This window comes from Pseudophryne corroboree, unplaced genomic scaffold, assembly GCF_028390025.1.
Source record: "Pseudophryne corroboree isolate aPseCor3 unplaced genomic scaffold, aPseCor3.hap2 scaffold_1354, whole genome shotgun sequence".
Lineage (NCBI taxonomy): Eukaryota > Metazoa > Chordata > Amphibia > Anura > Myobatrachidae > Pseudophryne > Pseudophryne corroboree.
In genome coordinates, this window is record NW_026967980.1 from 41,269 (window position 1) to 95,421 (window position 54,153).

The 54,153-nt window shown below is 34.7% G+C and overlaps 8 non-coding genes across 8 annotated transcripts; all 8 read right to left on the reverse strand.

Moving 5' to 3' along the window:
* Positions 1 to 6,796: 6,796 nt before the first annotated feature.
* TRNAN-AUU (transfer RNA asparagine (anticodon AUU)) lies at positions 6,797 to 6,870 on the reverse strand. Its single transcript has one exon. It is a non-coding gene; the product is annotated as a tRNA-Asn (tRNA).
* Positions 6,871 to 11,465: 4,595 nt separating this feature from the next.
* Positions 11,466 to 11,539, reverse strand: TRNAN-AUU (transfer RNA asparagine (anticodon AUU)). The gene has a single exon. It is a non-coding gene; the product is annotated as a tRNA-Asn (tRNA).
* A 2,262-nt stretch (positions 11,540 to 13,801) lies between these two features.
* Positions 13,802 to 13,875, reverse strand: TRNAN-AUU (transfer RNA asparagine (anticodon AUU)). Its single transcript has one exon. It is a non-coding gene; the product is annotated as a tRNA-Asn (tRNA).
* Positions 13,876 to 18,470: 4,595 nt separating this feature from the next.
* Positions 18,471 to 18,544, reverse strand: TRNAN-AUU (transfer RNA asparagine (anticodon AUU)). Its single transcript has one exon. It is a non-coding gene; the product is annotated as a tRNA-Asn (tRNA).
* Positions 18,545 to 21,974: 3,430 nt separating this feature from the next.
* On the reverse strand, positions 21,975 to 22,048 carry TRNAN-AUU (transfer RNA asparagine (anticodon AUU)). Its single transcript has one exon. It is a non-coding gene; the product is annotated as a tRNA-Asn (tRNA).
* Positions 22,049 to 31,326: 9,278 nt separating this feature from the next.
* TRNAN-AUU (transfer RNA asparagine (anticodon AUU)) lies at positions 31,327 to 31,400 on the reverse strand. The gene has a single exon. It is a non-coding gene; the product is annotated as a tRNA-Asn (tRNA).
* Positions 31,401 to 35,998: 4,598 nt separating this feature from the next.
* Positions 35,999 to 36,072, reverse strand: TRNAN-AUU (transfer RNA asparagine (anticodon AUU)). The gene has a single exon. It is a non-coding gene; the product is annotated as a tRNA-Asn (tRNA).
* A 10,443-nt stretch (positions 36,073 to 46,515) lies between these two features.
* Positions 46,516 to 46,589, reverse strand: TRNAN-AUU (transfer RNA asparagine (anticodon AUU)). Its single transcript has one exon. It is a non-coding gene; the product is annotated as a tRNA-Asn (tRNA).
* Between the last annotated feature and the right edge of the window lie 7,564 nt (positions 46,590 to 54,153).

Here is a 54,153-nt window from a genome sequence, read left to right on the forward strand (position 1 = left end):
CATGATGAGTGAGTGCTTCAGGATCTCTTGCACTTACATGTGCAGCAGAGTACAGCAATGGAAGCATGCTGGGCCCATAACCCAGAGGTAGGCAGATTGAAACTATCCTCTGCTATATGCATTTTTTTGTTTGTTAATTAAAGTAATCCAAAACTGGGATTGATATTTTGGCTCTTTTATTTTTACTTAAAGTACAATAACTTTTACCATTTTAATTTGTTTTAATAGTATATTGACAGTATTGTTTTCTTTCAAAAATCCACTTAATTTTCTTTACCCTATTATTAAAATGGTAATTGACAAAAACAAACTACATTGTCACCAGAAGAGCAATACAAAATGTACAAGTGATATATTAAAATCATCTTTCCAGCTTGAATTTCAATGATGCATTGGGGCAACGATTTTGTGAGAAACATCTTCACCCTTAAATAAAGATTTTCTTAATTCCTTACCTGTGTGCTAATTAGATATCACCTTGTTTTCACATTAAACAGACTTCCACATGAGAAAGCAGCAAGGATGCAGTGGCGTTAATGTTTCCTGGTGTCAACCTGTATTATTTCAGTAGACATTGAAATGAGGATGCATCTTGCTGCCTTTCCAATGAAGCAAGTTTAATTTAGTAATAGGTGAAAAACCATCCTTACAAAGGTGTTAATCAGAGACTTGGCTTTGTGGACACTTTTCAGAGAACAAATTTGTTAGCATAAAAATAAAGCCAGAAAATAAAGAGCTGTTTAATCACTCAATTGGATTTTTCTGCCAGCATATTTTTTTTCTCTGCAACCCACTGCTAAATTGTGCTTCCTAGCTGTTTTTATAAAATCACTGAATCAAATCTAACTCTGATAACATCAGAGAAGGCCAGGTACCCTTCACCATAACAGGGGGTTTGAAATTTTGACTTGTCTACTTAAAGATCACCAAAATCTGATAACAAGGTCAATTAGGTCCCTGGGTGGGATTGAACCACCAACCTTTTGGTTAATAGCCATATATACTAACTGATTGCGCCACAGAGACACTTTGCAAAAGTACGTACTGACAAAGGCTAATAAGCATTCATCTAAAACGTTTCCTAGAAAAACTTTAAAAAGTCAATAATCTGGAGAGTTTTTGTAAGATGTTTCTTCCATCAACCAACAAAGAAACACATTGGTACTTTCCCATGATGAGTGAGTGCTTCAGGATCTCTTGCACTTACATGTGCAGCAGAGTACTGCAATGGAAGCATGCTGGGCCCATAACCCAGAGGTAGGCAGATTGAAACTATCCTCTGCTATATGCATTTTTTTTTGTTAATTAAAGTAATCCAAAACTGGGATTGATATTTTGTCTCTTTTATTTTTACTTAAAGTACAATAACTTTTACCATTTTAATTTGTTTTAATAGTATATTGACAGTATTGTTTTCTTTCAAAAATCCACTTCATTTTCTTTACCCTATTATTAAAATGGTAATTGACAAAAACAAACTACATTGTCACCAGAAGAGCAATACAAAATGTACAAGTGATATATTAAAATCATCTTTCCAGCTTGAATTTCAATGATGCATTGGGGCAACGATTTTGTGAGAAACATCTTCACCCTTAAATAAAGATTTTCTTAATTCCTTACCTGTGTGCTAATTAGATATCACCTTGTTTTCACATTAAACAGACTTCCACATTAGAAAGCAGCAAGGATGCAGTGGCGTTAATGTTTCCTGGTGTCAACCTGTATTATTTCAGTAGACATTGAAATGAGGATACATCTTGCTGCCTTTCCAATGAAGCAAGTTTAATTTAGTAATAGGTGAAAAACCATCCCTACAAAGGTGTTAATCAGAGACTTGGCTTTGTGGACACTTTTCAGAGAACAAATTTGTTAGCATAAAAATAAAGCCAGAAAATGAAGAGCTGTTTAATCACGCAATTTGTTTTTTTTGCCAGCATATTTCTTTTTCTCTGCAACCCACTGCTAAATTGTGCTTCCTAGATGTTTTTATAAAATCACTGAATCAAATCTAACTCTGATTACATCAGAGAAGGCCAGGTACCCTACACCATAACAGGGGGTTTGAAATTTTGACTTGTCTACTTAAAGATCACCAAAATCTGATAACAAGGTCAATTAGGTCCCTGGGTGGGATTGAACCACCAACCTTATGGTTAATAGCAGTACATACTAACTGATTGCGCCACAGAGACACTTTGCAAAAGTCCATACTGACAAAGGCTAATAAGCATTCATCTAAAACGTTTCCTAGAAAAACTTTAAAAAGTCAATAATCTGGAGAGTTTTTGTAAGATGTTTCTTCCATCAACCAACGAAGAAACACATTGGTACTTTCCCATGATGAGTGAGTGCTTCAGGATCTCTTGCACTTACATGTGCAGCAGAGTACTGCAATGGAAGCATGCTGGGCCCATAACCCAGAGGTAGGCAGATTGAAACTATCCTCTGCTATATGCATTTTTTTTGTTAATTAAAGTAATCCAAAACTGGGATTGATATTTTGTCTCTTTTATTTTTACTTAAAGTACAATAACTTTTACCATTTTAATTTGTTTTAATAGTATATTGACAGTATTGTTTTCTTTCAAAAATCCACTTCATTTTCTTTACCCTATTATTAAAATGGTAATTGACAAAAACAAACTACATTGTCACCAGAAGAGCAATACAAAATGTACAAGTGATATATTAAAATCATCTTTCCAGCTTGAATTTCAATGATGCATTGGGGCAACGATTTTGTGAGAAACATCTTCACCCTTAAATAAAGATTTTCTTAATTCCTTACCTGTGTGCTAATTAGATATCACCTTGTTTTCACATTAAACAGACTTCCACATTAGAAAGCAGCAAGGATGCAGTGGCGTTAATGTTTCCTGGGTTCAACCTGTATTATTTCAGTAGACATTGAAATGAGGATACATCTTGCTGCCTTTCCAATGAAGCAAGTTTAATTTAGTAATAGGTGAAAAACCATCCCTACAAAGGTGTTAATCAGAGACTTGGCTTTGTGGACACTTTTCAGAGAACAAATTTGTTAGCATAAAAATAAAGCCAGAAAATGAAGAGCTGTTTAATCACGCAATTTGTTTTTTTTACCAGCATATTTCTTTTTCTCTGCAACCCACTGCTAAATTGTGCTTCCTAGATGTTTTTATAAAATCACTGAATCAAATCTAACTCTGATTACATCAGAGAAAACCAGGTACCCTACACCATAACAGGGGGTATGAAATTTGACTTGTCTACTTAAAGATCACCAAAATCTGATAACAAGGTCAATTACGTCCCTGGGTGGGATTGAACCACCAACCTTTTGGTTAATAGCCGTACACACTAACTGATTGCGCCACAGAGACACTTTGCTAAATGTACATACTGACAAATGCTAATAAGCATTCATCTAAAACGTTTCCTAGAAAAACTTAAAAAAGTCAATAATCTGGAGAGTTTTTGTAAGATGTTTCTTCTATCAACCAACGAAGAAACACATTGGTACTTTCCCATGATGAGTGAGTGCTTCAGGATCTCTTGCACTTACATGTGCAGCAGAGTACAGCAATGGAAGCATGCTGGGCCCATAACCCAGAGGTAGGCAGATTGAAACTATCCTCTGCTATATGCATTTTTTTGTTTGTTAATTAAAGTAATCCAAAACTGGGATTGATATTTTGGCTCTTTTATTTTTACTAAAAGTACAATAACTTTTACCATTTTAATTTGTTTTAATAGTATATTGACAGTATTGTTTTCTTTCAAAAATCCACTTAATTTTCTTTACCCTATTATTAAAATGGTAATTGACAAAAACAAACTACATTGTCACCAGAAGAGCAATACAAAATGTACAAGTGATATATTAAAATCATCTTTCCAGCTTGAATTTCAATGATGCATTGGGGCAACGATTTTGTGAGAAACATCTTCACCCTTAAATAAAGATTTTCTTAATTCCTTACCTGTGTGCTAATTAGATATCACCTTGTTTTCACATTAAACAGACTTCCACATGAGAAAGCAGCAAGGATGCAGTGGCGTTAATGTTTCCTGGTGTCAACCTGTATTATTTCAGTAGACATTGAAATGAGGATGCATCTTGCTGCCTTTCCAATGAAGCAAGTTTAATTTAGTAATAGGTGAAAAACCATCCTTACAAAGGTGTTAATAAGAGACTTGGCTTTGTGGACACTTTTCAGAGAACAAATTTGTTAGCATAAAAATAAAGCCAGAAAATAAAGAGCTGTTTAATCACTCAATTGGATTTTTCTGCCAGCATATTTTTTTTCTCTGCAACCCACTGCTAAATTGTGCTTCCTAGCTGTTTTTATAAAATCACTGAATCAAATCTAACTCTGATTACATCAGAGAAGGCCAGGTACCCTACACCATAACAGGGGGTTTGAAATTTTGACTTGTCTACTTAAAGATCACCAAAATCTGATATCAAGGTCAATTAGGTCCCTGGGTGGGATTGAACCACCAACCTTTTGGTTAATAGCCGTACATACTAACTGATTGCGCCACAGAGACACTTTGCAAAAGTCCATACTGACAAAGGCTAATAAGCATTCATCTAAAACGTTTCCTAGAAAAACTTTAAAAAGTCAATAATCTGGAGAGTTTTTGTAAGATGTTTCTTCCATCAACCAACGAAGAAACACATTAGTACTTTCCCATGATGAGTGAGTGCTTCAGGATCTCTTGAACTTACATGTGCAGCAGAGTACTGCAATGGAAGCATGCTGGGCCCATAACCCAGAGGTAGGCAGATTGAAACTATCCTCTGCTATATGCATTTTTTTTTTGTTAATTAAAGTAATCCAAAACTGGGATTGATATTTTGTCTCTTTTATTTTTACTTAAAGTACTATAACTTTTACCATTTTAATTTGTTTTAATAGTATATTGACAGTATTGTTTTCTTTCAAAAATCCACTTCATTTTCTTTACCCTATTATTAAAATGGTAATTGACAAAAACAAACTACATTGTCACCAGAAGAGCAATACAAAATGTACAAGTGATATATTAAAATCATCTTTCCAGCTTGAATTTCAATGTTGCATTGGGTCAACAATTTTGTGAGAAACATCTTCACCCTTAAATAAAGATTTTCTTAATTCCTTACCTGTGTGCTAATTAGATATCACCTTGTTTTCACATTAAACAGACTTCCACATGAGAAATCAGCAAGGATGTAGTGGCGTTAATGTTTCCTGGTGTCAACTTGTATTATTTCAGTAGACATTGAAATGAGGATGCATCTTGCTGCCTTTCCAATGAAGCAAGTTTAATTTAGTAATAGGTGAAAAACCATCCTTACAAAGGTGTTAATCAGAGACTTGGCTTTGTGGACACTTTTCAGAGAACAAATTTGTAAGCATAAAAATAAAGCCAGAAAATGAAGAGCTGTTTAATCACTCAATTGGATTTTTCTGCCAGCATATTTTTTTTCTCTGCAACCCACTGCTAAATTGTGCTTCCTAGCTGTTTTTATAAAATCACTGAATCAAATCTAACTCTGATTACATCAGAGAAGGCCAGGTACCCTACACCATAACAGGGGGTTTGAAATTTTGACTTGTCTACTTAAAGATCACCAAAATCTGATAACAAGGTTAATTAGGTCCCTGGGTGGGATTGAACCCCCAACCTTATTGTTAATAGCCGTACATACTAACTGATTGCGCCACAGAGACACTTTGCAAAAGTCCATACTGACAAAGGCTAATAAGCATTCATCTAAAACGTTTCCTAGAAAAACTTTAAAAAGTCAATAATCTAGAGAGTTTTTGTAAGATGTTTCTTCCATCAACCAACGAAGAAACACATTGGTACTTTCCCATGATGAGTGAGTGCTTCAGGATCTCTTGCACTTACATGTGCAGCAGAGTACTGCAATGGAAGCATGCTGGGCCCATAACCCAGAGGTAGGCAGATTGAAACTATCCTCTGCTATATGCATTTTTTTTTGTTAATTAAAGTAATCCAAAACTGGGATTGATATTTTGTCTCTTTTATTTTTACTTAAAGTACAATAACTTTTACCATTTTAATTTGTTTTAATAGTATATTGACAGTATTGTTTTCTTTCAAAAATCCACTTCATTTTCTTTACCCTATTATTAAAATGGTAATTGACAAAAACAAACTACATTGTCACCAGAAGAGCAATACAAAATGTACAAGTGATATATTAAAATCATCTTTCCAGCTTGAATTTCAATGATGCATTGGGGCAACGATTTTGTGAGAAACATCTTCACCCTTAAATAAAGATTTTCTTAATTCCTTACCTGTGTGCTAATTAGATATCACCTTGTTTTCACATTAAACAGACTTCCACATGAGAAAGCAGCAAGGATGCAGTGGCGTTAATGTTTCCTGGTGTCAACCTGTATTATTTCAGTAGACATTGAAATGAGGATGCATCTTGCTGCCTTTCCAATGAAGCAAGTTTAATTTAGTAATAGGTGAAAAACCATCCTTACAAAGGTGTTAATCAGAGACTTGGCTTTGTGGACACTTTTCAGAGAACAAATTTGTTAGCATAAAAATAAAGCCAGAAAATAAAGAGCTGTTTAATCACTCAATTGGATTTTTCTGCCAGCATATTTTTTTTCTCTGCAACCCACTGCTAAATTGTGCTTCCTAGCTGTTTTTATAAAATCACTGAATCAAATCTAACTCTGATTACATCAGAGAAGGCCAGGTACCCTACACCATCACAGGGGGTTTGAAATTTTGACTTGTCTACTTAAATATCACCAAAATCTGATCACAAGGTTAATTACGTCCCTGGGTGGGATTGAACCACCAACCTTTTGGTTAATAGCCAAACACACTAACCGATTGCGCCACAGAGACACTTTGCAAAAAGTACGTACTGACAAAGGCTAATAAGCATACATCTAGAACGTTTCCTAGAAAAACATTAAAAAATCAATAATCTGGAGAGTTTTTGTAAGATGTTTCTTCCATCAACCAACGAATAAACACATTGGTACTTTCCCATGATGAGTGAGTGCTTCAGGATCTCTTGCACTGACATGGGCAGCAGAGTACTGCAATGGAAGCATGCTGGACCCATAACCCAGAGGTAGGCAGATTGAAACTATCCTTTGCTATATGCATTTTTTTTGTTAATTTAAGTAATCAAAACTGGGATTGATATTTTTGCTCTTTTATTTTTACTTAAAGTACAAAAACTTTTACCATTTTAATTTGTTTTAATAGTATATTGACAGTATAGTTTTCTTTCAAAAATCCACTTAATTTTCTTTACCCTGTTATTAAAATGGTAATTGACAAAAAAACTACATTGTCACCAGAAGAGCAATACAAAATGTACAAGTGATATATTAAAATCATCTTTCCAGCTTGAATTTCAATGATGCATTGGGGCAACAATTTTGTGAGAAACATCTTCACCCTTAAATAAAGATTTTCGTAATTCCTTACCTGTGTGCTAATTAGATATCACCTTGTTTTCACATTAAACAGACTTCCACATGAGAAAGCAGCAAGGATGCAGTGGCGTTAATGTTTCCTGGTGTCAACCTGTATTATTTCAGTAGACATTGAAATGAGGATGCATCTTGCTGCCTTTCCAATGAAGCAAGTTTAATTTAGTAATAGGTGAAAAACCATCCTTACAAAGGTGTTAATCAGAGACTTGGCTTTGTGGACACTTTTCAGAGAACAAATTTGTTAGCATAAAAATAAAGCCAGAAAATGAAGAGCTGTTTAATCACTCAATTGGATTTTTCTGCCAGCATATTTTTTTTCTCTGCAACCCACTGCTAAATTGTGCTTCCTAGCTGTTTTTTATAAAATCACTGAATCAAATCTAACTCTGATTACATCAGAGAAGGCCAGGTACCCTACACAATAAGAGGGGGTTTGAAATTTTGACTTGTCTACTTAAATATCACCAAAATGTGATCACAAGGTCAATGATGTCCCTGGGTGGGATTGAACCACCAACTTTTTGGTTAATAGCCGAACACACTAACCGATTGCGCCACTGAGACACTTTGCAAACAGTACATACTGACAAAGGCTAATAAGCATACATCTAGAACGTTTCCTAGAAAAACATTAAAAAATCAATAATCTGGAGAGTTTTTGTAAGATGTTTCTTCCATCAACCAATGAATAAACACATTGGTACTTTCCCATGATGAGTGAGTGCTTCAGGATCTCTTGCACTTACATGTGCAGCAGAGTACTGCAATGGAAGCATGCTGGACCCATAACCCAGAGGTAGGCAGATTGAAACTATCCTTTGCTATATGCATTTTTTTTTGTTAATTTAAGTAATCAAAACTGGGATTGATATTTTTGCTCTTTTATTTTTACTTAAAGTACAATAACTTTTACCATTTTAATTTGTTTTAATAGTATATTGACAGTATAGTTTTCTTTCAAAAATCCACTTAATTTTCTTTACCCTATTATTAAAATGGTAATTGACAAAAAAAACTACATTGTCACCAGAAGAGCAATACAAAATGTACAAGTGATATATTAAAATCATCTTTCCAGCTTGAATTTCAATGATGCATTGGGTCAACAATTTTGTGAGAAACATCTTCACCCTTAAATAAAGATTTTCTTAATTCCTTACCTGTGTGCTAATTAGATATCACCTTGTTTTCACATTAAACAGACTTCCACATGAGAAAGCAGCAAGGATGCAGTGGCGTTAATGTTTCCTGGTGTCAACCTGTATTATTTCAGTAGACATTGAAATGAGGATGCATCTTGCTGCCTTTCCAATGAAGCAAGTTTAATTTAGTAATAGGTGAAAAACCATCCCTACAAAGGTGTTAATCAGAGACTTGGCTTTGTGGACACTTTTCAGAGAACAAATTTGTTAGCATAAAAATAAAGCCAGAAAATAAAGAGCTGTTTAATCACGCAATTTGATTTTTTTGCCAGCATATTTCTTTTTCTCTGCAACCCACTGCTAAATTGTGCTTCCTAGATGTTTTTATAAAATCACTGAATCAAATCTAACTCTGATTACATCAGAGAAGGCCAGGTACCCTACACCATAACAGGGGGTATGAAATTTGACTTGTCTACTTAAAGATCACCAAAATCTGATAACAAGGTCAATTAGGTCCCTGGGTGGGATTGAACCACCAACCTTTTAGTTAATAGCCGTACATACTAACTGATTGCGCCACAGAGACACTTTGCAAAAGTTCATACTGACAAAGGCTAATAAGCATTCATCTAAAACGTTTCCTAGAAAAACTTTAAAAAGTCAATAATCTGGAGAGTTTTTGTAAGATGTTTCTTCCATCAACCAACGAAGAAACACATTGGTACTTTCCCATGATGAGTGAGTGCTTCAGGATCTCTTGCACTTACATGTGCAGCAGAGTACTGCAATGGAAGCATGCTGGGCCCATAACCCAGAGGTAGGCAGATTGAAACTATCCTCTGCTATATGCATTTTTTTTTGTTAATTAAAGTAATCCAAAACTGGGATTGATATTTTGGCTCTTTTATTTTTACTTAAAGTACAATAACTTTTACCATTTTAATTTGTTTTAATAGTATATTGACAGTATTGTTTTCTTTCAAAAATCCACTTAATTTTCTTTACCCTATTATTAAAATGGTAATTGACAAAAACAAACTACATTGTCACCAGAAGAGCAATACAAAATGTACAAGTGATATATTAAAATCATCTTTCCAGCTTGAATTTCAATGATGCATTGGGGCAACGATTTTGTGAGAAACATCTTCACCCTTAAATAAAGATTTTCTTAATTCCTTACCTGTGTGCTAATTAGATATCACCTTGTTTTCATATTAAACAGACTTCCACATGAGAAAGCAGCAAGGATGCAGTGGCGTTAATGTTTCCTGGTGTCAACCTGTATTATTTCAGTAGACATTGAAATGAGGATGCATCTTGCTGCCTTTCCAATGAAGCAAGTTTAATTTAGTAATAGGTGAAAAACCATCCTTACAAAGGTGTTAATCAGAGACTTGGCTTTGTGGACACTTTTCAGAGAACAAATTTGTTAGCATAAAAATAAAGCCAGAAAATAAAGAGCTGTTTAATCACTCAATTGGATTTTTCTGCCAGCATGTTTTTTTTCTCTGCAACCCACTGCTAAATTGTGCTTCCTAGCTGTTTTTATAAAATCACTGAATCAAATCTAACTCTGATTACATCAGAGAAGGCCAAGTACCCTACACCATAACAGGGGGTTTGAAATTTTGACTTGTCTACTTAAAGATCACCAAAACCTGATAACAAGGTCAATGAGGTCCCTGGGTGGGATTGAACCACCAACCTTTTGGTTAATAGCCGTACATACTAACTGATTGCGCCACAGAGACACTTTGCAAAAGTCCATACTGACAAAGGCTAATAAGCATTCATCTAAAACGTTTCCTAGCAAAACTTTAAAAAGTCAATAATCTGGAGAGTTTTTGTAAGATGTTTCTTCCATCAACCAACGAAGAAACACATTGGTACTTTCCCGTGATGAGTGAGTGCTTCAGGATCTCTTGCACTTACATGTGCAGCAGAGTACAGCAATGGAAGCATGCTGGACCCATAACCCAGAGGTAGACAGATTGAAACTATCCTCTGCTGTATGCTTTTTTTGTTGTTAATTAAAGTAATCCAAAACTGGGATTGATATTTTGGCTCTTTTATTTTTACTTAAAGTACAATAACTTTTACCATTTTAATTTGTTTTAATAGTATATTGACAGTATTGTTGTCTTTCAAAAATCCACTTAATTTTCTTTACCCTATTATTAAATGATAATTGACAAAAACAAACTACATTGTCACCAGAAGAGCAATACAAAATGTACAAGTGATATATTAAAATCATCTTTCCAGCTTGAATTTCAATGATGCATTGGGGCAACGATTTTGTGAGAAACATCTTCACCCTTAAATAAAGATTTTCTTAATTCCTTACCTGTGTGCTAATTAGATATCACCTTGTTTTCACATTAAACAGACTTCCACATGAGAAAGCAGCAAGGATGCAGTGGCGTTAATGTTTCCTGGTGTCAACTTGTATTATTTCAGTAGACATTGAAATGAGGATGCATCTTGCTGCCTTTCCAATGAAGCAAGTTTAATTTAGTAATAGGTGAAAAACCATCCTTACAAAGGTGTTAATCAGAGACTTGGCTTTGTGGACACTTTTCAGAGAACAAATTTGTTAGCATAAAAATAAAGCCAGAAAATGAAGAGCTGTTTAATCACTCAATTGGATTTTTCTGCCAGCATATTTTTTTTCTCTGCAACCCACTGCTAAATTGTGCTTCCTAGCTGTTTTTTATAAAATCACTGAATCAAATCTAACTCTGATTACATCAGAGAAGGCCATGTACCCTACACCATAAGAGGAGGTTTGAAATTTTGACTTGTCTACTTAAATATCACCAAAATCTGATCACAAGGTTAATTACGTCCCTGGGTGGGATTGAACCACCAACCTTTTGGTTAATAGCCAAACACACTAACCGATTGCGCCACAGAGACACTTTGCAAAAAGTACATACTGACAAAGGCTAATAAGCATACATCTAGAACGTTTCCTAGAAAAACATTAAAAAATCAATAATCTGGAGAGTTTTTGTAAGATGTTTCTTCCACCAACCAACGAATAAACACATTGGTACTTTCCCATGATGAGTGAGTGCTTCAGGATCTCTTGCACTTACATGGGCAGCAGAGTACTGCAATGGAAGCATGCTGGGCCCATAACCCAGAGGTAGGCAGATTGAAACTATCCTCTGCTATATGCATTTTTTTTGTTAATTAAAGTAATCCAAAACTGGGATTGATATTATTGCTCTTTTATTTTTACTTAAAGTACAATAACTTTTACCATTTTAATTTGTTTTAATAGTATATTGACAGTATTGTTTTCTTTCAAAAATCCACTTCATTTTCTTTACCCTATTATTAAAATGGTAATTGACAAAAACAAACTACACTGTCACCAGAAGAGCAATACAAAATGTACAAGTGATATATTAAAATCATCTTTCCAGCTTGAATTTCAATGATGCATTGGGGCAACGATTTTGTGAGAAACATCTTCACCCTTAAATAAAGATTTTCTTAATTCCTTACCTGTGTGCTAATTAGATATCACCTTGTTTTCATATTAAACAGACTTCCACATGAGAAAGCAGCAAGGATGCAGTGGCGTTAATGTTTCCTGGTGTCAACTTGTATTATTTCAGTAGACATTGAAATGAGGATGCATCTTGCTGCCTTTCCAATGAAGCAAGTTTAATTTAGTAATAGGTGAAAAACCATCCTTACAAAGGTGTTAATCAGAGACTTGGCTTTGTGGACACTTTTCAGAGAACAAATTTGTTAGCATAAAAATAAAGCCAGAAAATGAAGAGCTATTTAATCACTCAATTGGATTTTTCTGCCAGCATATTTTTTTTCTCTGCAACCCACTGCTAAATTGTGCTTCCTAGCTGTTTTTATAAAATCACTGAATCAAATCTAACTCTGATTACATCAGAGAAGGCCAGGTACCCTACACCATAACAGGGGGTTTGAAATTTTGACTTGTCTACTTAAAGATCACCAAAATCTGATAACAAGGTCAATTAGGTCCTTGGGTGGGATTGAACCACCAACCTTATGGTTAATAGCCGTACATACTAACTGATTGCGCCACAGAGACACTTTGCAAAAGTCCATACTGACAAAGGCTAATAAGCATTCATCTAAAACGTTTCCTAGAAAAACTTTAAAAAGTCAATAATCTAGAGAGTTTTTGTAAGATGTTTCTTCCATCAACCAACGAAGAAACACATTGGTACTTTCCCATGATGAGTGAGTGCTTCAGGATCTCTTGCACTTACATGTGCAGCAGAGTACTGCAATGGAAGCATGCTGGGCCCATAACCCAGAGGTAGGCAGATTGAAACTATCCTCTGCTATATGCATTTTTTTTTGTTAATTAAAGTAATCCAAAACTGGGATTGATATTTTGTCTCTTTTATTTTTACTTAAAGTACAATAACTTTTACCATTTTAATTTGTTTTAATAGTATATTGACAGTATTGTTTTCTTTCAAAAATCCACTTCATTTTCTTTACCCTATTATTAAAATGGTAATTGACAAAAACAAACTACATTGTCACCAGAAGAGCAATACAAAATGTACAAGTGATATATTAAAATCATCTTTCCAGCTTGAATTTCAATGATGCATTGGGGCAACGATTTTGTGAGAAACATCTTCACCCTTAAATAAAGATTTTCTTAATTCCTTACCTGTGTGCTAATTAGATATCACCTTGTTTTCACATTAAACAGACTTCCACATGAGAAAGCAGCAAGGATGCAGTGGCGTTAATGTTTCCTGGTGTCAACCTGTATTATTTCAGTAGACATTGAAATGAGGATGCATCTTGCTGCCTTTCCAATGAAGCAAGTTTAATTTAGTAATAGGTGAAAAACCATCCTTACAAAGGTGTTAATCAGAGACTTGGCTTTGTGGACACTTTTCAGAGAACAAATTTGTTAGCATAAAAATAAAGCCAGAAAATAAAGAGCTGTTTAATCACTCAATTGGATTTTTCTGCCAGCATATTTTTTTTCTCTGCAACCCACTGCTAAATTGTGCTTCCTAGCTGTTTTTATAAAATCACTGAATCAAATCTAACTCTGATTACATCAGAGAAGGCCAGGTACCCTACACCATCACAGGGGGTTTGAAATTTTGACTTGTCTACTTAAATATCACCAAAATCTGATCACAAGGTTAATTACGTCCCTGGGTGGGATTGAACCACCAACCTTTTGGTTAATAGCCAAACACACTAACCGATTGCGCCACAGAGACACTTTGCAAAAAGTACATACTGACAAAGGCTAATAAGCATACATCTAGAACGTTTCCTAGAAAAACATTAAAAAATCAATAATCTGGAGAGTTTTTGTAAGATGTTTCTTCCATCAACCAACGAATAAACACATTGGTACTTTCCCATGATGAGTGAGTGCTTCAGGATCTCTTGCACTGACATGGGCAGCAGAGTACTGCAATGGAAGCATGCTGGACCCATAACCCAGAGGTAGGCAGATTGAAACTATCCTTTGCTATATGCATTTTTTTTGTTAATTTAAGTAATCAAAACTGGGATTGATATTTTTGCTCTTTTATTTTTACTTAAAGTACAAAAACTTTTACCATTTTAATTTGTTTTAATAGTATATTGACAGTATAGTTTTCTTTCAAAAATCCACTTAATTTTCTTTACCCTGTTATTAAAATGGTAATTGACAAAAAAACTACATTGTCACCAGAAGAGCAATACAAAATGTACAAGTGATATATTAAAATCATCTTTCCAGCTTGAATTTCAATGATGCATTGGGGCAACAATTTTGTGAGAAACATCTTCACCCTTAAATAAAGATTTTCGTAATTCCTTACCTGTGTGCTAATTAGATATCACCTTGTTTTCACATTAAACAGACTTCCACATGAGAAAGCAGCAAGGATGCAGTGGCGTTAATGTTTCCTGGTGTCAACCTGTATTATTTCAGTAGACATTGAAATGAGGATGCATCTTGCTGCCTTTCCAATGAAGCAAGTTTAATTTAGTAATAGGTGAAAAACCATCCTTACAAAGGTGTTAATCAGAGACTTGGCTTTGTGGACACTTTTCAGAGAACAAATTTGTTAGCATAAAAATAAAGCCAGAAAATGAAGAGCTGTTTAATCACTCAATTGGATTTTTCTGCCAGCATATTTTTTTTCTCTGCAACCCACTGCTAAATTGTGCTTCCTAGCTGTTTTTTATAAAATCACTGAATCAAATCTAACTCTGATTACATCAGAGAAGGCCAGGTACCCTACACAATAAGAGGGGGTTTGAAATTTTGACTTGTCTACTTAAATATCACCAAAATGTGATCACAAGGTCAATGATGTCCCTGGGTGGGATTGAACCACCAACTTTTTGGTTAATAGCCGAACACACTAACCGATTGCGCCACTGAGACACTTTGCAAACAGTACATACTGACAAAGGCTAATAAGCATACATCTAGAACGTTTCCTAGAAAAACATTAAAAAATCAATAATCTGGAGAGTTTTTGTAAGATGTTTCTTCCATCAACCAATGAATAAACACATTGGTACTTTCCCATGATGAGTGAGTGCTTCAGGATCTCTTGCACTTACATGTGCAGCAGAGTACTGCAATGGAAGCATGCTGGACCCATAACCCAGAGGTAGGCAGATTGAAACTATCCTTTGCTATATGCATTTTTTTTTGTTAATTTAAGTAATCAAAACTGGGATTGATATTTTTGCTCTTTTATTTTTACTTAAAGTACAATAACTTTTACCATTTTAATTTGTTTTAATAGTATATTGACAGTATAGTTTTCTTTCAAAAATCCACTTAATTTTCTTTACCCTATTATTAAAATGGTAATTGACAAAAAAAACTACATTGTCACCAGAAGAGCAATACAAAATGTACAAGTGATATATTAAAATCATCTTTCCAGCTTGAATTTCAATGATGCATTGGGTCAACAATTTTGTGAGAAACATCTTCACCCTTAAATAAAGATTTTCTTAATTCCTTACCTGTGTGCTAATTAGATATCACCTTGTTTTCACATTAAACAGACTTCCACATGAGAAAGCAGCAAGGATGCAGTGGCGTTAATGTTTCCTGGTGTCAACCTGTATTATTTCAGTAGACATTGAAATGAGGATGCATCTTGCTGCCTTTCCAATGAAGCAAGTTTAATTTAGTAATAGGTGAAAAACCATCCCTACAAAGGTGTTAATCAGAGACTTGGCTTTGTGGACACTTTTCAGAGAACAAATTTGTTAGCATAAAAATAAAGCCAGAAAATAAAGAGCTGTTTAATCACGCAATTTGATTTTTTTGCCAGCATATTTCTTTTTCTCTGCAACCCACTGCTAAATTGTGCTTCCTAGATGTTTTTATAAAATCACTGAATCAAATCTAACTCTGATTACATCAGAGAAGGCCAGGTACCCTACACCATAACAGGGGGTATGAAATTTGACTTGTCTACTTAAAGATCACCAAAATCTGATAACAAGGTCAATTAGGTCCCTGGGTGGGATTGAACCACCAACCTTTTAGTTAATAGCCGTACATACTAACTGATTGCGCCACAGAGACACTTTGCAAAAGTTCATACTGACAAAGGCTAATAAGCATTCATCTAAAACGTTTCCTAGAAAAACTTTAAAAAGTCAATAATCTGGAGAGTTTTTGTAAGATGTTTCTTCCATCAACCAACGAAGAAACACATTGGTACTTTCCCATGATGAGTGAGTGCTTCAGGATCTCTTGCACTTACATGTGCAGCAGAGTACTGCAATGGAAGCATGCTGGGCCCATAACCCAGAGGTAGGCAGATTGAAACTATCCTCTGCTATATGCATTTTTTTTTGTTAATTAAAGTAATCCAAAACTGGGATTGATATTTTGGCTCTTTTATTTTTACTTAAAGTACAATAACTTTTACCATTTTAATTTGTTTTAATAGTATATTGACAGTATTGTTTTCTTTCAAAAATCCACTTCATTTTCTTTACCCTATTATTAAAATGGTAATTGACAAAAACAAACTACATTGTCACCAGAAGAGCAATACAAAATGTACAAGTGATATATTAAAATCATCTTTCCAGCTTGAATTTCAATGATGCATTGGGGCAACGATTTTGTGAGAAACATCTTCACCCTTAAATAAAGATTTTCTTAATTCCTTACCTGTGTGCTAATTAGATATCACCTTGTTTTCATATTAAACAGACTTCCACATGAGAAAGCAGCAAGGATGCAGTGGCGTTAATGTTTCCTGGTGTCAACCTGTATTATTTCAGTAGACATTGAAATGAGGATGCATCTTGCTGCCTTTCCAATGAAGCAAGTTTAATTTAGTAATAGGTGAAAAACCATCCTTACAAAGGTGTTAATCAGAGACTTGGCTTTGTGGACACTTTTCAGAGAACAAATTTGTTAGCATAAAAATAAAGCCAGAAAATAAAGAGCTGTTTAATCACTCAATTGGATTTTTCTGCCAGCATGTTTTTTTTCTCTGCAACCCACTGCTAAATTGTGCTTCCTAGCTGTTTTTATAAAATCACTGAATCAAATCTAACTCTGATTACATCAGAGAAGGCCAAGTACCCTACACCATAACAGGGGGTTTGAAATTTTGACTTGTCTACTTAAAGATCACCAAAACCTGATAACAAGGTCAATGAGGTCCCTGGGTGGGATTGAACCACCAACCTTTTGGTTAATAGCCGTACATACTAACTGATTGCGCCACAGAGACACTTTGCAAAAGTCCATACTGACAAAGGCTAATAAGCATTCATCTAAAACGTTTCCTAGCAAAACTTTAAAAAGTCAATAATCTGGAGAGTTTTTGTAAGATGTTTCTTCCATCAACCAACGAAGAAACACATTGGTACTTTCCCGTGATGAGTGAGTGCTTCAGGATCTCTTGCACTTACATGTGCAGCAGAGTACAGCAATGGAAGCATGCTGGACCCATAACCCAGAGGTAGACAGATTGAAACTATCCTCTGCTGTATGCTTTTTTTGTTGTTAATTAAAGTAATCCAAAACTGGGATTGATATTTTGGCTCTTTTATTTTTACTTAAAGTACAATAACTTTTACCATTTTAATTTGTTTTAATAGTATATTGACAGTATTGTTGTCTTTCAAAAATCCACTTAATTTTCTTTACCCTATTATTAAATGATAATTGACAAAAACAAACTACATTGTCACCAGAAGAGCAATACAAAATGTACAAGTGATATATTAAAATCATCTTTCCAGCTTGAATTTCAATGATGCATTGGGGCAACGATTTTGTGAGAAACATCTTCACCCTTAAATAAAGATTTTCTTAATTCCTTACCTGTGTGCTAATTAGATATCACCTTGTTTTCACATTAAACAGACTTCCACATGAGAAAGCAGCAAGGATGCAGTGGCGTTAATGTTTCCTGGTGTCAACTTGTATTATTTCAGTAGACATTGAAATGAGGATGCATCTTGCTGCCTTTCCAATGAAGCAAGTTTAATTTAGTAATAGGTGAAAAACCATCCTTACAAAGGTGTTAATCAGAGACTTGGCTTTGTGGACACTTTTCAGAGAACAAATTTGTTAGCATAAAAATAAAGCCAGAAAATGAAGAGCTGTTTAATCACTCAATTGGATTTTTCTGCCAGCATATTTTTTTTCTCTGCAACCCACTGCTAAATTGTGCTTCCTAGCTGTTTTTTATAAAATCACTGAATCAAATCTAACTCTGATTACATCAGAGAAGGCCATGTACCCTACACCATAAGAGGAGGTTTGAAATTTTGACTTGTCTACTTAAATATCACCAAAATCTGATCACAAGGTTAATTACGTCCCTGGGTGGGATTGAACCACCAACCTTTTGGTTAATAGCCAAACACACTAACCGATTGCGCCACAGAGACACTTTGCAAAAAGTACATACTGACAAAGGCTAATAAGCATACATCTAGAACGTTTCCTAGAAAAACATTAAAAAATCAATAATCTGGAGAGTTTTTGTAAGATGTTTCTTCCACCAACCAACGAATAAACACATTGGTACTTTCCCATGATGAGTGAGTGCTTCAGGATCTCTTGCACTTACATGGGCAGCAGAGTACTGCAATGGAAGCATGCTGGGCCCATAACCCAGAGGTAGGCAGATTGAAACTATCCTCTGCTATATGCATTTTTTTTGTTAATTAAAGTAATCCAAAACTGGGATTGATATTATTGCTCTTTTATTTTTACTTAAAGTACAATAACTTTTACCATTTTAATTTGTTTTAATAGTATATTGACAGTATTGTTTTCTTTCAAAAATCCACTTCATTTTCTTTACCCTATTATTAAAATGGTAATTGACAAAAACAAACTACACTGTCACCAGAAGAGCAATACAAAATGTACAAGTGATATATTAAAATCATCTTTCCAGCTTGAATTTCAATGATGCATTGGGGCAACGATTTTGTGAGAAACATCTTCACCCTTAAATAAAGATTTTCTTAATTCCTTACCTGTGTGCTAATTAGATATCACCTTGTTTTCATATTAAACAGACTTCCACATGAGAAAGCAGCAAGGATGCAGTGGCGTTAATGTTTCCTGGTGTCAACTTGTATTATTTCAGTAGACATTGAAATGAGGATGCATCTTGCTGCCTTTCCAATGAAGCAAGTTTAATTTAGTAATAGGTGAAAAACCATCCTTACAAAGGTGTTAATCAGAGACTTGGCTTTGTGGACACTTTTCAGAGAACAAATTTGTTAGCATAAAAATAAAGCCAGAAAATGAAGAGCTATTTAATCACTCAATTGGATTTTTCTGCCAGCATATTTTTTTTCTCTGCAACCCACTGCTAAATTGTGCTTCCTAGCTGTTTTTATAAAATCACTGAATCAAATCTAACTCTGATTACATCAGAGAAGGCCAGGTACCCTACACCATAACAGGGGGTTTGAAATTTTGACTTGTCTACTTAAAGATCACCAAAATCTGATAACAAGGTCAATTAGGTCCCTGGGTGGGATTGAACCACCAACCTTATGGTTAATAGCCGTACATACTAACTGATTGCGCCACAGAGACACTTTGCAAAAGTCCATACTGACAAAGGCTAATAAGCATTCATCTAAAACGTTTCCTAGAAAAACTTTAAAAAGTCAATAATCTGGAGAGTTTTTGTAAGATGTTTCTTCCATCAACCAACGAAGAAACACATTGGTACTTTCCCATGATGAGTGAGTGCTTCAGGATCTCTTGCACTTACATGTGCAGCAGAGTACTACAATGGAAGCATGCTGGGCCCATAACCCAGAGGTAGGCAGATTGAAACTATCCTCTGCTATATGCATTTTTTTTTGTTAATTAAAGTAATCCAAAACTGGGATTGATATTTTGTCTCTTTTATTTTTACTTAAAGTACAATAACTTTTACCATTTTAATTTGTTTTAATAGTATATTGACAGTATTGTTTTCTTTCAAAAATCCACTTCATTTTCTTTACCCTATTATTAAAATGGTAATTGACAAAAACAAACTACATTGTCACCAGAAGAGCAATACAAAATGTACAAGTGATATATTAAAATCATCTTTCCAGCTTGAATTTCAATGATGCATTGGGGCAACGATTTTGTGAGAAACATCTTCACCCTTAAATAAAGATTTTCTTAATTCCTTACCTGTGTGCTAATTAGATATCACCTTGTTTTCATATTAAACAGACTTCCACATGAGAAAGCAGCAAGGATGCAGTGGCGTTAATGTTTCCTGGTGTCAACCTGTATTATTTCAGTAGACATTGAAATGAGGATGCATCTTGCTGCCTTTCCAATGAAGCAAGTTTAATTTAGTAATAGGTGAAAAACCATCCTTACAAAGGTGTTAATCAGAGACTTGGCTTTGTGGACACTTTTCAGAGAACAAATTTGTTAGCATAAAAATAAAGCCAGAAAATAAAGAGCTGTTTAATCACTCAATTGGATTTTTCTGCCAGCATGTTTTTTTTCTCTGCAACCCACTGCTAAATTGTGCTTCCTAGCTGTTTTTATAAAATCACTGAATCAAATCTAACTCTGATTACATCAGAGAAGGCCAAGTACCCTACACCATAACAGGGGGTTTGAAATTTTGACTTGTCTACTTAAAGATCACCAAAATCTGATAACAAGGTCAATTAGGTCCCTGGGTGGGATTGAACCACCAACCTTTTGGTTAATAGCCGTACATACTAACTGATTGCGCCACAGAGACACTTTGCAAAAGTCCATACTGACAAAGGCTAATAAGCATTCATCTAAAACGTTTCCTAGCAAAACTTTAAAAAGTCAATAATCTGAAGAGTTTTTGTAAGATGTTTCTTCCATCAACCAACGAAGAAACACATTGGTACTTTCCCGTGATGAGTGAGTGCTTCAGGATCTCTTGCACTTACATGTGCAGCAGAGTACAGCAATGGAAGCATGCTGGACCCATAACCCAGAGGTAGACAGATTGAAACTATCCTCTGCTGTATGCTTTTTTTGTTGTTAATTAAACTAATCCAAAACTGGGATTGATATTTTGGCTCTTTTATTTTTACTTAAAGTACAATAACTTTTACCATTTTAATTTGTTTTAATAGTATATTGACAGTATTGTTGTCTTTCAAAAATCCACTTAATTTTCTTTACCCTATTATTAAATGGTAATTGACAAAAACAAACTACATTGTCACCAGAAGAGCAATACAAAATGTACAAGTGATATATTAAAATCATCTTTCCAGCTTGAATTTCAATGATGCATTGGGGCAACGATTTTGTGAGAAACATCTTCACCCTTAAATAAAGATTTTCTTAATTCCTTACCTGTGTGCTAATTAGATATCACCTTGTTTTCACATTAAACAGACTTCCACATGAGAAAGCAGCAAGGATGCAGTGGCGTTAATGTTTCCTGGTGTCAACTTGTATTATTTCAGTAGACATTGAAATGAGGATGCATCTTGCTGCCTTTCCAATGAAGCAAGTTTAATTTAGTAATAGGTGAAAAACCATCCTTACAAAGGTGTTAATCAGAGACTTGGCTTTGTGGACACTTTTCAGAGAACAAATTTGTTAGCATAAAAATAAAGCCAGAAAATGAAGAGCTGTTTAATCACTCAATTGGATTTTTCTGCCAGCATATTTTTTTTCTCTGCAACCCACTGCTAAATTGTGCTTCCTAGCTGTTTTTTATAAAATCACTGAATCAAATCTAACTCTGATTACATCAGAGAAGGCCATGTACCCTACACCATAAGAGGAGGTTTGAAATTTTGACTTGTCTACTTAAATATCACCAAAATCTGATCACAAGGTTAATTACGTCCCTGGGTGGGATTGAACCACCAACCTTTTGGTTAATAGCCAAACACACTAACCGATTGCGCCACAGAGACACTTTGCAAAAAGTACATACTGACAAAGGCTAATAAGCATACATCTAGAACGTTTCCTAGAAAAACATTAAAAAATCAATAATCTGGAGAGTTTTTGTAAGATGTTTCTTCCATCAACCAACGAATAAACACATTGGTACTTTCCCATGATGAGTGAGTGCTTCAGGATCTCTTGCACTTACATGGGCAGCAGAGTACTGCAATGGAAGCATGCTGGGCCCATAACCCAGAGGTAGGCAGATTGAAACTATCCTCTGCTATATGCATTTTTTTTGTTAATTAAAGTAATCCAAAACTGGGATTGATATTATTGCTCTTTTATTTTTACTTAAAGTACAATAACTTTTACCATTTTAATTTGTTTTAATAGTATATTGACAGTATTGTTTTCTTTCAAAAATCCACTTCATTTTCTTTACCCTATTATTAAAATGGTAATTGACAAAAACAAACTACATTGTCACCAGAAGAGCAATACAAAATGTACAAGTGATATATTAAAATCATCTTTCCAGCTTGAATTTCAATGATGCATTGGGGCAACGATTTTGTGAGAAACATCTTCACCCTTAAATAAAGATTTTCTTAATTCCTTACCTGTGTGCTAATTAGATATCACCTTGTTTTCATATTAAACAGACTTCCACATGAGAAAGCAGCAAGGATGCAGTGGCGTTAATGTTTCCTGGTGTCAACTTGTATTATTTCAGTAGACATTGAAATGAGGATGCATCTTGCTGCCTTTCCAATGAAGCAAGTTTAATTTAGTAATAGGTGAAAAACCATCCTTACAAAGGTGTTAATCAGAGACTTGGCTTTGTGGACACTTTTCAGAGAACAAATTTGTTAGCATAAAAATAAAGCCAGAAAATGAAGAGCTATTTAATCACTCAATTGGATTTTTCTGCCAGCATATTTTTTTTCTCTGCAACCCACTGCTAAATTGTGCTTCCTAGCTGTTTTTATAAAATCACTGAATCAAATCTAACTCTGATTACATCAGAGAAGGCCAGGTACCCTACACCATAACAGGGGGTTTGAAATTTTGACTTGTCTACTTAAAGATCACCAAAATCTGATAACAAGGTCAATTAGGTCCCTGGGTGGGATTGAACCACCAACCTTATGGTTAATAGCCGTACATACTAACTGATTGCGCCACAGAGACACTTTGCAAAAGTCCATACTGACAAAGGCTAATAAGCATTCATCTAAAACGTTTCCTAGAAAAACTTAAAAAAGTCAATAATCTGGAGAGTTTTTGTAAGATGTTTCTTCCATCAACCAACGAAGAAACACATTGGTACTTTCCCATGATGAGTGAGTGCTTCAGGATCTCTTGCACTTACATGTGCAGCAGAGTACTACAATGGAAGCATGCTGGGCCCATAACCCAGAGGTAGGCAGATTGAAACTATCCTCTGCTATATGCATTTTTTTTTGTTAATTAAAGTAATCCAAAACTGGGATTGATATTTTGTCTCTTTTATTTTTACTTAAAGTACAATAACTTTTACCATTTTAATTTGTTTTAATAGTATATTGACAGTATTGTTTTCTTTCAAAAATCCACTTCATTTTCTTTACCCTATTATTAAAATGGTAATTGACAAAAACAAACTACATTGTCACCAGAAGAGCAATACAAAATGTACAAGTGATATATTAAAATCATCTTTCCAGCTTGAATTTCAATGATGCATTGGGGCAACGATTTTGTGAGAAACATCTTCACCCTTAAATAAAGATTTTCTTAATTCCTTACCTGTGTGCTAATTAGATATCACCTTGTTTTCACATTAAACAGACTTCCACATGAGAAAGCAGCAAGGGTGCAGTGGCATTAATGTTTCCTGGTGTCAACCTGTATTATTTCTGTAGACATTGAAATGAGGATACATCTTGCTGCCTTTCCAATGAAGCAAGTTTAATTTAGTAATAGGTGAAAAACCATCCCTACAAAGGTGTTAATCAGAGACTTGGCTTTGTGGACACTTTTCAGAGAACAAATTTGTTAGCATAAAAATAAAGCCAGAAAATGAAGAGCTGTTTAATCACGCAATTTGGTTTTTTTGCCAGCATATTTCTTTTTCTCTGCAACCCACTGCTAAATTGTGCTTCCTAGATGTTTTTATAAAATCACTGAATCAAATCTAACTCTGATTACATCAGAGAAGGCCAGGTACCCTACACCATAACAGGGGGTATGAAATTTGACTTGTCTACTTAAAGATCACCAAAATCTGATAACAAGGTCAATTACGTCCCTGGGTGGGATTGAACCACCAACCTTTTGGTTAATAGCCGTACACACTAACTGATTGCGCCACAGAGACACTTTGCTAAAAGTACATACTGACAAATGCTAATAAGCATTCATCTAAAACGTTTCCTAGAAAAACTTAAAAAAGTCAATAATCTGGAGAGTTTTTGTAAGATGTTTCTTCTATCAACCAACGAAGAAACACATTGGTACTTTCCCATGATGAGTGAGTGCTTCAGGATCTCTTGCACTTACATGTGCAGCAGAGTACAGCAATGGAAGCATGCTGGGCCCATAACCCAGAGGTAGGCAGATTGAAACTATCCTCTGCTATATGCATTTTTTTGTTTGTTAATTAAAGTAATCCAAAACTGGGATTGATATTTTGGCTCTTTTATTTTTACTTAAAGTACAATAACTTTTACCATTTTAATTTGTTTTAATAGTATATTGACAGTATTGTTTTCTTTCAAAAATCCACTTAATTTTCTTTACCCTATTATTAAAATGGTAATTGACAAAAACAAACTACATTGTCACCAGAAGAGCAATACAAAATGTACAAGTGATATATTAAAATCATCTTTCCAGCTTGAATTTCAATGATGCATTGGGGCAACGATTTTGTGAGAAACACCTTCACCCTTAAATAAAGATTTTCTTAATTCCTTACCTGTGTGCTAATTAGATATCACCTTGTTTTCACATTAAACAGACTTCCACATGAGAAAGCAGCAAGGATGCAGTGGCGTTAATGTTTCCTGGTGTCAACCTGTATTATTTCAGTAAACATTGAAATGAGGATGCATCTTGCTGCCTTTCCAATGAAGCAAGTTTAATTTAGTAATAGGTGAAAAACCATCCTTACAAAGGTGTTAATCAGAGACTTGGCTTTGTGGACACTTTTCAGAGAACAAATTTGTTAGCATAAAAATAAAGCCAGAAAATAAAGAGCTGTTTAATCACTCAATTGGATTTTTCTGCCAGCATATTTTTTTTCTCTGCAACCCACTGCTAAATTGTGCTTCCTAGCTGTTTTTATAAAATCACTGAATCAAATCTAACTCTGATTACATCAGAGAAGGCCAGGTACCCTACACCATAACAGGGGGTTTGAAATTTTGACTTGTCTACTTAAAGATCACCAAAATCTGATAACAAGGTCAATTAGGTCCCTGGGTGGGATTGAACCACCAACCTTTTGGTTAATAGCCGTACATACTAACTGATTGCGCCACAGAGACACTTTGCAAAAGTCCATACTGACAAAGGCTAATAAGCATTCATCTAAAACGTTTCCTAGAAAAACTTTAAAAAGTCAATAATCTGGAGAGTTTTTGTAAGATGTTTCTTCCATCAACCAACGAAGAAACACATTGGTACTTTCCCATGATGAGTGAGTGCTTCAGGATCTCTTGAACTTACATGTGCAGCAGAGTACTGCAATGGAAGCATGCTGGGCCCATAACCCAGAGGTAAGCAGATTGAAACTATCCTCTGCTATATGCATTTTTTTTTTGTTAATTAAAGTAATCCAAAACTGGGATTGATATTTTGTCTCTTTTATTTTTACTTAAAGTACAATAACTTTTACCATTTTAATTTGTTTTAATAGTATATTGACAGTATTGTTTTCTTTCAAAAATCCACTTCATTTTCTTTACCCTATTATTAAAATGGTAATTGACAAAAACAAACTACATTGTCACCAGAAGAGCAATACAAAATGTACAAGTGATATATTAAAATCATCTTTCCAGCTTGAATTTCAATGATGCATTGGGGCAACGATTTTGTGAGAAACATCTTCACCCTTAAATAAAGATTTTCTTAATTCCTTACCTGTGTGCTAATTAGATATCACCTTGTTTTCATATTAAACAGACTTCCACATGAGAAAGCAGCAAGGATGCAGTGGCATTAATGTTTCCTGGTGTCAACCTGTATTATTTCAGTAGACATTGAAATGAGGATGCATCTTGCTGCCTTTCCAATGAAGCAAGTTTAATTTAGTAATAGGTGAAAAACCATCCTTACAAAGGTGTTAATCAGAGACTTGGCTTTGTGGACACTTTTCAGAGAACAAATTTGTTAGCATAAAAATAAAGCCAGAAAATGAAGAGCTATTTAATCACTCAATTGGATTTTTCTGCCAGCATATTTTTTTTCTCTGCAACCCACTGCTAAATTGTGCTTCCTAGCTGTTTTTATAAAATCACTGAATCAAATCTAACTCTGATTACATCAGAGAAGGCCAGGTACCCTACACCATAACAGGGGGTTTGAAATTTTGACTTGTCTACTTAAAGATCACCAAAATCTGATAACAAGGTCAATTAGGTCCCTGGGTGGGATTGAACCACCAACCTTATGGTTAATAGCCGTACATACTAACTGATTGCGCCACAGAGACACTTTGCAAAAGTCCATACTGACAAAGGCTAATAAGCATTCATCTAAAACGTTTCCTAGAAAAACTTTAAAAAGTCAATAATCTGGAGAGTTTTTGTAAGATGTTTCTTCCATCAACCAACGAAGAAACACATTGGTACTTTCCCATGATGAGTGAGTGCTTCAGGATCTCTTGCACTTACATGTGCAGCAGAGTACTACAATGGAAGCATGCTGGGCCCATAACCCAGAGGTAGGCAGATTGAAACTATCCTCTGCTATATGCATTTTTTTTGTTAATTAAAGTAATCCAAAACTGGGATTGATATTTTGTCTCTTTTATTTTTACTTAACGTACAATAACTTTTACCATTTTAATTTGTTTTAATAGTATATTGACAGTATTGTTTTCTTTCAAAAATCCACTTCATTTTCTTTACCCTATTATTAAAATGGTAATTGACAAAAACAAACTACATTGTCACCAGAAGAGCAATACAAAATGTACAAGTGATATATTAAAATCATCTTTCCAGCTTGAATTTCAATGATGCATTGGGGCAACGATTTTGTGAGAAACATCTTCACCCTTAAATAAAGATTTTCTTAATTCCTTACCTGTGTGCTAATTAGATATCACCTTGTTTTCACATTAAACAGACTTCCACATGAGAAAGCAGCAAGGGTGCAGTGGCATTAATGTTTCCTGGTGTCAACCTGTATTATTTCTGTAGACATTGAAATGAGGATACATCTTGCTGCCTTTCCAATGAAGCAAGTTTAATTTAGTAATAGGTGAAAAACCATCCCTACAAAGGTGTTAATCAGAGACTTGGCTTTGTGGACACTTTTCAGAGAACAAATTTGTTAGCATAAAAATAAAGCCAGAAAATGAAGAGCTGTTTAATCACGCAATTTGGTTTTTTTGCCAGCATATTTCTTTTTCTCTGCAACCCACTGCTAAATTGTGCTTCCTAGATGTTTTTATAAAATCACTGAATCAAATCTAACTCTGATTACATCAGAGAAGGCCAGGTACCCTACACCATAACAGGGGGTATGAAATTTGACTTGTCTACTTAAAGATCACCAAAATCTGATAACAAGGTCAATTACGTCCCTGGGTGGGATTGAACCACCAACCTTTTGGTTAATAGCCGTACACACTAACTGATTGCGCCACAGAGACACTTTGCTAAAAGTACATACTGACAAATGCTAATAAGCATTCATCTAAAACGTTTCCTAGAAAAACTTAAAAAAGTCAATAATCTGGAGAGTTTTTGTAAGATGTTTCTTCTATCAACCAACGAAGAAACACATTGGTACTTTCCCATGATGAGTGAGTGCTTCAGGATCTCTTGCACTTACATGTGCAGCAGAGTACAGCAATGGAAGCATGCTGGGCCCATAACCCAGAGGTAGGCAGATTGAAACTATCCTCTGCTATATGCATTTTTTTGTTTGTTAATTAAAGTAATCCAAAACTGGGATTGATATTTTGGCTCTTTTATTTTTACTTAAAGTACAATAACTTTTACCATTTTAATTTGTTTTAATAGTATATTGACAGTATTGTTTTCTTTCAAAAATCCACTTAATTTTCTTTACCCTATTATTAAAATGGTAATTGACAAAAACAAACTACATTGTCACCAGAAGAGCAATACAAAATGTACAAGTGATATATTAAAATCATCTTTCCAGCTTGAATTTCAATGATGCATTGGGGCAACGATTTTGTGAGAAACACCTTCACCCTTAAATAAAGATTTTCTTAATTCCTTACCTGTGTGCTAATTAGATATCACCTTGTTTTCACATTAAACAGACTTCCACATGAGAAAGCAGCAAGGATGCAGTGGCGTTAATGTTTCCTGGTGTCAACCTGTATTATTTCAGTAAACATTGAAATGAGGATGCATCTTGCTGCCTTTCCAATGAAGCAAGTTTAATTTAGTAATAGGTGAAAAACCATCCTTACAAAGGTGTTAATCAGAGACTAGGCTTTGTGGACACTTTTCAGAGAACAAATTTGTTAGCATAAAAATAAAGCCAGAAAATAAAGAGCTGTTTAATCACTCAATTGGATTTTTCTGACAGCATATTTTTTTTCTCTGCAACCCACTGCTAAATTGTGCTTCCTAGCTGTTTTTATAAAATCACTGAATCAAATCTAACTCTGATTACATCAGAGAAGGCCAGGTACCCTACACCATAACAGGGGGTTTGAAATTTTGACTTGTCTACTTAAAGATCACCAAAATCTGATAACAAGGTCAATTAGGTCCCTGGGTGGGATTGAACCACCAACCTTTTGGTTAATAGCCATACATACTAACTGATTGCGCCACAGAGACACTTTGCAAAAGTCCATACTGACAAAGGCTAATAAGCATTCATCTAAAACGTTTCCTAGAAAAACTTTAAAAAGTCAATAATCTGGAGAGTTTTTGTAAGATGTTTCTTCCATCAACCAACGAAGAAACACATTGGTACTTTCCCATGATGAGTGAGTGCTTCAGGATCTCTTGAACTTACATGTGCAGCAGAGTACTGCAATGGAAGCATGCTGGACCCATAACCCAGAGGTAAGCAGATTGAAACTATCCTCTGCTATATGCATTTTTTTTTTGTTAATTAAAGTAATCCAAAACTGGGATTGATATTTTGTCTCTTTTATTTTTACTTAAAGTACAATAACTTTTACCATTTTAATTTGTTTTAATAGTATATTGACAGTATTGTTTTCTTTCAAAAATCCACTTCATTTTCTTTACCCTATTATTAAAATGGTAATTGACAAAAACAAACTACATTGTCACCAGAAGAGCAATACAAAATGTACAAGTGATATATTAAAATCATCTTTCCAGCTTGAATTTCAATGATGCATTGGGGCAACGATTTTGTGAGAAACATCTTCACCCTTAAATAAAGATTTTCTTAATTCCTTACCTGTGTGCTAATTAGATATCACCTTGTTTTCATATTAAACAAACTTCCACATGAGAAAGCAGCAAGGATGCAGTGGCGTTAATGTTTCCTGGTGTCAACCTGTATTATTTCAGTAGACATTGAAATGAGGATGCATCTTGCTGCCTTTCCAATGAAGCAAGTTTAATTTAGTAATAGGTGAAAAACCATCCTTACAAAGGTGTTAATCAGAGACTTGGCTTTGTGGACACTTTTCAGAGAACAAATTTGTTAGCATAAAAATAAAGCCAGAAAATAAAGAGCTGTTTAATCACTCAATTGGATTTTTCTGCCAGCATATTTTTTTTCTCTGCAACCCACTGCTAAATTGTGCTTCCTAGATGTTTTTATAAAATCACTGAATCAAATCTAACTCTGTTTACATCAGAGAAGGCCAAGTACCCTACACCATAACAGGGGGTTTGAAATTTTGACTTGTCTACTTAAAGATCACCAAAATCTGATAACAAGGTCAATTAGGTCCCTGGGTGGGATTGAACCACCAACCTTTTGGTTAATAGCCGTACATACTAACTGATTGCGCCACAGAGACACTTTGCAAAAGTCCATACTGACAAAGGCTAATAAGCATTCATCTAAAACGTTTCCTAGCAAAACTTTAAAAAGTCAATAATCTGGAGAATTTTTGTAAGATGTTTCTTCCATCAACCAACGAAGAAACACATTGGTACTTTCCCGTGATGAGTGAGTGCTTCAGGATCTCTTGCACTTACATGTGCAGCAGAGTACAGCAATGGAAGCATGCTGGACCCATAACCCAGAGGTAGGCAGATTGAAACTATCCTCTGCTGTATGCTTTTTTTTTTTGTTAATTAAAGTAATCCAAAACTGGGATTGATATTTTGGCTCTTTTATTTTTACTTAAAGTACAATAACTTTTACCATTTTAATTTGTTTTAATAGTATATTGACAGTATTGTTGTCTTTCAAAAATCCACTTAATTTTCTTTACCCTATTATTAAATGGTAATTGACAAAAACAAACTACATTGTCACCAGAAGAGCAATACAAAATGTACAAGTGATATATTAAAATCATCTTTCCAGCTTGAATTTCAATGATGCATTGGGGCAACGATTTTGTGAGAAACATCTTCACCCTTAAATAAAGATTTTCTTAATTCCTTACCTGTGTGCTAATTAGATATCACCTTGTTTTCACATTAAACAGACTTCCACATGAGAAAGCAGCAAGGATGCAGTGGCGTTAATGTTTCCTGGTGTCAACTTGTATTATTTCAGTAGACATTGAAATGAGGATGCATCTTGCTGCCTTTCCAATGAAGCAAGTTTAATTTAGTAATAGGTGAAAAACCATCCTTACAAAGGTGTTAATCAGAGACTTGGCTTTGTGGACACTTTTCAGAGAACAAATTTGTTAGCATAAAAATAAAGCCAGAAAATGAAGAGCTGTTTAATCACTCAATTGGATTTTTCTGCCAGCATATTTTTTTTCTCTGCAACCCACTGCTAAATTGTGCTTCCTAGCTGTTTTTTATAAAATCACTGAATCAAATCTAACTCTGATTACATCAGAGAAGGCCATGTACCCTACACCATAAGAGGAGGTTTGAAATTTTGACTTGTCTACTTAAATATCACCAAAATCTGATCACAAGGTTAATTACGTCCCTGGGTGGGATTGAACCACCAACCTTTTGGTTAATAGCCAAACACACTAACCGATTGCGCCACAGAGACACTTTGCAAAAAGTACATACTGACAAAGGCTAATAAGCATACATCTAGAACGTTTCCTAGAAAAACATTAAAAAATCAATAATCTGGAGAGTTTTTGTAAGATGTTTCTTCCATCAACCAACGAATAAACACATTGGTACTTTCCCATGATGAGTGAGTGCTTCAGGATCTCTTGCACTTACATGGGCAGCAGAGTACTGCAATGGAAGCATGCTGGACCCATAACCCAGAGGTAGGCAGATTGAAACTATCCTTTGCTATATGCATTTTTTTTGTTAATTTAAGTAATCAAAACTGGGATTGATATTTTTGCTCTTTTATTTTTACTTAAAGTACAATAACTTTTACCATTTTAATTTGTTTTAATAGTATATTGACAGTATAGTTTTCTTTCAAAAATCCACTTAATTTTCTTTACCCTGTTATTAAAATGGTAATTGACAAAAAAACTACATTGTCACCAGAAGAGCAATACAAAATGTACAAGTGATATATTAAAATCATCTTTCCAGCTTGAATTTCAATGATGCATTGGGGCAACGATTTTGTGAGAAACATCTTCACCCTTAAATAAAGATTTTCTTAATTCCTTACCTGTGTGCTAATTAGATATCACCTTGTTTTCATATTAAACAGACTTCCACATGAGAAAGCAGCAAGGATGCAGTGGCGTTAATGTTTCCTGGTGTCAACCTGTATTATTTCAGTAGACATTGAAATGAGGATGCATCTTGCTGCCTTTCCAATGAAGCAAGTTTAATTTAGTAATAGGTGAAAAACCATCCTTACAAAGGTGTTAATCAGAGACTTGGCTTTGTGGACACTTTTCAGAGAACAAATTTGTTAGCATAAAAATAAAGCCAGAAAATGAAGAGCTGTTTAATCACTCGATTGGATTTTTCTGCCAGCATATTTTTTTTCTCTGCAACCCACTGCTAAATTGTGCTTCCTAGCTGTTTTTATGAAATCACTGAATCAAATCTAACTCTGATTACATCAGAGAAGGCCAGGTACCCTACACCATAACAGGGAGTTTGAAATTTTGACTTGTCTACTTAAAGATCACCAAAATCTGATAACAAGGTCAATTAGGTCCCTGGGTGGGATTGAACCACCAACCTTATGGTTAATAGCCGTACAAACTAACTGATTGCGCCACAGAGACACTTTGCAAAAGTCCATACTGACAAAGGCTAATAAGCATTCATCTAAAACGTTTCCTAGAAAAACTTTAAAAAGTCAATAATCTGGAGAGTTTTTGTAAGATGTTTCTTCCATCAACCAACGAAGAAACACATTGGTACTTTCCCATGATGAGTGAGTGCTTCAGGATCTCTTGCACTTACATGTGCAGCAGAGTACTGCAATGGAAGCATGCTGGGCCCATAACCCAGAGGTAGGCAGATTGAAACTATCCTCTGCTATATGCATTTTTTTTGTTAATTAAAGTAATCCAAAACTGGGATTGATATTTTGTCTCTTTTATTTTTACTTAAAGTACAATAACTTTTACCATTTTAATTTGTTTTAATAGTATATTGACAGTATTGTTTTCTTTCAAAAATCCACTTCATTTTCTTTACCCTATTATTAAAATGGTAATTGACAAAAACAAACTACATTGTCACCAGAAGAGCAATACAAAATGTACAAGTGATATATTAAAATCATCTTTCCAGCTTGAATTTCAATGATGCATTGGGGCAACGATTTTGTGAGAAGCATCTTCACCCTTAAATAAAGATTTTCTTAATTCCTTACCTGTGTGCTAATTAGATATCACCTTGTTTTCATATTAAACAGACTTCCACATGAGAAAGCAGCAAGGATGCAGTGGCGTTAATGTTTCCTGGTGTCAACTTGTATTATTTCAGTAGACATTGAAATGAGGATGCATCTTGCTGCCTTTCCAATGAAGCAAGTTTAATTTAGTAATAGGTGAAAAACCATCCTTACAAAGGTGTTAATCAGAGACTTGGCTTTGTGGACACTTTTCAGAGAACAAATTTGTTAGCATAAAAATAAAGCCAGAAAATGAAGAGCTGTTTAATCACGCAATTTGGTTTTTTTGCCAGCATATTTCTTTTTCTCTGCAACCCACTGCTAAATTGTGCTTCCTAGATGTTTTTATAAAATCACTGAATCAAATCTAACTCTGATTACATCAGAGAAGGCCAGGTACCCTACACCATAACAGGGGGTATGAAATTTGACTTGTCTACTTAAAGATCACCAAAATCTGATAACAAGATCAATTACGTCCCTGGGTGGGATTGAACCACCAACCTTTTGGTTAATAGCCGTACACACTAACTGATTGCGCCACAGAGACACTTTGCTAAAAGTACATACTGACAAATGCTAATAAGCATTCATCTAAAACGTTTCCTAGAAAAACTTAAAAAAGTCAATAATCTGGAGAGTTTTTGTAAGATGTTTCTTCTATCAACCAACGAAGAAACACATTGGTACTTTCCCATGATGAGTGAGTGCTTCAGGATCTCTTGCACTTACATGTGCAGCAGAGTACAGCAATGGAAGCATGCTGGGCCCATAACCCAGAGGTAGGCAGATTGAAACTATCCTCTGCTATATGCATTTTTTTGTTTGTTAATTAAAGTAATCCAAAACTGGGATTGATATTTTGGCTCTTTTATTTTTACTTAAAGTACAATAACTTTTACCATTTTAATTTGTTTTAATAGTATATTGACAGTATTGTTTTCTTTCAAAAATCCACTTAATTTTCTTTACCCTATTATTAAAATGGTAATTGACAAAAACAAACTACATTGTCACCAGAAGAGCAATACAAAATGTACAAGTGATATATTAAAATCATCTTTCCAGCTTGAATTTCAATGATGCATTGGGGCAACGATTTTGTGAGAAACACCTTCACCCTTAAATAAAGATTTTCTTAATTCCTTACCTGTGTGCTAATTAGATATCACCTTGTTTTCACATTAAACAGACTTCCACATGAGAAAGCAGCAAGGATGCAGTGGCGTTAATGTTTCCTGGTGTCAACCTGTATTATTTCAGTAGACATTGAAATGAGGATGCATCTTGCTGCCTTTCCAATGAAGCAAGTTTAATTTAGTAATAGGTGAAAAACCATCCTTACAAAGGTGTTAATCAGAGACTTGGCTTTGTGGACACTTTTCAGAGAACAAATTTGTTAGCATAAAAATAAAGCCAGAAAATAAAGAGCTGTTTAATCACTCAATTGGATTTTTCTGCCAGCATATTTTTTTTCTCTGCAACCCACTGCTAAATTGTGCTTCCTAGCTGTTTTTATAAAATCACTGAATCAAATCTAACTCTGATTACATCAGAGAAGGCCAGGTACCCTACACCATAACAGGGGGTTTGAAATTTTGACTTGTCTACCTAAAGATCACCAAAATCTGATAACAAGGTCAATTAGGTCCCTGGGTGGGATTGAACCACCAACCTTTTGGTTAATAGCCATACATACTAACTGATTGCGCCACAGAGACACTTTGCAAAAGTCCATACTGACAAAGGCTAATAAGCATTCATCTAAAACGTTTCCTAGAAAAACTTTAAAAAGTCAATAATCTGGAGAGTTTTTGTAAAATGTTTCTTCCATCAACCAACGAAGAAACACATTGGTACTTTCCCATGATGAGTGAGTGCTTCAGGATCTCTTGAACTTACATGTGCAGCAGAGTACTGCAATGGAAGCATGCTGGGCCCATAACCCAGAGGTAAGCAGATTGAAACTATCCTCTGCTATATGCATTTTTTTTTGTTAATTAAAGTAATCCAAAACTGGGATTGATATTTTGTCTCTTTTATTTTTACTTAAAGTACAATAACTTTTACCATTTTAATTTGTTTTAATAGTATATTGACAGTATTGTTTTCTTTCAAAAATCCACTTAATTTTCTTTACCCTATTATTAAAATGGTAATTGACAAAAACAAACTACATTGTCACCAGAAGAGCAATACAAAATGTACAAGTGATATATTAAAATCATCTTTCCAGCTTGAATTTCAATGATGCATTGGGTCAACAATTTTGTGAGAAACATCTTCACCCTTAAATAAAGATTTTCTTAATTCCTTACCTGTGTGCTAATTATATATCACCTTGTTTTCACATTAAACAGACTTCCACATGAGAAAGCAGCAAGGATGCAGTGGCGTTAATGTTTCCTGGTGTCAACTTGTATTATTTCAGTAGACATTGAAATGAGGATGCATCTTGCTGCCTTTCCAATGAAGCAAGTTTAATTTAGTAATAGGTGAAAAACCATCCTTACAAAGGTGTTAATCAGAGACTTGGCTTTGTGGACACTTTTCAGAGAACAAATTTGTTAGCATAAAAATAAAGCCAGAAAATGATGAGCTGTTTAATCACTCGATTGGATTTTTCTGCCAGCATATTTTTTTTCTCTGCAACCCACTGCTAAATTGTGCTTCCTAGCTGTTTTTTATAAAATCACTGAATCAAATCTAACTCTGATTACATCAGAGAAGGCCATGTACCCTACACCATAAGAGGAGGTTTGAAATTTTGACTTGTCTACTTAAATATCACCAAAATCTGATCACAAGGTTAATTACATCCCTGGGTGGGATTGAACCACCAACCTTTTGGTTAATAGCCAAACACACTAACCGATTGCGCCACAGAGACACTTTGCAAAAAGTACATCCTGACAAAGGCTAATAAGCATACATCTAGAACGTTTCCTAGAAAAACATTAAAAAATCAATAATCTGGAGAGTTTTTGTAAGATGTTTCTTCCATCAACCAACGAATAAACACATTGGTACTTTCCCATGATGAGTGAGTGCTTCAGGATCTCTTGCACTTACATGGGCAGCAGAGTACTGCAATGGAAGCATGCTGGACCCATAACCCAGAGGTAGGCAGATTGAAACTATCCTTTGCTATATGCATTTTTTTTGTTAATTTAAGTAATCAAAACTGGGATTGATATTTTTGCTCTTTTATTTTTACTTAAAGTACAATAACTTTTACCATTTTAATTTGTTTTAATAGTATATTGACAGTATAGTTTTCTTTCAAAAATCCACTTAATTTTCTTTACCCTGTTATTAAAATGGTAATTGACAAAAAAACTACATTGTCACCAGAAGAGCAATACAAAATGTACAAGTGATATATTAAAATCATCTTTCCAGCTTGAATTTCAATGATGCATTGGGGCAACAATTTTGTGAGAAACATCTTCACCCTTAAATAAAGATTTTCGTAATTCCTTACCTGTGTGCTAATTAGATATCACCTTGTTTTCACATTAAACAGACTTCCACACGAGAAAGCAGCAAGGATGCAGTGGCGTTAATGTTTCCTGGTGTCAACCTGTATTATTTCAGTAGACATTGAAATGAGGATGCATCTTGCTGCCTTTCCAATGAAGCAAGTTTAATTTAGTAATAGGTGAAAAACCATCCTTACAAAGGTGTTAATCAGAGACTTGGCTTTGTGGACACTTTTCAGAGAACAAATTTGTTAGCATAAAAATAAAGCCAGAAAATGAAGAGCTGTTTAATCACTCGATTGGATTTTTCTGCCAGCATATTTTTTTTCTCTGCAACCCACTGCTAAATTGTGCTTCCTAGCTGTTTTTTATAAAATCACTGAATCAAATCTAACTCTGATTACATCAGAGAAGGCCAGGTACCCTACACAATAAGAGGGGGTTTGAAATTTTGACTTGTCTACTTAAATATCACCAAAATGTGATCACAAGGTCAATTATGTCCTTGGGTGGGATTGAACCACCAAACTTTTGGTTAATAGCCGAACACACTAACCGATTGCGCCACCGAGACACTTTGCAAACAGTACATACTGACAAAGGCTAATAAGCATACATCTAGAACGTTTCCTAGAAAAACATTAAAAAATCAATAATCTGGAGAGTTTTTGTAAGATGTTTCTTCCATCAACCAATGAATAAACACATTGGTACTTTCCCATGATGAGTGAGTGCTTCAGGATCTCTTGCACTTACATGTGCAGCAGAGTACTGCAATGGAAGCATGCTGGACCCATAACCCAGAGGTAGGCAGATTGAAACTATCCTTTGCTATATGCATTTTTTTTTGTTAATTTAAGTAATCAAAACTGGGATTGATATTTTTTCTCTTTTATTTTTACTTAAAGTACAATAACTTTTACCATTTTTAATTTGTTTTAATAGTATATTGACAGTATAGTTTTCTTTCAAAAATCCACTTAATTTTCTTTACCCTATTATTAAAATGGTAATTGACAAAAAAAACTACATTGTCACCAGAAGAGCAATACAAAATGTACAAGTGATATATTAAAATCATCTTTCCAGCTTGAATTTCAATGATGCATTGGGTCAACAATTTTGTGAGAAACATCTTCACCCTTAAATAAAGATTTTCTTAATTCCTTACCTGTGTGCTAATTAGATATCACCTTGTTTTCACATTAAACAGACTTCCACATGAGAAAGCAGCAAGGATGCAGTGGCGTTAATGTTTCCTGGTGTCAACCTGTATTATTTCAGTAGACATTGAAATGAGGATGCATCTTGCTGCCTTTCCAATGAAGCAAGTTTAATTTAGTAATAGGTGAAAAACCATCCTTACAAAGGTGTTAATCAGAGACTTGGCTTTGTGGACACTTTTCAGAGAACAAATTTGTTAGCATAAAAATAAAGCCAGAAAATAAAGAGCTGTTTAATCACGCAATTTGATTTTTTTGCCAGCATATTTCTTTTTCTCTGCAACCCACTGCTAAATTGTGCTTCCTAGATGTTTTTATAAAATCACTGAATCAAATCTAACTCTGATTACATCAGAGAAGGCCAGGTACCCTACACCATAACAGGGGGTATGAAATTTGACTTGTCTACTTAAAGATCACCAAAATCTGATAACAAGGTCAATTAGGTCCCTGGGTGGGATTGAACCACCAACCTTTTGGTTAATAGTCGTACATACTAACTGATTGCGCCACAGAGACACTTTGCAAAAGTTCATACTGCAAAGGCTAATTAGCATTCATCTAAAACGTTTCCTAGAAAAACTTTAAAAAGTCAATAATCTGGAGAGTTTTTGTAAGATGTTTCTTCCATCAACCAACGAAGAAACACATTGGTACTTTCCCATGATGAGTGCGTGCTTCAGGATCTCTTGAACTTACATGTGCAGCAGAGTACTGCAATGGAAGCATGCTGGGCCCATAACCCAGAGGTAAGCAGATTGAAACTATCCTCTGCTATATGCATTTTTTTTTTGTTAATTAAAGTAATCCAAAACTGGGATTGATATTTTGTCTCTTTTATTTTTACTTAAAGTACAATAACTTTTACCATTTTAATTTGTTTTAATAGTATATTGACAGTATTGTTTTCTTTCAAAAATCCACTTCATTTTCTTTACCCTATTATTAAAATGGTAATTGACAAAAACAAACTACATTGTCACCAGAAGAGCAATACAAAATGTACAAGTGATATATTAAAATCATCTTTCCAGCTTGAATTTCAATGATGCATTGGGTCAACAATTTTGTGAGAAACATCTTCACCCTTAAATAAAGATTTTCTTAATTCCTTACCTGTGTGCTAATTATATATCACCTTGTTTTCACATTAAACAGACTTCCACATGAGAAAGCAGCAAGGATGCAGTGGCGTTAATGTTTCCTGGTGTCAACTTGTATTATTTCAGTAGACATTGAAATGAGGATGCATCTTGCTGCCTTTCCAATGAAGCAAGTTTAATTTAGTAATAGGTGAAAAACCATCCTTACAAAGGTGTTAATCAGAGACTTGGCTTTGTGGACACTTTTCAGAGAACAAATTTGTTAGCATAAAAATAAAGCCAGAAAATGAAGAGCTGTTTAATCACTCGATTGGATTTTTCTGCCAGCATATTTTTTTTCTCTGCAACCCACTGCTAAATTGTGCTTCCTAGCTGTTTTTATGAAATCACTGAATCAAATCTAACTCTGATTACATCAGAGAAGGCCAGGTACCCTACACCATAACAGGGAGTTTGAAATTTTGACTTGTCTACTTAAAGATCACCAAAATCTGATAACAAGGTCAATTAGGTCCCTGGGTGGGATTGAACCACCAACCTTATGGTTAATAGCCGTACAAACTAACTGATTGCGCCACAGAGACACTTTGCAAAAGTCCATACTGACAAAGGCTAATAAGCATTCATCTAAAACGTTTCCTAGAAAAACTTTAAAAAGTCAATAATCTGGAGAGTTTTTGTAAGATGTTTCTTCCATCAACCAACGAAGAAACACATTGGTACTTTCCCATGATGAGTGAGTGCTTCAGGATCTCTTGCACTTACATGTGCAGCAGAGTACTGCAATGGAAGCATGCTGGGCCCATAACCCAGAGGTAGGCAGATTGAAACTATCCTCTGCTATATGCATTTTTTTTGTTAATTAAAGTAATCCAAAACTGGGATTGATATTTTGTCTCTTTTATTTTTACTTAAAGTACAATAACTTTTACCATTTTAATTTGTTTTAATAGTATATTGACAGTATTGTTTTCTTTCAAAAATCCACTTCATTTTCTTTACCCTATTATTAAAATGGTAATTGACAAAAACAAACTACATTGTCACCAGAAGAGCAATACAAAATGTACAAGTGATATATTAAAATCATCTTTCCAGCTTGAATTTCAATGATGCATTGGGGCAACGATTTTGTGAGAAACATCTTCACCCTTAAATAAAGATTTTCTTAATTCCTTACCTGTGTGCTAATTAGATATCACCTTGTTTTCATATTAAACAGACTTCCACATGAGAAAGCAGCAAGGATGCAGTGGCGTTAATGTTTCCTGGTGTCAACTTGTATTATTTCAGTAGACATTGAAATGAGGATGCATCTTGCTGCCTTTCCAATGAAGCAAGTTTAATTTAGTAATAGGTGAAAAACCATCCTTACAAAGGTGTTAATCAGAGACTTGGCTTTGTGGACACTTTTCAGAGAACAAATTTGTTAGCATAAAAATAAAGCCAGAAAATGAAGAGCTGTTTAATCACGCAATTTGGTTTTTTTGCCAGCATATTTCTTTTTCTCTGCAACCCACTGCTAAATTGTGCTTCCTAGATGTTTTTATAAAATCACTGAATCAAATCTAACTCTGATTACATCAGAGAAGGCCAGGTACCCTACACCATAACAGGGGGTATGAAATTTGACTTGTCTACTTAAAGATCACCAAAATCTGATAACAAGGTCAATTACGTCCCTGGGTGGGATTGAACCACCAACCTTTTGGTTAATAGCCGTACACACTAACTGATTGCGCCACAGAGACACTTTGCTAAAAGTACATACTGACAAATGCTAATAAGCATTCATCTAAAACGTTTCCTAGAAAAACTTAAAAAAGTCAATAATCTGGAGAGTTTTTGTAAGATGTTTCTTCTATCAACCAACGAAGAAACACATTGGTACTTTCCCATGATGAGTGAGTGCTTCAGGATCTCTTGCACTTACATGTGCAGCAGAGTACAGCAATGGAAGCATGCTGGGCCCATAACCCAGAGGTAGGCAGATTGAAACTATCCTCTGCTATATGCATTTTTTTGTTTGTTAATTAAAGTAATCCAAAACTGGGATTGATATTTTGGCTCTTTTATTTTTACTTAAAGTACAATAACTTTTACCATTTTAATTTGTTTTAATAGTATATTGACAGTATTGTTTTCTTTCAAAAATCCACTTAATTTTCTTTACCCTATTATTAAAATGGTAATTGACAAAAACAAACTACATTGTCACCAGAAGAGCAATACAAAATGTACAAGTGATATATTAAAATCATCTTTCCAGCTTGAATTTCAATGATGCATTGGGGCAACGATTTTGTGAGAAACACCTTCACCCTTAAATAAAGATTTTCTTAATTCCTTACCTGTGTGCTAATTAGATATCACCTTGTTTTCACATTAAACAGACTTCCACATGAGAAAGCAGCAAGGATGCAGTGGCGTTAATGTTTCCTGGTGTCAACCTGTATTATTTCAGTAGACATTGAAATGAGGATGCATCTTGCTGCCTTTCCAATGAAGCAAGTTTAATTTAGTAATAGGTGAAAAACCATCCTTACAAAGGTGTTAATCAGAGACTTGGCTTTGTGGACACTTTTCAGAGAACAAATTTGTTAGCATAAAAATAAAGCCAGAAAATAAAGAGCTGTTTAATCACTCAATTGGATTTTTCTGCCAGCATATTTTTTTTCTCTGCAACCCACTGCTAAATTGTGCTTCCTAGCTGTTTTTATAAAATCACTGAATCAAATCTAACTCTGATTACATCAGAGAAGGCCAGGTACCCTACACCATAACAGAGGGTTTGAAATTTTGACTTGTCTACTTAAAGATCACCAAAATCTGATAACAAGGTCAATTAGGTCCCTGGGTGGGATTGAACCACCAACCTTTTGGTTAATAGCCGTACATACTAACTGATTGCGCCACAGAGACACTTTGCAAAAGTCCATACTGACAAAGGCTAATAAGCATTCATCTAAAACGTTTCCTAGAAAAACTTTAAAAAGTCAATAATCTGGAGAGTTTTTGTAAGATGTTTCTTCCATCAACCAACGAAGAAACACATTGGTACTTTCCCATGATGAGTGAGTGCTTCAGGATCTCTTGAACTTACATGTGCAGCAGAGTACTGCAATGGAAGCATGCTGGGCCCATAACCCAGAGGTAAGCAGATTGAAACTATCCTCTGCTATATGCATTTTTTTTTTGTTAATTAAAGTAATCCAAAACTGGGATTGATATTTTGTCTCTTTTATTTTTACTTAAAGTACAATAACTTTTACCATTTTAATTTGTTTTAATAGTATATTGACAGTATTGTTTTCTTTCAAAAATCCACTTAATTTTCTTTACCCTATTATTAAAATGGTAATTGACAAAAACAAACTACATCGTCACCAGAAGAGCAATACAAAATGTACAAGTGATATATTAAAATCATCTTTCCAGCTTGAATTTCAATGATGCATTGGGTCAACAATTTTGTGAGAAACATCTTCACCCTTAAATAAAGATTTTCTTAATTCCTTACCTGTGTGCTAATTATATATCACCTTGTTTTCACATTAAACAGACTTCCACATGAGAAAGCAGCAAGGATGCAGTGGCGTTAATGTTTCCTGGTGTCAACTTGTATTATTTCAGTAGACATTGAAATGAGGATGCATCTTGCTGCCTTTCCAATGAAGCAAGTTTAATTTAGTAATAGGTGAAAAACCATCCTTACAAAGGTGTTAATCAGAGACTTGGCTTTGTGGACACTTTTCAGAGAACAAATTTGTTAGCATAAAAATAAAGCCAGAAAATGAAGAGCTGTTTAATCACTCGATTGGATTTTTCTGCCAGCATATTTTTTTTCTCTGCAACCCACTGCTAAATTGTGCTTCCTAGCTGTTTTTATGAAATCACTGAATCAAATCTAACTCTGATTACATCAGAGAAGGCCAGGTACCCTACACCATAACAGGGAGTTTGAAATTTTGACTTGTCTACTTAAAGATCACCAAAATCTGATAACAAGGTCAATTAGGTCCCTGGGTGGGATTGAACCACCAACCTTATGGTTAATAGCCGTACAAACTAACTGATTGCGCCACAGAGACACTTTGCAAAAGTCCATACTGACAAAGGCTAATAAGCATTCATCTAAAACGTTTCCTAGAAAAACTTTAAAAAGTCAATAATCTGGAGAGTTTTTGTAAGATGTTTCTTCCATCAACCAACGAAGAAACACATTGGTACTTTCCCATGATGAGTGAGTGCTTCAGGATCTCTTGCACTTACATGTGCAGCAGAGTACTGCAATGGAAGCATGCTGGGCCCATAACCCAGAGGTAGGCAGATTGAAACTATCCTCTGCTATATGCATTTTTTTTGTTAATTAAAGTAATCCAAAACTGGGATTGATATTTTGTCTCTTTTATTTTTACTTAAAGTACAATAACTTTTACCATTTTAATTTGTTTTAATAGTATATTGACAGTATTGTTTTCTTTCAAAAATCCACTTCATTTTCTTTACCCTATTATTAAAATGGTAATTGACAAAAACAAACTACATTGTCACCAGAAGAGCAATACAAAATGTACAAGTGATATATTAAAATCATCTTTCCAGCTTGAATTTCAATGATGCATTGGGGCAACGATTTTGTGAGAAACATCTTCACCCTTAAATAAAGATTTTCTTAATTCCTTACCTGTGTGCTAATTAGATATCACCTTGTTTTCATATTAAACAGACTTCCACATGAGAAAGCAGCAAGGATGCAGTGGCGTTAATGTTTCCTGGTGTCAACTTGTATTATTTCAGTAGACATTGAAATGAGGATGCATCTTGCTGCCTTTCCAATGAAGCAAGTTTAATTTAGTAATAGGTGAAAAACCATCCTTACAAAGGTGTTAATCAGAGACTTGGCTTTGTGGACACTTTTCAGAGAACAAATTTGTTAGCATAAAAATAAAGCCAGAAAATGAAGAGCTGTTTAATCACGCAATTTGGTTTTTTTGCCAGCATATTTCTTTTTCTCTGCAACCCACTGCTAAATTGTGCTTCCTAGATGTTTTTATAAAATCACTGAATCAAATCTAACTCTGATTACATCAGAGAAGGCCAGGTACCCTACACCATAACAGGGGGTATGAAATTTGACTTGTCTACTTAAAGATCACCAAAATCTGATAACAAGGTCAATTACGTCCCTGGGTGGGATTGAACCACCAACCTTTTGGTTAATAGCCGTACACACTAACTGATTGCGCCACAGAGACACTTTGCTAAAAGTACATACTGACAAATGCTAATAAGCATTCATCTAAAACGTTTCCTAGAAAAACTTAAAAAAGTCAATAATCTGGAGAGTTTTTGTAAGATGTTTCTTCTATCAACCAACGAAGAAACACATTGGTACTTTCCCATGATGAGTGAGTGCTTCAGGATCTCTTGCACTTACATGTGCAGCAGAGTACAGCAATGGAAGCATGCTGGGCCCATAACCCAGAGGTAGGCAGATTGAAACTATCCTCTGCTATATGCATTTTTTTGTTTGTTAATTAAAGTAATCCAAAACTGGGATTGATATTTTGGCTCTTTTATTTTTACTTAAAGTACAATAACTTTTACCATTTTAATTTGTTTTAATAGTATATTGACAGTATTGTTTTCTTTCAAAAATCCACTTAATTTTCTTTACCCTATTATTAAAATGGTAATTGACAAAAACAAACTACATTGTCACCAGAAGAGCAATACAAAATGTACAAGTGATATATTAAAATCATCTTTCCAGCTTGAATTTCAATGATGCATTGGGGCAACGATTTTGTGAGAAACACCTTCACCCTTAAATAAAGATTTTCTTAATTCCTTACCTGTGTGCTAATTAGATATCACCTTGTTTTCACATTAAACAGACTTCCACATGAGAAAGCAGCAAGGATGCAGTGGCGTTAATGTTTCCTGGTGTCAACCTGTATTATTTCAGTAGACATTGAAATGAGGATGCATCTTGCTGCCTTTCCAATGAAGCAAGTTTAATTTAGTAATAGGTGAAAAACCATCCTTACAAAGGTGTTAATCAGAGACTTGGCTTTGTGGACACTTTTCAGAGAACAAATTTGTTAGCATAAAAATAAAGCCAGAAAATAAAGAGCTGTTTAATCACTCAATTGGATTTTTCTGCCAGCATATTTTTTTTCTCTGCAACCCACTGCTAAATTGTGCTTCCTAGCTGTTTTTATAAAATCACTGAATCAAATCTAACTCTGATTACATCAGAGAAGGCCAGGTACCCTACACCATAACAGAGGGTTTGAAATTTTGACTTGTCTACTTAAAGATCACCAAAATCTGATAACAAGGTCAATTAGGTCCCTGGGTGGGATTGAACCACCAACCTTTTGGTTAATAGCCGTACATACTAACTGATTGCGCCACAGAGACACTTTGCAAAAGTCCATACTGACAAAGGCTAATAAGCATTCATCTAAAACGTTTCCTAGAAAAACTTTAAAAAGTCAATAATCTGGAGAGTTTTTGTAAGATGTTTCTTCCATCAACCAACGAAGAAACACATTGGTACTTTCCCATGATGAGTGAGTGCTTCAGGATCTCTTGAACTTACATGTGCAGCAGAGTACTGCAATGGAAGCATGCTGGGCCCATAACCCAGAGGTAAGCAGATTGAAACTATCCTCTGCTATATGCATTTTTTTTTTGTTAATTAAAGTAATCCAAAACTGGGATTGATATTTTGTCTCTTTTATTTTTACTTAAAGTACAATAACTTTTACCATTTTAATTTGTTTTAATAGTATATTGACAGTATTGTTTTCTTTCAAAAATCCACTTAATTTTCTTTACCCTATTATTAAAATGGTAATTGACAAAAACAAACTACATTGTCACCAGAAGAGCAATACAAAATGTACAAGTGATATATTAAAATCATCTTTCCAGCTTGAATTTCAATGATGCATTGGGTCAACAATTTTGTGAGAAACATCTTCACCCTTAAATAAAGATTTTCTTAATTCCTTACCTGTGTGCTAATTATATATCACCTTGTTTTCACATTAAACAGACTTCCACATGAGAAAGCAGCAAGGATGCAGTGGCGTTAATGTTTCCTGGTGTCAACTTGTATTATTTCAGTAGACATTGAAATGAGGATGCATCTTGCTGCCTTTCCAATGAAGCAAGTTTAATTTAGTAATAGGTGAAAAACCATCCTTACAAAGGTGTTAATCAGAGACTTGGCTTTGTGGACACTTTTCAGAGAACAAATTTGTTAGCATAAAAATAAAGCCAGAAAATGATGAGCTGTTTAATCACTCGATTGGATTTTTCTGCCAGCATATTTTTTTTCTCTGCAACCCACTGCTAAATTGTGCTTCCTAGCTGTTTTTTATAAAATCACTGAATCAAATCTAACTCTGATTACATCAGAGAAGGCCATGTACCCTACACCATAAGAGGAGGTTTGAAATTTTGACTTGTCTACTTAAATATCACCAAAATCTGATCACAAGGTTAATTACATCCCTGGGTGGGATTGAACCACCAACCTTTTGGTTAATAGCCAAACACACTAACCGATTGCGCCACAGAGACACTTTGCAAAAAGTACATCCTGACAAAGGCTAATAAGCATACATCTAGAACGTTTCCTAGAAAAACATTAAAAAATCAATAATCTGGAGAGTTTTTGTAAGATGTTTCTTCCATCAACCAACGAATAAACACATTGGTACTTTCCCATGATGAGTGAGTGCTTCAGGATCTCTTGCACTTACATGGGCAGCAGAGTACTGCAATGGAAGCATGCTGGACCCATAACCCAGAGGTAGGCAGATTGAAACTATCCTTTGCTATATGCATTTTTTTTGTTAATTTAAGTAATCAAAACTGGGATTGATATTTTTGCTCTTTTATTTTTACTTAAAGTACAATAACTTTTACCATTTTAATTTGTTTTAATAGTATATTGACAGTATAGTTTTCTTTCAAAAATCCACTTAATTTTCTTTACCCTGTTATTAAAATGGTAATTGACAAAAAAACTACATTGTCACCAGAAGAGCAATACAAAATGTACAAGTGATATATTAAAATCATCTTTCCAGCTTGAATTTCAATGATGCATTGGGGCAACAATTTTGTGAGAAACATCTTCACCCTTAAATAAAGATTTTCGTAATTCCTTACCTGTGTGCTAATTAGATATCACCTTGTTTTCACATTAAACAGACTTCCACACGAGAAAGCAGCAAGGATGCAGTGGCGTTAATGTTTCCTGGTGTCAACCTGTATTATTTCAGTAGACATTGAAATGAGGATGCATCTTGCTGCCTTTCCAATGAAGCAAGTTTAATTTAGTAATAGGTGAAAAACCATCCTTACAAAGGTGTTAATCAGAGACTTGGCTTTGTGGACACTTTTCAGAGAACAAATTTGTTAGCATAAAAATAAAGCCAGAAAATGAAGAGCTGTTTAATCACTCAATTGGATTTTTCTGCCAGCATATTTTTTTTCTCTGCAACCCACTGTAAAATTGTGCTTCCTAGCTGTTTTTTATAAAATCACTGAATCAAATCTAACTCTGATTACATCAGAGAAGGCCAGGTACCCTACACCATAACAGGGGGTATGAAATTTGACTTGTCTACTTAAAGATCACCAAAATCTGATAACAAGGTCAATTACGTCCCTGGGTGGGATTGAACCACCAACCTTTTGGTTAATAGCCGTACACACTAACTGATTGCGCCACAGAGACACTTTGCTAAAAGTACATACTGACAAATGCTAATAAGCATTCATCTAAAACGTTTCCTAGAAAAACTTAAAAAAGTCAATAATCTGGAGAGTTTTTGTAAGATGTTTCTTCTATCAACCAACGAAGAAACACATTGGTACTTTCCCATGATGAGTGAGTGCTTCAGGATCTCTTGCACTTACATGTGCAGCAGAGTACAGCAATGGAAGCATGCTGGGCCCATAACCCAGAGGTAGGCAGATTGAAACTATCCTCTGCTATATGCATTTTTTTGTTTGTTAATTAAAGTAATCCAAAACTGGGATTGATATTTTGGCTCTTTTATTTTTACTTAAAGTACAATAACTTTTACCATTTTAATTTGTTTTAATAGTATATTGACAGTATTGTTTTCTTTCAAAAATCCACTTAATTTTCTTTACCCTATTATTAAAATGGTAATTGACAAAAACAAACTACATTGTCACCAGAAGAGCAATACAAAATGTACAAGTGATATATTAAAATCATCTTTCCAGCTTGAATTTCAATGATGCATTGGGGCAACGATTTTGTGAGAAACACCTTCACCCTTAAATAAAGATTTTCTTAATTCCTTACCTGTGTGCTAATTAGATATCACCTTGTTTTCACATTAAACAGACTTCCACATGAGAAAGCAGCAAGGATGCAGTGGCGTTAATGTTTCCTGGTGTCAACCTGTATTATTTCAGTAAACATTGAAATGAGGATGCATCTTGCTGCCTTTCCAATGAAGCAAGTTTAATTTAGTAATAGGTGAAAAACCATCCTTACAAAGGTGTTAATCAGAGACTTGGCTTTGTGGACACTTTTCAGAGAACAAATTTGTTAGCATAAAAATAAAGCCAGAAAATAAAGAGCTGTTTAATCACTCAATTGGATTTTTCTGCCAGCATATTTTTTTTCTCTGCAACCCACTGCTAAATTGTGCTTCCTAGCTGTTTTTATAAAATCACTGAATCAAATCTAACTCTGATTACATCAGAGAAGGCCAGGTACCCTACACCATAACAGGGGGTTTGAAATTTTGACTTGTCTACTTAAAGATCACCAAAATCTGATAACAAGGTCAATTAGGTCCCTGGGTGGGATTGAACCACCAACCTTTTGGTTAATAGCCGTACATACTAACTGATTGCGCCACAGAGACACTTTGCAAAAGTCCATACTGACAAAGGCTAATAAGCATTCATCTAAAACGTTTCCTAGAAAAACTTTAAAAAGTCAATAATCTGGAGAGTTTTTGTAAGATGTTTCTTCCATCAACCAACGAAGAAACACATTGGTACTTTCCCATGATGAGTGAGTGCTTCAGGATCTCTTGAACTTACATGTGCAGCAGAGTACTGCAATGGAAGCATGCTGGGCCCATAACCCAGAGGTAAGCAGATTGAAACTATCCTCTGCTATATGCATTTTTTTTTTGTTAATTTAAGTAATCCAAAACTGGGATTGATATTTTGTCTCTTTTATTTTTACTTAAAGTACAATAACTTTTACCATTTTAATTTGTTTTAATAGTATATGGACAGTATTGTTTTCTTTCAAAAATCCACTTCATTTTCTTTACCCTATTATTAAAATGGTAATTGACAAAAACAAACTACATTGTCACCAGAAGAGCAATACAAAATGTACAAGTGATATATTAAAATCATCTTTCCATCTTGAATTTCAATGATGCATTGGGGCAACGATTTTGTGAGAAACACCTTCACCCTTAAATAAAGATTTTCTTAATTCCTTACCTGTGTGCTAATTAGATATCACCTTGTTTTCACATTAAACAGACTTCCACATGAGAAAGCAGCAAGGATGCAGTGGCGTTAATGTTTCCTGGTGTCAACCTGTATTATTTCAGTAAACATTGAAATGAGGATGCATCTTGCTGCCTTTCCAATGAAGCAAGTTTAATTTAGTAATAGGTGAAAAACCATCCTTACAAAGGTGTTAATCAGAGACTTGGCTTTGTGGACACTTTTCAGAGAACAAATTTGTTAGCATAAAAATAAAGCCAGAAAATAAAGAGCTGTTTAATCACTCAATTGGATTTTTCTGCCAGCATATTTTTTTTCTCTGCAACCCACTGCTAAATTGTGCTTCCTAGCTGTTTTTATAAAATCACTGAATCAAATCTAACTCTGATTACATCAGAGAAGGCCAGGTACCCTACACCATAACAGGGGGTTTGAAATTTTGACTTGTCTACTTAAAGATCACCAAAATCTGATAACAAGGTCAATTAGGTCCCTGGGTGGGATTGAACCACCAACCTCTTGGTTAATAGCCGTACATACTAACTGATTGCGCCACAGAGACACTTTGCAAAAGTCCATACTGACAAAGGCTAATAAGCATTCATCTAAAACGTTTCCTAGAAAAACTTTAAAAAGTCAATAATCTGGAGAGATTTTGTAAGATGTTTCTTCCATCAACCAACGAAGAAACACATTGGTACTTTCCCATGATGAGTGAGTGCTTCAGGATCTCTTGAACTTACATGTGCAGCAGAGTACTGCAATGGAAGCATGCTGGGCCCATAACCCAGAGGTAAGCAGATTGAAACTATCCTCTGCTATATGCATTTTTTTTTGTTAATTAAAGTAATCCAAAACTGGGATTGATATTTTGTCTCTTTTATTTTTACTTAAAGTACAATAACTTTTACCATTTTAATTTGTTTTAATAGTATATTGACAGTATTGTTTTCTTTCAAAAATCCACTTCATTTTCTTTACCCTATTATTAAAATGGTAATTGACAAAAACAAACTACATTGTCACCAGAAGAGCAATACAAAATGTACAAGTGATATATTAAAATCATCTTTCCAGCTTGAATTTCAATGATGCATTGGGGCAACAATTTTGTGAGAAACATCTTCACCCTTAAATAAAGATTTTCGTAATTCCTTACCTGTGTGCTAATTAGATATCACCTTGTTTTCACATTAAACAGACTTCCACACGAGAAAGCAGCAAGGATGCAGTGGCGTTAATGTTTCCTGGTGTCAACCTGTATTATTTCAGTAGACATTGAAATGAGGATGCATCTTGCTGCCTTTCCAATGAAGCAAGTTTAATTTAGTAATAGGTGAAAAACCATCCTTACAAAGGTGTTAATCAGAGACTTGGCTTTGTGGACACTTTTCAGAGAACAAATTTGTTAGCATAAAAATAAAGCCAGAAAATGAAGAGCTGTTTAATCACTCAATTGGATTTTTCTGCCAGCATATTTTTTTTCTCTGCAACCCACTGTAAAATTGTGCTTCCTAGCTGTTTTTTATAAAATCACTGAATCAAATCTAACTCTGATTACATCAGAGAAGGCCAGGTACCCTACACCATAACAGGGGGTATGAAATTTGACTTGTCTACTTAAAGATCACCAAAATCTGATAACAAGGTCAATTACGTCCCTGGGTGGGATTGAACCACCAACCTTTTGGTTAATAGCCGTACACACTAACTGATTGCGCCACAGAGACACTTTGCTAAAAGTACATACTGACAAATGCTAATAAGCATTCATCTAAAACGTTTCCTAGAAAAACTTAAAAAAGTCAATAATCTGGAGAGTTTTTGTAAGATGTTTCTTCTATCAACCAACGAAGAAACACATTGGTACTTTCCCATGATGAGTGAGTGCTTCAGGATCTCTTGCACTTACATGTGCAGCAGAGTACAGCAATGGAAGCATGCTGGGCCCATAACCCAGAGGTAGGCAGATTGAAACTATCCTCTGCTATATGCATTTTTTTGTTTGTTAATTAAAGTAATCCAAAACTGGGATTGATATTTTGGCTCTTTTATTTTTACTTAAAGTACAATAACTTTTACCATTTTAATTTGTTTTAATAGTATATTGACAGTATTGTTTTCTTTCAAAAATCCACTTAATTTTCTTTACCCTATTATTAAAATGGTAATTGACAAAAACAAACTACATTGTCACCAGAAGAGCAATACAAAATGTACAAGTGATATATTAAAATCATCTTTCCAGCTTGAATTTCAATGATGCATTGGGGCAACGATTTTGTGAGAAACACCTTCACCCTTAAATAAAGATTTTCTTAATTCCTTACCTGTGTGCTAATTAGATATCACCTTGTTTTCACATTAAACAGACTTCCACATGAGAAAGCAGCAAGGATGCAGTGGCGTTAATGTTTCCTGGTGTCAACCTGTATTATTTCAGTAAACATTGAAATGAGGATGCATCTTGCTGCCTTTCCAATGAAGCAAGTTTAATTTAGTAATAGGTGAAAAACCATCCTTACAAAGGTGTTAATCAGAGACTTGGCTTTGTGGACACTTTTCAGAGAACAAATTTGTTAGCATAAAAATAAAGCCAGAAAATAAAGAGCTGTTTAATCACTCAATTGGATTTTTCTGCCAGCATATTTTTTTTCTCTGCAACCCACTGCTAAATTGTGCTTCCTAGCTGTTTTTATAAAATCACTGAATCAAATCTAACTCTGATTACATCAGAGAAGGCCAGGTACCCTACACCATAACAGGGGGTTTGAAATTTTGACTTGTCTACTTAAAGATCACCAAAATCTGATAACAAGGTCAATTAGGTCCCTGGGTGGGATTGAACCACCAACCTTTTGGTTAATAGCCGTACATACTAACTGATTGCGCCACAGAGACACTTTGCAAAAGTCCATACTGACAAAGGCTAATAAGCATTCATCTAAAACGTTTCCTAGAAAAACTTTAAAAAGTCAATAATCTGGAGAGTTTTTGTAAGATGTTTCTTCCATCAACCAACGAAGAAACACATTGGTACTTTCCCATGATGAGTGAGTGCTTCAGGATCTCTTGCACTTACATGTGCAGCAGAGTACAGCAATGGAAGCATGCTGGGCCCATAACCCAGAGGTAGGCAGATTGAAACTATCCTCTGCTATATGCATTTTTTTGTTTGTTAATTAAAGTAATCCAAAACTGGGATTGATATTTTGGCTCTTTTATTTTTACTTAAAGTACAATAACTTTTACCATTTTAATTTGTTTTAATAGTATATTGACAGTATTGTTTTCTTTCAAAAATCCACTTAATTTTCTTTACCCTATTATTAAAATGGTAATTGACAAAAACAAACTACATTGTCACCAGAAGAGCAATACAAAATGTACAAGTGATATATTAAAATCATCTTTCCAGCTTGAATTTCAATGATGCATTGGGGCAACGATTTTGTGAGAAACACCTTCACCCTTAAATAAAGATTTTCTTAATTCCTTACCTGTGTGCTAATTAGATATCACCTTGTTTTCACATTAAACAGACTTCCACATGAGAAAGCAGCAAGGATGCAGTGGCGTTAATGTTTCCTGGTGTCAACCTGTATTATTTCAGTAAACATTGAAATGAGGATGCATCTTGCTGCCTTTCCAATGAAGCAAGTTTAATTTAGTAATAGGTGAAAAACCATCCTTACAAAGGTGTTAATCAGAGACTTGGCTTTGTGGACACTTTTCAGAGAACAAATTTGTTAGCATAAAAATAAAGCCAGAAAATAAAGAGCTGTTTAATCACTCAATTGGATTTTTCTGCCAGCATATTTTTTTTCTCTGCAACCCACTGCTAAATTGTGCTTCCTAGCTGTTTTTATAAAATCACTGAATCAAATCTAACTCTGATTACATCAGAGAAGGCCAGGTACCCTACACCATAACAGGGGGTTTGAAATTTTGACTTGTCTACTTAAAGATCACCAAAATCTGATAACAAGGTCAATTAGGTCCCTGGGTGGGATTGAACCACCAACCTTTTGGTTAATAGCCGTACATACTAACTGATTGCGCCACAGAGACACTTTGCAAAAGTCCATACTGACAAAGGCTAATAAGCATTCATCTAAAACGTTTCCTAGAAAAACTTTAAAAAGTCAATAATCTGGAGAGTTTTTGTAAGATGTTTCTTCCATCAACCAACGAAGAAACACATTGGTACTTTCCCATGATGAGTGAGTGCTTCAGGATCTCTTGCACTTACATGTGCAGCAGAGTACAGCAATGGAAGCATGCTGGGCCCATAACCCAGAGGTAGGCAGATTGAAACTATCCTCTGCTATATGCATTTTTTTGTTTGTTAATTAAAGTAATCCAAAACTGGGATTGATATTTTGGCTCTTTTATTTTTACTTAAAGTACAATAACTTTTACCATTTTAATTTGTTTTAATAGTATATTGACAGTATTGTTTTCTTTCAAAAATCCACTTAATTTTCTTTACCCTATTATTAAAATGGTAATTGACAAAAACAAACTACATTGTCACCAGAAGAGCAATACAAAATGTACAAGTGATATATTAAAATCATCTTTCCAGCTTGAATTTCAATGATGCATTGGGGCAACGATT